This window comes from Alexandromys fortis, unplaced genomic scaffold (genome assembly GCF_014885135.2).
Source record: "Alexandromys fortis isolate MF-2015 unplaced genomic scaffold, M_Fortis_MF-2015_v1.1 scaffold_71, whole genome shotgun sequence".
Lineage (NCBI taxonomy): Eukaryota > Metazoa > Chordata > Mammalia > Rodentia > Cricetidae > Alexandromys > Alexandromys fortis.
Window position 1 is genome coordinate 3,103,819 of NW_026067954.1, and position 70,602 is coordinate 3,174,420.

The window sequence follows — 70,602 nt, forward strand, 5'->3', positions numbered from 1 at the left end:
AAACACCATCTAAGACCTGCCAAATGGGTCAATGGGTAAAGGTCCTGGCCAACAAGCCTGACCACCCGAGTTTGTTGCACAGAACCCACATGGTAGATCTTGGTGGATGGAGAAAAATGACTATGGGAAGTTGTCCTCTGACCTCCACACATGAGTCATACATGACACATGAACCCACAGACACATGCTCATGCATGCATACACCCCACAAAAATAAATTCAAAATTAACAATTTTTAAAAACAGTCATCTATTATCACCTCACCTCACAGACGATGGGGCACATTAGTTCTTCAAACTAGAAAGGACATTAACTTAGAATAAAAGACAGACTTCTTTGCCAGAAACCATCTATTCATTTGCTCAGCATACAATGAGCGCTATGAGGGTCTAACAGAGCTGGACCTACTGGGTCACAGCCCTTCCCTTCATGAAGCTTATGGTTGGTGTCCAGGGAATGGCAGATATTAGACCCTGACAAGCAGATCTCTGCAAGTCCGAGGTCAGCCTGGTCTACATAAAGTTCTAGGATAGCAAGGGCTACATAATCAAGATTCTTGTCTTAAAAGGAAGCGGGGAGGCCGGGCGATGGTGGTGCACGCCTTTAATCCCAGCACTCGGGAGGCAGAGGCAGGCGGATCTCTGTGAGTTCGAGACCAGCCTGGTCTACAGAGCTAGTTCCAGGACAGGCTCCAAAGCCACAGAGAAACCCTGTCTCGAAAAAACAAAACAAAACAAAAAAAAAAAAAAAAGGAAGCGGGGAGGGACCATAAAGGCAGCTGTACCTGCATTCTGAGGATACACAGTTAAAAAAGGTTGACCCAGTCTCAAAGACTAGAGATTCATGGGGAAGGAGAGAGCACTCCAGGCTGGGACAGCATGTGCCGTCACCGACTGTCCCTCACTCCCCCAGCTCTGGCACTGAGGCAGGAACACTAAGGTGCCTGGGATAGGGGAGGCATTCAGGCCACTAGGACTTTAATGGCCAAGGCAGAGAATCTGTCTTTGTTCTCATGGTGGACAAAGACCACTTGGGTGGTGTTACAGTGAGATCTTTGATGAGCAGGTCCCGGGGGTCAGAAGAGCTATGTAGTTCCGAGTAAGGCTAGACAGTAAAGCAGACACTGTGCTGAGGGTTGGTACCCTGGCTGTGTTCTGTGTAAGCCCCAGGATGAGCGTGACTTGAGAGATCCTTCAAAGCTGACACTGTGTGTGAAGGAGGGTGAGGCAGAGGTTGTTCTTGGTCTTTGGTTCTTCTAGAGAAGAGCTTCTAGGATGGCTGCTTACCTGGGACAGAACTAAGATGTCTTTGCAAGGTCAAGTAGGCTGATAGCTGTGTGGGACTGAAGTTCAAAGTAAAGGCCCAGTGTTCATCCTGAGTCCTGCATCAGCCAGTCCGCTAAGGTGCACACCTTTAATCCCAGCACCCATGAGACCGGGAGGTGGATCTCTGTAAGTTCAAGGCCAGCCTAGTCTACAGAGCAAGTTCCAGGGTGGTCAGGGCTACACATAGAAACCCTGTCTGAGTCCAGTAACTTCAAGTACAAGTAGCTGCCTCAGGGATAAGCGAGTGCCTGGGACCCAGGGGACCACACCTTTCTTCTCAGCTGTCTGTGTTTGCTCAGCTACAGACCATTATGTATGCATCAATAAAATAGAAAACACAAGTTTAAAATAACAAATAACTTCAGTTTTTGGAAGAACACCCAGCACTACATGAACTTGGCTATAAACAATGGGGTTTGGATTGCAGACGGTTGTTTGGTGCCCTTTATAACCCTTTGCAGCCACCGTCACTCCCATTTTGTGCAGTTCTTCTAATCCTTCACCCTCTGGTCTGCAAAGCACTAAGGAGACCCAATAACATCATTCTGTATAACCGCGAAAGCCCTCAAAACAAATGAAAAGGGGATGGAGGAACTGGTCCAGGGGGCAGTGAGAATCTTGGGTACCTCCTCTGTGAGGGTCCCTTCCTCACTTCTCATCATTACCAATGGAGCTATTGCTGGGGTGCAGGAAAACCCTTCTGATCCCGAAAAATACTAGAAAAGAACTAAGGCCACACTGGTTTTCTCACTCAACTTTCTCTTCTTGCAACAGGAAAAGATTTCCCAGTCATATTTTTAAATACACACAATTTCAAACACCAGCCTTCCCTTAAATCTCATAGTAACTGGTCATTGTAAGACCTCACACACAAACAAAATCCCAGTCACCAGACAGAGTGGCTTCCTTTTACATTATCCTATGGCTGGGACAATTACCAATTCATTTCCTAAGCACTGCAATGTTAGACCAGAGGCTCAGACCTCGCCCGTGATAAACACGGAGATTAGCATCTGTATGCTACCGGTTTACATACACTTGGGCTCTCGCGGTGCCAGCGCCCCTACCAAGGAACCCTGTGGGGAGCACTTTGTTGTCTGAGTGATGCTTCTGGTCTGGCACACACAGGACATTGTTAATTCGGGAGTTTGGAGGAGGAAGGCCAGCAGACAACGGAAACTGCTCCTCGAAAGGCCTCCCAGTAGTTAGTAACGACAGGAAAGTGGTTAATTTCAGAATTGGGTTGGGGTCCTTCCTGTCCTTTCCAAAAGCTGTGGCCCTTTAATACAGTTCATCATGTTGTGGTGACCGCCTCCCCACCAGTCAGAACATTATTTCGTTTCTACTTCAAAATTGTAATTTTGCAACTGTTGTGAATCATAATGTAAATATCTGATATGCAGGATATCTGATATGTGACCCCAAAGCAGTCGAAGCCCAAAGGTTGAGAACCACTGCTCTGGATCACCTGCAACCATCCCAAAGAATCTGGACTCACTGGGCAGGCGGTGGTGGCACACCCCTTTAATCCCGGCACTCGGAAGGCATGGGCAAGTGGATCTCTTGTGTGTTAGAGGCCAGCCTGGGCTCATCTAGTAAGTCCCACTGGATGCCAGGGCCATTAGACACAGCCACATCCTACTAAAGGGGGAGAGAGACTGCAGTTCCCCATTATCAGGCTTCCTTGCTCAGATCTTCAGCAGCACCCACTAGACAGAATCCAGCACCTAAGCGACTGGATTAGAATCCAGCAAAGGAAAGGTGGGAACCAGGCATAAATTGGAAACTAACAAACGGTAATTGATAGCCTCACATGACTAGAACCTCCAAGTCTATCTGTGTGCGGCTTGAGGTCCTAGTGAGGATCCTGTCTGCGGCATGGACAGTGTTCAGAACAACACCAGGCTAGACCAGGGTTCATCTGGGCAAGGACAGTGTTCAGAACAACACCAGGCTAGACCAGGGTTCATCTGGGCACTGACAGTATTCAGAATAACACCAGGCTAGACCAGGGTTCGCCTAGGTTAGGCTCCACTCTGACATTTTTTTAAATCTTGCAGTGTTTGGACCCTCACCCAGGCCCTGCATGTGCTGGACACTGAGCTACAGCCTAGCCTTGCTTGTCCTCCTTTTCGCTAGGACCATTGGTACTTTCAACACTTCCCTCACAGCGCTCCCCCCATCCTACCCATGCCTCAAGGTTTCCACTCTGGCTGCTCTGACCATTTTGTGGGGCTAGGCTGGCTTCTTATTCCTACCTGCTCCTCCGTCGTGCGCTCCTTTTTATTTTTTAGTTTTTTTGAGACAGGGTTTCTCAGTAGCTATGGAGCCAGTCCTAGAACTCACACTGTAGACCAGGCTGGCCTCGAACTCACAGAGACCTACCTGCCTCTGCCTCTCTAGTGCTAGGGTTAAAGGCCTGTGCCACCACTGCCCTGCCCACCTCACTTCTTGAGGACAGAAGCTGTTTTCCTACGCCCACCGACACCCTCCAGAGATCTCACCCAGAGCCTGGCACAAGTCAGTAGAAAATTGTATGACTCTGGTTTATTTGTTTGTTTGTTTGCTTTTTGTTTGTTTGTTTGGCCCCCCTCCCCCCCAGCAAAGCTCTCATTTTCTCTGATTGGGCAGTTTCCTGACTCTCTGTTAGCCGCGTCAGCCTCGGTTAGGCCACTGGCCCTGAGTGGTTTCCAGAATGACTTCTGATTAGGGCTGTCAGGTTTCCTTGCTGACTCTTGCCAGGGTCACGATGGGGCAGCCTCCACCCTTCCTTGCTGTCTGTGACGAAACACTGGTGTCTGCTGTCATCGGCCTTCCTTTAGCACACTGACCCATGGAGAGAGACGCTATCTACAGCATTGCTTCTGCATGGGACCCGGCCAACTGGTCCTCTGCTACAAGACTGTCAGTCACGATTTGCAGGAAATGAGAAAAGCAGGCAAGGATTAAAACAGCTTACAAAGCTGCATTTGTGAATAAGTAACATGCTCCCATGCTTCAGAATTCAGGAAATGCAAAAAGTTATATACTATGTATGGATTCCCCTCCCATTTCTGCCCATTAGCAATCTGGATGCCTGTTTTGCGGGGGAAGGGGCAGTGAATCTCTACATGGTTATGCATTTAAATGTCTATTCTCACCCCCACTTTCTCTGCGTATTTCTGTCTTCGTTGCTACAACAAGCACCCATTTTGTTATCCTCACCCCAGACTCAGTACCTAACTGAGTGCTTTGGACAGATACCTGGCAGACGCTCTGGGCCGGCTGACAGTACGCCTGTAATGCTCGAATATTTGATGAGTCAGGGCTTGTGGCATCTTTATTTGATTGTGAATTAGACGTGTTTTCATTCACTTAGTTCGTGTTCTTCCCGAGATAAGGCAAGAAATGCTGAGCGCCACACCAGCCTCACTCTGGCGGTCTTCCTTTCGTAACTTCCCTTCCCCTTGTCTCGCCGCCAGCTGAGAATGATTTAGGACTCGCTCACACATTCTTTAGGGGAGCGATTGTGCAAGAAATGTTGATATTTTCCAATTGTTTCCCCTTTTGGCTTTTGCAAGAAAAACTGTCCCTGCCTCACCCTGACCCCACCCCCAGAGGCACGGTGGAGTTACTGCTCTTCCATCTCGGAACCTCTAAAATATGAGAAAAGGATCAAGGGGCAGAATCTTGTCTTTCCCAGAGAGGAGAGTTTTTGCCTTTGCTTTGTTTTGAGGTGTCAAGAGTTTTGGGAGACTCTTCTTGTCCTCTATTTGGCTCAGATTAGGGCCTTCTGTGAGCCACGTCTTTCCTCGACAGATACAGAGAGTTTATTCTTTTTGCGGCCACTTCCTGTGCACTTTGCTGCTCTGAATCTAGGGGTTCTGGCTGCTCAGAGGCCTCAGGCACAGGCCGCTATCTCTCTGCTTCAGCTCTTCTCCAGACACCTAGCCAATGGGCAGTGAACAAGGGATTGGTGATTAATAGCCAGGTCCTTAGCTGTCTCCATCCTTGTCTGTCATAAGTCTGCTATTTCAGTCTTGGTGACTTGTGGCTGCACCATGATTAGGGTTTGATTACTATCACCAAAGTGACTAAAAGATGGAAATAGAAGCCACAACAGGAAATAAACAACTGCAGATGAGATATTTTATTCCACATTCTCTGCCAGAAAAAGAGTTATTATCAAGTTCCTTCACAATAGCTTGGACTCTTAACTTTCTTCTACAGAGGATCAGATAGTCTGAAGTCGGGCGCTTATGGGTCCCACTTGCGAAGGCGAAGCGAAAGGAGAGCCCTCCCTTTCTAGGCCTGCCAGCCAGGCAGAGCTCTACTGCTGGCTTCTGGCTTCTTTCTTGGAAAGGGAAGGAGTAAGAATGTGATGGGGTGGGGCTGGCTGTCAAGAAGGCTGGGATGCTAACAGATTCAGGGGATGCCAGGGAACCATAAAGCACTGGCCGTTGCAGCCACTTGCCCAGCATCCCACCCGCTTCTACGTCAAGTCGTAAAACCAAGGAGGAAAGCTGTGTAGAGAGGGCAAAATAGAGGTGACGCCTGAGTTAAAACACCCACAATTACACTAGATGGGAACATAGCTCTGCAAGTATATGCACGTTCCATCCAGACAAGCTGTGACATCAGATTCAACCTCCTGAGATACCCATTACACCCATCTGCCTTGGACACACTCAGGCCTTTCATCACGGAGATATTAGTGCCGCTCACGGTTCCAGATTTCTTCAGATTGTCCGTGTGGCCACAAAGCTTAATTAGAAGGAGGGCACTTGCTTTCTGTTTATTTAATTCTTCCTGTCACCTTGTGGCCTGGTTTAGCCTTCCTGGTCTAGTGAGACCCAGAAAACACGGAGAGAAAGCAAGACCCTGTAAGAACACGACACTACCTCAGAAAGCCTCAGAAAAATCTTCCACAGCAGCATCTCACCTGAGGACCACTGGTAGTACAAGCTGCACCCAGTGAGGGGCAGAACTCCAACATGAAATCAGTTTTGTTTTTTAAGTCTTCCTGTGCCTTTCTAAGATTTGTGTGTGCGCACGTGTGTGAATGCAGTGTGGAGACCAGAAGAGGGGGGGTCAGATTCTTCTGGAACTAAAGAAGTGGATATTGGGGAGCAAACTCAGGTCCCCTGGAAGAGCAGCGAGTGCTCTTAACCTCTGAGCCACATCTCCAGCCCTTCCCATTCCTTCCTAAGGTGACTGCATCACACATTTCCTAGATGGGGTAGTTCTTTGGTCACTCCCTGCCTGCAATGGTGAATTCATCTCTTCTCCATTCCTTCTTTGGTCATTTTGACTGTGGCTTTAAAGTGTGTACACACAATTCCAATTAAGCTGCACTTGAGTTTTCAGCAAAGTTACTCTGCTACCCAGTCACTTCCCAAGTGTTGCTCTTGTTCTGTCCTGTTGATGGTTCCATATTCTTGGCATTTTGCTGTCTGCTCTCTACAACTTAGGGCCGGGTAGCCGGGAGAGGATCCTTTGGCCACAACTGTTGGTTTTCTTTTTTATTCGTAGGATTTTGGTAGGGTAGGAGAATGGTCTGAATGCCCAACTCTAAGTGTTGATTTCTACTCTGTGTGTGTGTGTGTGTTGTTAGGAACTGAACCCAGGACCTCCACTAAATTATATACTTCCAGCCCTCTAAATATGTATCAAGTATTGTTACTGAATGGAGAGGGCATTTAAAAATTACCCTGTTCAAATCATATAATTCCGATGGAGAGACATAAATATTACTTTCAACCTTTTGTAAAAATTCTTTAAGCCCCCTCTGAGTTTCATTACAGTCGTAATTTCACACTTTCACGACTTTTTAAAAGCCCAGTAAATATGAGTGTATCACCATGCCAACGAGTGGTCTCAGTAAACACTCTGGTACTATTCTCAGACCAGCAGCCAGGATCTTTGCTTGACAAACGTCTTTCCTACTTCTAAGCAGTCACCTGCATCTGGGGATACCTTTCTCTGGTACCTGAGGTCAAGGGCGAAACACTCTGACCCTAAGCACCTTGAAAGCCACGAGGCCAAGCAGGGCGCAGCGACAGGCCCGGCGTGCGAATGAAAACTCTAAACAGGTCTGCTCGCTGGGTAACCTTCCCGCGCCGGGAGGCTGAGTGGCGGGTGCCGGAGGTCTTCCGGGCCGGGAGGAAACCTGCCGGCGGCGCGCAGGCGAGCTGCACCCCTCCTCCCTCCAGGATGCTGCCCCTCGCTGCTCGTCAGCCTGCCAAATGCATTCCAGAGCTGTGCACAAGACACACTTCTCCAGGCAGTCCTAGAAACCCGAGCCCGGAGCGGGAGAGGGCGGGAGGGAGCGCGGCGGCCGCTGAGGTCACATTCGCGCCGCCTCTCCGCCCTCGGCCGCCCGGCTGTTCCCTCTAGCGCACACTTCCCAGGGCCTCTGTCCTGGCCGGTGTAAATGTCTTTGAAACAGACAGCGCTTGCCTCCCCTTTCCAAGGGATCCGCCGCCAGGGCCTTAAAACAAATCGAATGAATGAAGCGCCGGGGCGAGCTCCGCTGGTCTAAATCGGGTCACGGACCGACTCGTTCCTTTCCAAACTCGCCCGCTCCAAGCCTCCAGCTCTTCCGATTTCTCCCCTGCTCCCGCTGGGTCTCCGCCGACCCCGGGGCTATCTCGGCCTCCCACCTCCCTCCGCCCATGGGTACCCCTCTGCAGACCTGGGAGAGGGTGGCGGTAACGGGGAGGGGGGTTGAAATAGCTTTTAGAAACCCGATCTGTTGTTTGCGAAACACAATCGCTTTTTTTTTTTTTTTAAAGCGACAGGGTGTCTAGACGGCCACGTGACGAGGCCGGAGCCGGGCGCGCCACTGCGCAGTGGAACCAGCCGAGCGGAGGACGGGTGGGGGGGGGCGGGAAGGAGGCGGCGGCGGCTGGGGGCGGGGGAGGGAGGGGTATAGGGGGGAGGGAAGGGGGCGGAGGCGGGAGGCCTTGCGGGAGGCGGCGAGCTCCGGGCACACTCGCTCGCAGGTCCGCGCTCAGAGGATCTTGTTCCCGAGCTGCGCCAGCAGAGCCAGCCGGGCGCCTCGCTCGGTCCGCTCGCCGCGCCGGAGAAAGCTGCTCGAGACGCAGCCAGCCAGCCGGCCGGCGCCACGCCGCCGAGCGCTCGGCCCCGGAGTCCCTGAGTGCGGCGCGGCGAGCCCCCAGCGGCGGCAGAAGGACTCGAGCGCCAGGAGAGGGCGGACGGGGGACGAGGAGGTTCCCGGGCGCGACGAGGAGAGTCTCGGAGGAAGAGGCAGCGAGAGGACACCCGGGCCTCCTGCCGCCACAGTCGGGTCGGGGCCAGCAGCTCATGCGGGCAGCCTCGGCGGCCACCCGTGACCAGGAGAAGGGGCACCGGCGGTCCCCATACTAGTCTGCTGCTTGTGCCCTCGGGGGCTAGAGCTAGCGACCCGCCAGAGCCTGCCGCCGCGCCGCCCTCCCCCGCGCTGACAGCCCCCCGGGGCGCAGCCGCCGCCGCAGCATCTTCTGTCCCTGCTTCCCCAGCGCCGAGGAAGTCCCCGCCGAGGACCTGGGCCCCCGGGAGCGCAGGAGGAAAGACCAGAGACTCTAAAACACCCAGACACGCAAGATTGAAGCAGCCTAGCCAGACCTTTCTGTGGATTAAAAGAAATACATTTTTTTTTTTTGGCAGAAGAAAAGGAAAGGAAGACCGGTGGGGTTCTGCAAGGAAAAAAAGGGGGATGTAACTCGTGGATACGTTTTTTTTTCCTCCCCACCCCTCGAACATCTTGTTCTACTTTGTAAACATTTTCTCTTTTAAACCCGGGCTTCATCCGGTGGCCCCCAGACCTCCGAGGTGCGAGGAGGTGTTGTGTTTTTTCACTGGGGGCTTTGCATATTTGGTTTTTGGGTTTTTTTTTTTTTGAGAGACCCTACAGACGTCTCACGCGGGGTGAAGTCTACACGGCCCCCTCCCTCTAGTCTTCGCGTGCACAGAATTCGAGGAGATCCGGTTACTAAGGATATAGAAGAAAAAAATAAATCGTGTGCTTGCTTTTTTTTTTAATTGCCTGCTTCTCCCCACCCCCAAATTAAGTTGCTTAGCAAGGGGGAAAGAGGCTTTTTTCTCCCTTCAGTAGCTCAGCCTAACGCCTTTCGTTCTTTTGCCCCTGAGGATCTTCCATGTAGGAAGCCGAGGCTGGCGAGCCCGACACTCGGAAGCCACTGTAGGGGGGCCTCTTTTGGGGGAGGCGTCCACCGGGGCAGTCTCGGCCGCCCCCAGGGAAGCGGCGGCCGCGTTCCTCCGGGGCGCGCCGGGGCCCGAGAGCCGCGCAGGGCGCGGGCCGCGCCGGGTGGGGCAGCCGAAGCGCAGGCCCCCGATCCCCGGCGGGCGCCCCTGGGCCCCCGCGCGCGCCCCGGCCTCCGGGAGACTGGCGCATGCCACGGAGCGCCCCTCGGGCCGCCGCCGCTCCTGCCCGGGCCCCTGCTGTTGCTGCTGTCGCCTGCGCCTGCTGCCCCAACTCGGCGCCCGACTTCTTCATGGTGTGCGGAGGTCATGTTCGCTCCTTAGCCGGCAAACGACTTTTCTCCTTGCCTCCTCGCCCCGCATGTTCAGGACCAAACGATCTACGCTCGTCCGGCGTCTCTGGAGGAGCCGTGCGCCCGGCGGCGAGGACGAGGAGGAGGGCGTGGGGGGTGGCGGCGGCGGAGGCGAGCTGCGGGGAGAAGGGGCGACGGACGGCCGGGCTTATGGGGCTGGTGGCGGCGCGGGCAGGGCTGGCTGCTGCCTGGGCAAGGCGGTCCGAGGTGCCAAAGGTCACCACCATCCCCATCCCCCAACGTCGGGTGCAGGGGCGGCCGGGGGCGCCGAGGCGGATCTGAAGGCGCTCACGCACTCGGTGCTCAAGAAACTCAAGGAGCGGCAGTTGGAGCTGCTGCTCCAGGCCGTGGAGTCCCGCGGCGGTACGCGCACCGCGTGCCTCCTTCTGCCCGGCCGCCTGGACTGCAGGCTGGGCCCGGGGGCGCCCGCCAGCACGCAGCCCGCGCAGCCGCCCTCGACCTACTCGCTCCCCCTCCTGCTGTGCAAAGTGTTCAGGTGGCCGGATCTCAGGCATTCCTCGGAAGTCAAGAGGCTGTGTTGCTGTGAATCTTACGGGAAGATCAACCCCGAGCTGGTGTGCTGCAACCCCCATCACCTTAGTCGACTCTGCGAACTAGGTAAGAAGTTGTTCTGTGCCCACCATTCGTCCCCTCTGGCGCGGAAGTGCTGGTAGAGTGCCCGAGGGTATGTGTAACCCCCCCTTCTGGAGGAGACCTGGGAACTCAATCAGGGAAGGGACAAGGGGAAGCTTGGATATTCCTTGGGGTTCCCTTTCAATATTCTATCGCACTTCCCCTCCACCCTCCGGAGGAGGACCCATGGATACTGCTTCTGCTTATAGTGAACAGACATGCTGCAGAAAATGAGACCTATTTCCGGGTCAGTAAGGGAATACAGAGCGAAGTGGGGATCACGCTTCCCCCGCACCCGGAAAGGCGTTGAGGTGTGTGGCCGAGTTGGATTTGTTCCAAGCCCGCCAAGCAAGGCTGGGAGAAACTAGCTATAAAAGCTGGAACGTCTCCTCTCCTTTAGTAAATAAGGACAGTCACGTGGGGCACAATGGCCCAGATACTGTCCTGGCCTCACAGCTTTGGAGTTTGGGGGCAGTGGTAGGATGGAGACCGAATTGGGTGTCCACTCTCAGCTGTGCCAGCTTCAGGGTGAGAAGGAACAAACGGACTGGAGAAGTTGGGTGGCTTCTCCTTTTTCCTTTATTTTGCACCGAAAAAGCGTACAATTAGTGGTCTTAGAACCCCAGCCCCCTGCAGACCCTCTTCTTAATTGCCCTGGGGCCTGCGCTTCGTGGCTGGAACCCTTGAACAGGTTACTATCCATATTATCTTCCTAGCTCTTCCGTGTCTTCTCTTTTCGCCATATCTTATCTTTGTGCTTAAGGTGGAGAGGGGCGTACGCTGCTCCCCTCAAGTCTTTCAAGTTCAGCAGCACACTTAGAGTGCTTTTTCTCGGGTGGGCTGGGTAGGAATCCCTAGTTGGGCGCGTGGGTGCCAAGCTGAGCAGCGGGGGCGGAGGTGAATTGTGCTCGTAGAGGTGGGTCCGGCCGGGGGAGCGGGTTCTGTACTTCTAGGACGCCAAGCAGCCCCGGGCGCCCCCCACCCTGCAAACTGTTCTGTATGCGGCCCCGCCGGTGGAGTCCTGGCCCAGCCGGTGGTTTCCAGCCCGGCCCGCTGAGCGCGGCGGCGGCCGCAGACGTGGAGGAGCGGAGCGCGGAGGCTGGCGCCAGGCGGTCTCTTTTGTTTATCTGACAGCTAAATATCAAGGCAATCACTGCCTCGCGGCCCTGCCTCCAACCCCCACAGCTAAGACAAACAGTTGGGCTAAAAGAATGCCTGAGTTATCATAAGTTTCTATCTCTGTTTCTCATGGCTCAGTCTTTATAGTCTCTTACTTTTTTAATTTCAGAGTCCCCCCCTCCTCCTTACTCCAGATACCCAATGGATTTTCTCAAACCAACTGGTGAGTAGATGGTTTTTCAAAGGTCTTTTCCTTTCTTAGAACCCTGGTCTAGCTTGGGGCCTGGGGTGGTGCATGGCTTGCTCAAGGTAGTTACAGTTTCTTCTGTTGCACGTTTGGTAGATTGTCCCTGTTGTTGTGATTGGATTTTCCCCCCATAAAGATAGCTTCCCCCCCTTCCCAGACATATTTTACAATTTGTTCCCTTTTTATGCATTTGAACCGTGCGATGGAAGTTAGTTCAGCTTTAACACATGGAGGCTTTTAATCCATTGAATGTCTTGGGAGCCAAATAGGACAGGTTGATGGAAACATTCTGAAGCTTTGAGAGCGCCAGAAAAGTCTGTGGGTAGCGATAGTTCAGAAGCCTCAGACGGGACCAGTTGAGAGGGGATTATCTCTCCCAGTTCAGCCCCAGTTTTCTCCTGGGGTTTTCTCAGAATTCTTGGTAGAGAGACCATGAAAGTTTTCAGCATCGGTCTGCCTGCCTGTTGCTTTGTCACTGGATGGCAGGGGGCCAGGGCAGAAGCCCATTTGATGCTGGCACCAGCCCTATTGTGGTTGTCTGCATTCAACTTCTGGCTGGCAGCACCAGGGCCCATCCCTGTAGAGCTGACAGTGCCAGGGGACGGGGTCAGCAAAACAGATTGGGGATGACAGCAGGGACAAGCCCCTCGTCCTACTTGCCCAGGAAGAATTACAGAATCTGTCCCTGAAAGCCCGGTTTTAACGGGGTTAACCTTTTTTTTTTTTTTTTTTTATGTGGCGGTTATAAAAATGCAACACTGCATCTTTGCTTTGCCAAGGAGAAGGAAAGCGAAGGGGTAGGCACTAGTTGTTAGCTCTTGGAACCTTCTGCTCCATGAGTTTTGGCTGTTATCCCCCCCCCCCCCCCAAAAAAATTTTGTGGGGACATTGTCAGTAAATTAAATACTTACTGAAGTGTAAGTGAAGGCCCGGCTAGCCCTCCCTCCACAAATGGCACCAGTTCTCTCAAGTTGGGGAGGCCTTGCTGCTTGCCTGGTGCCTGCATACTAGGTGGCCTGCAGAGTATGTGATATTTTGCTTTCAATTTACAAAACACCAGATAAATGGTTATTAATGACAAGATAACTGGCTCTCTGTTTGCAACAAACTTTAACTGGCATTAGCAAACTCTAAGGACTCTAACATGCTTGCTTGAGTTTGTGGCTTTAAGAGTCAAATCATTCCAGGAGGTTACTTCGCCAGGGGTCCCCTTCAGTTCTCTCTCTCTCTCTCTCTCTCTCTCTCTCTCTCTCTCTGGTTTTGTTTTCCCTCTGTATCTTTCAAATGTGGGGAGTTAACCTTAAACTGAAAGAGAAGTCCCTGTGGCCTTAGAGGTGACAGCTATGGTAGATGTTCCCCTGAAGTCCAGACTCCATAGGAAAGAAGGACCACTTGCTCTTGGGTTTGCAGACGAGATACGGGGTAAATCTGTTTGCAAGATTTAAGCAGTCATTCTGGCAGGCCAGGACCTCATTTTCGGGGAGTGGAGTGATATATTTATTCATTAGCAAGTGTTGACATTAGGTAGCAAAATGTGTGTAAACAGAGAAGCCACAAAGACAGGAATGTGCCATTTCCAAGGAGGGGAGCCACCTTCCCCAGATCAGCCAATAGGAAGTGATTAACCTGCCAATCGGAAACCCTGGCAGCTGGTTACTCACCCCAAATGTTTTGCCTAACACAAAGCAAGAAAAGGGACCCAAACGCAGGCACCATTGTGTAAGGAAGAACAAGGAGAGGGTAGCAGAAAAGCCTCTGCAGAGGAGTGGTCAGGACAGACCCGGCAGGCTCAGGGACTGGTCTAGGGGGCAGGTTTTGCTAGTTGTGGTGACTCAGGGGTATTGTAGGGAGACAGATTCAGGGGGCTTTGCTCTCACACATTTTTCTCCCCACCCCGTGTATGGGAAAGGGCTGGGACCTGGGGATTCAGTTATTCTTTCCCAGCCTGAGTTTGAAGAGTTTGGTGTTGGGTTACAGAGGTGAAACAGGAAATAAGGTTTTACTGTGGACAACTGTTAGAATCTTAATGAGACAGCACAGCTGAGGAGATCCCTTTTCTGACATCTCTGTTAGAAGGGACTGGGATCTGGTATAGTTGAACTGGGAGCCTTTGGAGGCTCTGGCAGGTTGAACTAGGAACTCAGTTTGTGATGGCTGCAGCCTCTTGAAGTACCTGGTCTAGGTCTATGCCTGGTTCTGTATATAAGCTGGCCCAAACAGAGTTACCTGCAGGGAGTGTTGGGCATGCCTTGGACCTCAGGGCAAAGTGGCTGTGACTTGTGGGCTTGGCAAGGCATGAAGGTGTTCCCGTTTCCCCCACAAGGAAAAAGAACTTGCTGTTTGTTCCTAGATCTCATTTTGTAGAGTTGGGATGCTTGAAGGTACCACTTCCTGTTAGCACTGTATCTGCTGCCCCGAGGCTGGGGACTGGCTGCTGAGATGGCCTCTTCATGCAACAGCCTTCTAAGCCTAGCAGAACGCCTGGCATCTTGATCTGCGATCTGGCCCTCTTAATTGAGTCTCTTTAAGACTAAGTTGTACATGAGTTTGATTAAGGTCACTTGTTCGTTTATTTCCTTATTGCTTCTGTCAGTCACTCTAGAAAGCAGTACCTGGGAAGCTCAGAACTAAGTTGGAAAGAACCTTAACAGTTCCCCAGGCTCTAGGCTGTAGTTTTGTTAGACCTGCTGGGAGAAGGGGAATGTGTGTCTGTCTTCCACAGATCCCTGGGCTTAATTAGGTGTTTGGTAATAGATGGTGGTGGAGGAGATGGGGATGGCCGGGCTCTGCTGTCTGCCAGACTGAGCTCTGGGGAGCAGGAGATAGTGGTGGAAGATGAGACTCTGATTTGAGAGATTTACAATTGTAGAGTGTTAGATGGGTGGGTGCAGATCTGGCCCACTTGACTTTTGTACGCTAGGGAATAGCTGGGGGTGGTTCTAGACACCAGAGACTGGCTCAACCTGGCCGGTGCCAGGGAAGAGGTTTAGAACTTGGTGGCCTGCTTGGGAATGGAAACCCTGGGGATAGGAGCTGGACCCAGGTTGTTCAGCTCCCTGGGTGGCCCCTGGCCCAGTCAGTGGCACCTCAGTTTACCTGGGTGCCTATCGAATGTGTTGCTGCTTCACAGGGGTGGTAGGGAGGCCTAATTAATGTGTGTAAATCCCTCCTGAGATCAAAGGCGATGCAGAGGCCAGAGCACGGTTCATAAAAATCACTTGTGGTTGCATCTTGGAGCTGGTTCACCTTTGATGTGAGCCAAGCTGACACCCTGACTGAGGTCTCCAGGCCCTGCCCTAGAGAGGGCCAGGCTTAGCCTTTGAAATACACCTTGCCCCTGGCATTCTGCCAACCCGAGCTGGGGGAGTGGCCATGGGGTGTCTTCCCTTTTGGGGGAGTGGAGGAGGGGAATGAGGAGCCAATCTCTAGAAAATGGTGGGGTAAGAATCGTAATTTAGAAAGTACAGGCTTGCGCCATAGGGCTAGGACCGCCCTTTCCTGCCTCCCCCCCCCCCATTGTTTTCCATTTGATTATTAAGAGTATCCTGTAAAGCTGTATATTCCTGGTAGGGATTATCCTCTCCCTGAAAAAATGAGGTTGTATACAGCCTTCTCTTTCCCCCTGCTAACCACTCCTCCATGCTCCCTCCCATGCAGAAGAGGCTTTTCTTTAATTTTTAAATGCGTACTGAGCAAGTGCTATATACCCAAGTGCTCCACCTCCCTTTCCTCTCCACTGGAGGGTTTTGTTGAAGAGTGAATCTTCTTTCTGACTTTGGGAAGAGAAGACCTCAGAGGGAGGAGGGATCCTTAGCAAAAGACTTCTGGGGGGGACAGGACTGTGTTTTGGACAGGCTTGGTAGTCTCCTTCCCTTTGTCAGGGACAAGAGACAACTATTGTACCACTGAAGGGCCCTCAGGTTACTTACTGGCCTCCAGGCTTCTTCTCTGTTGCCTACCAGTGTGGCCAAAGGGGTATGTGCTAATGCCTGGTAGCCTGGTCTGGGAGAACTGGAGTCTGTACAAACCAGTGGAGCCTTGGCTTTCCCAGAGCCAAACTTTCTATGGGGACTTGGGAAGAAATTTGGTGTTGGCAGTGGTGCAGAAGAAACTTGCAGTTCCTGGGGCTTGTGCATTTGCGTTCCTGGGGACTAATGAGCTGTGATTCATGGGCGTTATTTTTGTTGTAATTGCTTGGAGGGAGGCTGTAAGGGTCTGTGCATCTCTCTCTCTCTCTCTCTCTCTCTCTCTCTCTCTCTCTGGTCTTGTGTGTCCGCTCTCTCTCAGCTGGAATTATCATTGCAGTGAGGTCACCGCTGAGCACCTGGGAGGGAGGGGAGATGCAGAGGAGACAGAATCTGTAGGTTAAGGTCTAGTAAAGACAATGGAAGGAAACCGTGCCAGAGAGATTGTGTAGGAACTGAGGCAGGCAGCCTTGTAAGAATGGGGTTGTCTGGGCAGGTTTCCAGAGGTGGGTTTGGGATCCGTCTGGAAGCAGGTAGAACATTTCCCTCCTGCTTGGTCCTTGCTGGGCTGGCAGGCTCAGGTGGTAGAAGTCAGCGAGTCCACTCAATCCCTACATTTATTATCTCCATTAAAAGGGAAAATGCTTTTTTTTTAAAGGCCACAGTGAGACTCTTGTCTATGGGAGTGGGAGGAAGGGGGCTTTGTCCCTGATGAAGAAGAGAGAATAGGGTTGAGAAAGCCTTCCTTGACCTTGGGAATTACCTGCTCTCAATGGGAGACTTGTAATGGAAGAGAAATTCCAGTCAGTCTGTGATTGAGCCTGACTTGACCAATGATTAACTGGCCGCCTGGAGCCCAGACGGGTGACAAGGTGCTGTGGTCTGTCTTAGGCTGCACCACGAAGCCGAGTAGACCATTAATAATCTGCCTCGTGCTGGCTGTGAGTCAGCCCTTTGGAATGTGTGGTCTTTCTTTCATGCTGTTCAGTGTTTGTAAGAATGAACGCTGATTTTGTTAATAATTTATTTATTTTTATGTGCATTCATGTTCTGCCTGCATGTCTGTCTGTCTGTGTGAGGGCGTCAGATCTGGGTGTTACAGACAGTTGTGAGCTGCCATGTGGGTGCTGAGAATTGAACCCTGGTCCTCTGGAAGAGCAGTCAGTACTCTTAACTACTGAACCATCTCTGTCTACAGCCTCTGACTCTGATGTTCTTTTTGTGCTTATTTACCCCTCTCTTTCTCTCTTGACTCTGCAGCAGCCTGTCCAGATGCTGTGCCTTCCTCCGCGGAAACCGGGGGAACGAATTATCTGGCCCCTGGGGGGCTTTCAGGTAAGACACTCTCCTTTCCTAGAAATTGCTGGAGGCTAACGGAATGGGGGTGGCCTTTTGCCACCCCGACTGGTCTGGAGTTGATCTCATCGTCATATGCCTTAAACTAGACGTATCCGGGGTGACTGACTGTAATGCCCTTCCGCCTTCATCCTGTGGTCCTTTCTTTATGTGCCAGAACCTTGCCCTTCCCAGGAATGGGGAAACTGGAGTCAGCTGAGAGCTGATTGTGCGTGAGACATGCTTTGTGGTTATTTTTTATTTTTACTAAATTTTGCGTGTGTTCATTACTCACATGTGTTCGAAGGACAGCCTGTAGGAGTTGTTTCTCTTCTCCACCCTGTAGGCCCTAGGGATTGAGTGTACGTCATCAGGCGTGTTGGTGGTGGGTGCTCTTATCCTGTGAGCCATCTTGCCATCCCTCATGGTTTTTTGCTAAGCTGCTCCTAACTTCCATTTGTTAACTTTGGCGAGACCTCATGTGCTTATGCTTTTATTTTTGCTCTTGCACGCATGCCTTGAAGGAGACAGACCCATGTTTATGGGGTACACAGCCCAGGTGCAAGCTGGATCTTGGTGGACTGTGGGGTTCTGTTGCCCCAGGCTTGCTGTAGACAATAGGTGCCTAAACTGGACAGGCCTTCTTACCAAAGGCCTGGACAGATGGATCCAGGGAGAGCTGGGATTGGAGGAGGTACTCTGGGGAGAGAGAGCCTGTGCGTTATTGTCTGTCTTTTGCTTCATTTCTCCTTACCCTACCAGGTCATCATCATTTATTTTCTGAGAACTAGCTAAAACAAGAGGGAAAGTCACCTGGGGCGGGGGAAATTCCAGGACCTTTCTGGGCACTCAGTATAACTGCTGGCCTTACGGTCGCTGGCGGGGGGGGGCCTTGGTGTAGCGTCCCTTAGTGGACGTTGTGGGCTCTGCGCACCCTGGGCTGTGGGAAGACTCCCCCTGACTAACTGTTGAAGAGTTGTCCCCGTGTGTGGTTTGAGGTACAGTCCATTCTGGACCCACATCCCAGACTTTCCCCTCCAGGAATTGAGCCTGCTGGGAAATGGCAGTAGGGGGACCCTTGTTTGTTTTGATTTCAGTCCAGTGTGTACTCTGACTGTTATCTGAGACTGAGGGTATTGTTTACTCAAAGCTTCTAATGAGAACTGAGCAGGAAAAGAAGGACCCCAGAGGGAGAAAGGGGGTGGGCCCTAGCAGGCCAAGGAGGGAGCCAGGATGGCCTGGAAAGTCTGCATCTTTTGCTAGGGCTGAAATGAGCTGAGAGGTCTCAAAAGAAAGGACCAGGAGAGAATCGGAGCAAAATAATAGCATGTTCAGGATGCTGTTAACTTGGCTTTATTTATTTATTTTTTTGTTTTGTTTTGGCTTGGTTTTTCGCCGCTCTATTTGTTAAGTTCTGGGTGTGCAGGGAGGAGCCCTGGCTTCTCCAAACCACATGAAATAAGCAAGGGAAGTGGTAGCTTTTGAAAGGGGCTTTTCAGAAGGCTTGTCTTATTGATAACATCTCGTCTGTCTCCTCTACTGGAGGAAATGACGATACCAGGCTGAGAACCACCAGCCTGAGAGCTGCTTAGCACCCCGCCCCAGGAGCCAAACAGCATGACCTGGTCAGCGGACCCCGCTTTCCTAAAGTTCTGCCGGTTCTAGAAAGGAGCTGGGAAGCAGCATTCTAGTGCCCGCCCCCCTGGCCCCCTCAGCAATGGATGAGGCTCTGCTAGGATGGCATAGTATGTCGTGGTGTAATAGAACTGCAGAAAGAAAAAAAGGGAAAAAAAGAGGCGGCCTCCACATGAAAGAGCGTTTGTTTTGAATTTTAGCTCTTGGTTTACTAAATCCCAAGGCTTCGAAGTTGGAGCCCTTTCTTCTTTCTGGATACAGTTGGAGCCATGTATTAATGTGCTGGGGTGGAGGCTGTTGTAGGAAGGACTTTTTGGGTTGATGCCAATGGTTTGGGGGTATCTTAGAGGAGAGGTGACGGGCACAGAGAGAAGCTCAAGATCCTCTTTGTTCTGGGAATGTCTCTTCGTGAGCCTAGGCAGAGGGTTTCATACATCCTGGAAGCCCAGACCACCGCCTTTTAACAAAGGTGGTGCTAGGGTTGTGTGTAGGGACTAAATGTCTGCTTTGCTTAGATTGAGGGCTTAAGGGGCAGGGGTGTTGAACGAGGCCGGAGGAGATGGGAAGGGGCTCCTGTAGTGGACCCTGTGGGGTGAGGTAGGGCCGGAGCAGGATGGGCATCAGTCAAGGTGGGGGGCGGTGACACCCCCCTGAAATAACCTCTCAGTCTCTTTCACAGGCCCTGTGTGCTGCTTTCCTTCCTGTCCTGCCCTGGCTAAGAGCGGGCTTTAATGAATGGGGCTCAGTTCAGGGTGGGAGGAAGGTCGCCAGTGTGAGCCAGGGCTTGATTCTCTTGGCAAGGGAAGAAGGGAAAGCGAAAACAGCCCAATGTGAAAACGTGGTGCCTCGGAGATGGGGGTGGGGCGTGCTCAAAGGCCTAACCCCTCCTGAAATGCAGGGGTGACTCCAAGGCTGGCCCTTCCCTTTCCTGCACGCTCGCAGAGAGCCCGCAAGAGGAAGGGGAGTGGGCGGGGACTGGCCCTGGGAGTAGCACCCTGGCTTCAGGTTGGAATTCCAGCCTTGCAGTCTGGTTCTGGTTGGGGGGAGGGCAGGGGGACGACAGGCCAGCTCCTTGCAGACCTGCAGTGAAGCGCCACACCCCACCCTTACAAGTTTCCTCAGTCTGGGAAAAATGGGACATTTTTAGAAGGCAGTAATTTGGTTCCAGGAGATTGTACTTTCATTTCTGACAGCCGGCTTTCTGAGACAGATGGATCGCTGTGTGCAAGCATGTGAGTGTGTGTGTGCGCTCACACACGGCAGACAGACAGACAGACTCCTGTGTTGACACTTGAGCATTAGAGATGCCATGCCAACAGGCAGGATCCGAGAGAATCCGGGGCCCTGCTCTCACAAAGTGGCTCCTGCATGAAGTTGTGTCCTGTGCGGGGACTGGTATTTGGAACAGTTCAGAACAGCAGTCTTGGTAGCCCGTGTTCAGCCTTGTCTCTGGGCACTGACGTCTTTTGGAAGGCATGCAAATCCAGGTCAGGCCCTTGCTACTGCTGCTTTGACTCGATTGAGTCTGGAATACCCACCTTGGCAAGAACTGACATAACTGGGAAGCTTCTATAGAGCTGAGTGGAGGAGACAGCCAGGATTTGCATCTGGGCCCTCTACTACATCTCAGGGAAGAACTGCTCTCGGCTTAGCGTCTTTGCACCCACTCTGGAGTTGGGTGGAGGGGCTGCATGTGGCCTGTGCGCAGTCTTAACTGGACTGATAGGTTACCTAACTGCAGGCCCTTCCTTCAGAGATACTAGCATTTGGTACTGCCTGGGTCTCTGGAACTCCGCAGAGAGCCGTGTTGGGCCTGCAGCCATTCACAGCTACTTCAACTTGCAAAGAGGAATTCCCAGGGTCGGGGGTGGGAAGGAGTCTTAGGGGAATTGAAGAAACTGCATCGACATCTCCTGTCTATGCAATCATGTTTATGTGGAGGGGTCAGGCCTGGGGGAGGGTGGCTAGGCTAGTTCCTTTGCTTAAGGTCTTAGATAGCTTTTGGTTTCCACATTTGGGGTGGAAGGGTTTCAAGTTAGTACAAAATCGACCATGAGGACTAGTGGTCTCTCTCTCTCTCCTCTTTGATCCCTGCTGGCATCTGCCTTAGTGTCCGAGGACTTTTAAAAGCACCTATATAATCTGAAATGTCCTGGCTTGGTCCATGACCGACTTGAGCTAAAACCAAGTAGCTCAGGAGGATCGCTGCATTCTGGCCTAAGGAAAGCCATTCAGCTGATGTGAATGCGTTTTTAACGTCTGGCATGAAGTTGTGATACTGAGCTAGAAGTCCTGGGCCTCAGGTGACTGCTGTGTCCCCAGCATCTCTGCCTCTTACCGGGTTTGGCTGTGGTTTCTAACATCCTGGGAGGTGAGGGTGGAGCACTCGCTGGTGAGCTTACAGCTGTCACAAGGATGGGCTCGCAGAGTGACCAGCAGTGACCACCTGTTCCCTCCAGGCCACTGTGGGAAATGACAGTCTGGAAATCCAAGAATACAGGTCTAGTCTCTTACCCAAGTCAGTCTGCTGGCTCCAGGCTAGGGCGGTTCACCTGATGCACACCCACGCCCCTGTCCTAGGCCGCAGTGGGGCTGTTGGCGGGCCTCTTCTATAGGACCTGAGGTCATGGGCCCCGCCCCAGGTGAACGACTCCCAGATAAACCTCTTTTGTCCTGGAAAGAATGAGGTAGTCAGGCAGGGGTTAAATGCAGGGTGACAGCATTTAAAATCTCTGGAGCAAATTTGGGCTGCTCTGCCGGCTAGACTAGATGGGCCGCTGCCTCTGTATCCTGTCCCCAGGCAGAACCCAGTCCAGCCAGCAAGTGGGGGAAGGGCTCGAGAAGGCCAGGCCAGGGTGGTAGTGGCTTTGGCTGTGCTTCTGCAAACAGCCTCCCCCAGCTCCCTCTTGGGCCTCTTCTCAGCAGCGCCTGCCTGCTATAGATGGCTTAGACTTTTTGAGGACTTCTGGGGCCAGCAACAGTGAAAGGAAGAGGCTTCATGGAAGGGTTTGGCTTCTTTTGCCTCTTTCCATATTAACCCCATAGTAATTTCTCTTTATATGGCATTTCAGATGATAGTGGTATTTTTCTCTTTCTGAAAGCGTGTAGGGCAGAGTGTGAACCCTCACACACCGTAAGCAAGCGCCCACCATGAACTGTAACCCCAACCTCTAGGTTGGTCTTTGTTCACCTAGTGTAGGCTTTGCTCTTTAAGCAGGTGTCTTTCCTTAATCCCGGCCCTTAATCAGGAGGCAGAAGTGGTCAGGTCGGCCTAGTCTGCAATAGTGAATTCCAGTCCAGTCAGGGCTACATGGTGAGACCCCGTCTCAAAAAAAAAAAAAAAGAAATTTTTTAAAATCTTCGATAACTAATATAACAAGGTAGGATGTTGCTTAAACATCCTGTCTTACGAGCACGTGTTATCTATCATCCTGGTAAAAATAAGTGATTACCAAAGTCAGAGGCAGGTGGATCTCTGGGTTCAACGCCAGCCAGGACTGCCGAGTGAGCCTGTACCAAAACAAAACAAAGAACAGCCCTAACACAGTTGTTTTAGCCTGGCAGGTTTTTTTTGTTTGTTTGTTTGTTTTTAAATGCAAAGCTTAAAATTCCTGAACTTGCATTTATAGCCCTTGAATCTGAACTTTTTCTTTGAAAATGTTTCCTTAGGATGGTTTATTTTATTGTGTATATGAGTGCTTGGCCTGCATGTATGTCTGTGTTCCACATACGTGCCTGGCGCAGGAGAAAGTCAGAAGGAGGGCCTCAGGTTCTGTGGAAGTAGAGTTACAGACAGTTGCAAGCCGCCATGTGGGTGCTCTACAGTAGCAGCCAAGTGAGCTTTAAGTGCTGAGCTGTCTCTCCAGCCCTTGTTTGATTTCAGAAACCTTTGAGGACACATGTCCTCCTCCTATGTGTTCCGGTTGCGAGAGTGCCCCTTAGTGCTGCGTTTCCTTTTGGGGTGGTGATGTGCAGGTCATCTGCCCAGTGTTCCTGGTGGTGCACTTCGTGCTACGTGGACTTTGCCACAGTTTTGACAGACGTGGCCCATAGGGACTTTTAAATGTGTGCAAGTGCTATCTCATCCCTGATTAACAGTGAGTGACTAGTGAAAGAGGTTTCTCACCTGTGCTGGATCCTGGTTTCCATAACACCTAGAGATCTCTGGGTCTCTGGGACCATAGGTACATTGGTGGCTGTCTGTTCACAGTCTCAGTGTTGAGATTTCTCTTTCCCTCCCTCCCTCGCTCATTCTCATTCTCATTCTCTCTCTCTCTCTCTCTCTCTCTCTCTCTCTCTCTCTCTCTCTCTCTCTCTCTCTGTTTTGGTGTGTGTGTAGCCCTGCCTGTCTCCTGACTGTTGGGACTAAAGGTGTGAGCCACCACATTCTGCTCAACCTTCCCATTTCCATGCAAGTTGGAGAAACCTAAGTAGGAAACTTGTTTTCGTTTGTTCCCCAAGTCTGACCTCTCTCTCGGTCTGGGGTACGGGGAAGTGCATCTACTCCTACTTCTCTCCAGGCCGCCTCGTCCCCGGGGCTTGCCCAGTGCAGTGACACACAGCCAGAGAGGGTACAAAGACTAGCTTCCAAAGCCTAGTGACCAGACCCTTTCAAGGCCTCTGGAGCCTCGGTCCACACGACATCCCTCCTGTGTTCTCTTCGGAGCCTGAGAAGAGGATACTGTACGTTCAGCCACCGTTGGCCCTCACATCTTTCTCCGTGAGGATTGAATGGCCCAGCATCTGGCTGCCTGCCTACTGTCACACGGAGGCTTCCTCTTCGGGCTATTTTCAGAGGGAAGATATTATTAACTGCTGAGGCACAGTCCTCAATTTAGTGGCTAACACACCAAGAAAGCTGTATTTACTTGATTGCAGTTAGTCCTCTTCTACACCTCGGTAGGAGGGGATGGCCTCCCCTGGCCCTTCTCCCCATGAGGTCACCTTGGGGACCCCAGCCGTTGGCCCAGTTCCTAGAGGAAGCTGCCGCCGGTAGAGCTGATGCCTGCCTCCTCCTAAAGGTATAGGAAAACAACACTGTTCCTGCTAAAATGGAGGCAGTGCGGTGAAGCTGGGAACTGGGCAGGCAAAGGTGGCTTTTTGATGGGGTGTAGGACAGTCATTAAAGCAGCGATAACTTTCACCTTGTCAGCTAACAGGAAATATCGGGACAAGACAGGAAATTGCATCATCGCTCTCTCTTTTTAGGAGAACTCCAGAAAGTTCATGAAGAGTAGTGTGGCTGAGGAAACTGCCGGGCACTGCCCGCTCCTTTTTTTTTTTTTTTTTTTTTTTTTGCCCCCTTCTTCCCTTCTGTTCCCATGAGGACTTTTAGACCATTTTCTTTAAGAAAGAGGCTGTTTGAGAGCTTTACGTTATTTTTATTATTAAAAAAAAAAGTTTCCCCAGAAGGGGTCACCTTCAGTTGAAACGCTAACTGCAGCCCTTATTTCCCAGTTTACTGTACAGTCCTTCATGGGTTTTTCAGCTTCCTTCCCCGAATGGTGAGGCCAAGCAGCTCTTGGCTGGGAACTAATTTTGGTTTGGCTTCGGTATCCTAAGCCTGAGCTCCACCCAGTGTCATTAGCTCAGTTTTAACTTGCAGGGGAAAAAAATAGTAAGGGTAGGTAAGAATTTACTCCATCCAGTCTTTTTACACCAGAGTTGTCTTTCTGGAGAGGAATCCGGCATCAGGCAGTTCGGTCCTCAGTGCTTTCTGTTTGCCGTTCTCACTGTCCCTGAGGATTGAACCGGCCTTTGGCAGTCCATCAGTACAACTATATAAGTTGGTCCTGTGGCTGTCAGTGCATCAGGAAGGCCTCCCCCTCAGAGGAGGGGTAGACCTGATACAGCATCCATGTATTCATCCCAGCACATCTGAGGCCTCTCTTTGATGCCCTGCTCTGATGGCTTGGGTTATGAGATCCTGCTGCCCCAGAGCAGGGGAGGTGGAGACCAGAAAGAAAGACTGTGTGGCTGGATGCTCTCACCCCCACCCTCCCAGCTTTTTCCCTTAGCGTGCTTTGTTTTGTTTTCATAACACAACAGGAGCCCTGGGGTGTGTAAAAGCATTGTTGAACACTTGCTGAGGGTAACTTGTCCAAACAGAGCAGGACGCCAAAGCAGAATGCTGTGGGCAGGTGGTGTACCCGCAGAGGTTGCCTGGCCGGCGCCTACCTTGAAAACACCTCTCAGCCTGTGCCAGCTACTGGCTGGGCATCCGTTCAGCCCAGAGCAGGGGAGTCTGTCTTCTTACCTGCACAAAGTCCAAGACAAGCCATGGCCCTTCTGGCTGGCCCTGGTGAGGGACTGTGTCCTTACCTAGTCCCAGGTACTCTGCGTCTTCACTCTGCGTCTCTCTCCCAGGTGTGAAGTTCAGTGGGGCGGTTGTTTGGGAAGAAGCCGATGTGCCGATTTATTCATTTCTGATATTGCCTGAGAAGTTAGCATGTACCAAGCTCTATAGAGTGTGGAGGATCAGGGCCTGGACTCTCAAAGGATGGGAGTCAGAGAAAAAGCCTCCCCGAAGGCAGGGGCAGCTTTTTCTGTAGTCAGCCTGCCTAGCAGAGGTGCTGGCTGGGAGATGAGCAGGCAAGACTCTCCAGTCATGAGCTCTGCCACTGCTCTGTTGAGAACTGAGCACAACAAAGTTTGTAGATAAATAGAGGTCTCCTCCTCATGGTCTGGTTTCATCAGCCCCTGCTGCCTCGTTAATAGCAGTGATTTAAGGCATGATGCTAACTTATCCTGCAAACCCCTGCTAGGACCGGGGTGGGGGGTGCGTAGTCTGCAAGAAATGGCCAGGGAGCTGGGTTCTTAGTGAGACCCCTGGAGTGTGTGTGTGTGTGTGTGTGTGTGTGTGTGTGTGCACGCGTGTGTGTGCGCAGCATTGCACAGCACCCAGTATTTTGACAGCTAGAGGAGAGACGGGTATTTCCAGACCCTTTGTGAGCGAGGCCATGATTGACCTGGGGTTGCTTGCTTACACATAGTAATCTATGAGTACGTTTAGCAAGGTGTTTCACTTCTGCGCACATCGTGCCCTGGGGGTTCCCTGGGGACCACCTGAGACTTCTTTGAGCTCTGAGCATCCACTGATTTAATTATCTTCGTGCTTCTCTGGTGTCTTGTCCGGCTGTTGATTTGGAGCTTGCGCCAAAGAAAGGGAAGAACTGGTCCCAACTCCAATTTCACCTTGTGGAGCTGGGAGCTTCTGTCCCTTAGCCAAAAAGATACGTAGGTGAGCAGGCCTGTGACTGCCCGGTGGCTCTTGTATTCGTTCATTTCTCTGTGGCCTTTTTACTTTTAAATCTGGGACCTTCGCTCAACCGATACAAATGAGTCCAGAACCAAGATAATGATAGTTTGTCACAGATTTGCCTGTCTGCACTTTTTAGGGGGTGGGTGGGGAGGTTTTGATCATTGCCCCAAGCCCCTAGGGAAGGTAAGGGCCATCTGAGCTGTTGGGGAACTCTGGTGTGGTGTGTGGGGATTCTTGTTAACCCCATGGCAGGCTGCCTGTTAAACAGGCCCCTCCCCTCATCAATCAGTAACCAAGGGGCGGGGCGGGGGGGGGGGAGAGAAAAGGTTCTCCCTGCTCTGGGTGTGCCTACTACTTAAAATTGAAAGTCAAAAATCCTATGATTACCCCCCCTTCCACTTCCCCATGTATCTGTGCTTCCAGGAGGAGGCTGTATCCCGTAGGCCCAAAGACTGATTTACTGTGGCCTTAGAGTTGGGGAGCATGGCCACACACTGTTGTGTTGTGGACCCCAGTTTTCTCATTTGCAAAATAAGAGGATAAGCTTGGTCGCCAAATCCACACCCCTCCCCAAGATCTGCGACGCTTTGACTCTTGAATTCAAGGTTGGGGAAGCCAGTGTCTAGGGAGTCACCAGCCTCTGTCTGCTCTAAAATAAGATTATGGTTCTTTATGCCTCTTGGTTTGCGAGCTCTTCTAAGATCAATGAAAGAGGAGGATCCTCGGCCCAGGGAAAAATTGCATATACCCACACTGACATTTGCATACGTTTTAGGGGAGTAGGCTCAGGGTGATGGATAGTTGCCCTGGAGAGCAGGGACTTGCTTCCCTTCCCTTGCTGGGGATCAAACCAGAGTCTTCAACACAATTAACAAGCACTCCGTTGGTGAGCTGTCTGCCTGCCTGCTTATCCCTTTCTTTCAGTGGTAAAATATACTTAACAAAATTACCAAGTCACCGATTTCTGAGTGTATATATCCCACACAGAGAAAGGGGCTGGGGGTGGCGGGGAGCTGAGACAGGGCACTGCAGATATACTAGCCAGATTGGAACCTACATCATGTGAGACCAGAAAATCCTCAGAATTTGGGCCACTCTACGGAAGGGCAGCCATGCATGGTGAACTCCAGGTCCTTGCGGCAACACCCTTGCCTGGAAGAGGACTCTGGGAGCCTTGGCCTCCCGCACTGCAGGGGTGGTGCTGGAGGGCAGGCAGGCAGGGAGACTCCGGTCTAGGAGGTCCTGGGTGCTTTGGGGGTGAAAGGGCTGGGATGGCTGAGCAGTGAGTGTATCCAAGCTGGGGAGATTAGATTACAGGGACAGACAGAAGTAATGATTAACTTTTCCAGTCTGCACACTGTCTCCAGGCTGTCTTTCTGGTTTTCCCCTGTAAGTACAGTGCAGTCCTGGCCTGGCCAGCCCGTGTCCTGGGTTGTAAAGAAAAGAGGAATGAGGGTTGGGAGGGAAGAGGGGAGGGAGCTTGCTGGAGAGGGAGGCCTTTCCATCAGATCCTGTGCTGGAATGCATTTGCTGGAATGCCGTAAATATTCAAAATGCCTTCCCGTCCAACAGTTTTCATAATTGTTGTGGGCCAGGGGGAGCCTGGGGTGGGAGGGGGTTGAAAAGGATGCTTGTTTCTCTATTCTGCCTCTGAAGGTGAGCCTGAGTGGGGTGCTGGGAGAGTTGGAGCTGGTAGTGGGTAACGCTTGGGGACTGGTTCAGTGTGACGTGTGGCCTTTTAAAAGAGAGGTCTAGGGCCAAAGCGGACAAGATGGTTTTGTGTTCTCTGTGACTGAGAATTTTTGCCTTTTTGGAAGACTTAGTGTGTTCATCATTTATATTAGAAACAAGGTTGTAAAAGTTAGCATACAGCCTGGCGGTGGTGGCACCCGCCTTTAATCCCTGCACTTGGGAGGCAGAAACAGAGAGCTAGTTCGGTCCAGAGAGAGAGGGGGGGGGGTTTTAGCATGCAAAGCAATGCGTTTCGTTATGGCATTTTTGTGCCTGTATATGTCATGCTGTATAATAGGATTCTTGCTGAACTTCTAGCGTGCAGCTGACATACTTACTAGAACGATTAGTGAAAAGAGCAAGGAGAACTCTGATGGCTCCCGGTCCTTTCTGTCAGTTCTTGGGTGTACATTTATTTAATCAGCATCCAGCGATGCCTCTGCAGGTGAACCCAGATCAGGAATGTAGTGGTTCTCCAGACTGGCAGGTGGGTGGTTGAGCAGGATTTGATTCAAGTGGACTTCGTCCCATGGGTGCCCCACTTCTTCTGTTTTCTGGGGGCCCAACCAGGTCCATACCAAGAGAAGATACTGGGGGCTCCAGGTGGTCAATTACAAAAATCCACCCTCAGGAGATGGCTGAGTTATTCTGGGGGTCATGGTAGGAACTTGGTCGTACGTTGTGGAGGGGGAGAGGAAGAACCGCGTAGGCAAACTCAGAGGTAATTAGACTGGATGTACACTCAGCAGCAGCCAGAGAGGCCATTTACTGTAAATATTATGAATGGAGTTGGCTGGGTTGGGAGTCCCCACCCTTCCTCTGAGCCTCAGAGCTGGGCAGAGCCGGTCTCCTCAGGCGGCAGCAGCAACAGTCGGGTACATGTTATAATTTGCATGGCTGAACACAGGGCCACAGGAAGCCGTGTCAGCCCGACTGGCGAGACAGACGAGAGTTTTTGATTTGTGCGGCTTCCCTTCTCTGCCCTGTGCTGCCCCTTCAGTTTTACTCTCTGCTGGCAAAATAGTGCCGAGTGGGGACCCTCTGGCTAGGGGCTTTGGGTGGGTGGGACTGGGGTGGGGAGCACAGTAGTAACACCTCAGAGTTGGAAGTCAGTATTCGGCATGATATGTCTTTAAGGACCAAGTTACTGATCACCCTTCTAGACCAGCAGGCTGTCTGGAAGTTTGGGGTAGCAGTTTGCAGGAGGATGGTTACAGAGAAGCTGCTGGGCTCCAGGCAGGGGTAGGCGTGGGAAGTAAGAGGTCCTTTCTTGGGGACTCAGCTTCCCCCCCCCCCCCCCCCGAGACAGGGTTTCCCTGTGGCTTTGGAGCCTGTCCTGGAACTAGCTCTGTAGACCAGGCTGGTCTCGGAACTCACAGAGATCCGCCTGCCTCTGCCTCCCGAGTGCTGGGATTAAAGGCGTGCGCCACCATCGCCTGGCTGACTCAGCTTTTTCTAAAGATGAAGAGTGACAAGAATTAAAGAAACAACAACCAAATTGGTTTAGAGTTGGAAGTAGCTCTCTCTTGGGTGTTTTGTTTTTTTTACAAATTAAATGCAAAACTGTGCCTTCCACCTCAGAGATTCTCTTTGGAAGGGAGCAGAGGTAAATGGAACTGGGCTTGGCGACGCCTGGTCGGGTGCTTTGTACACTGCAAAGTCATCCGGGGCCAGAATGAGTCTAGGGACCCATTTTGCCCAAACTGCCTTCATATAATTTATAGACGGTCGAACTGATCAGTCCCAGGAGAGCAAGTCACTTGGCCAAGGTCACAGAGTGACTTGCTGGCCAGGGAAGCTGGTGCACTTCCCCTTCTTGGCTTGGCTTAAGGGAACTGGACCCTGACTCCCCCTGAGCATTTGAGAGGACATTGGGAACAAGGGCTTTTCGTGGCCTGAGGTAACTGCCTGCCCATCTTTTTTTGGGGGGTGGGGTGGGGAAGATAGGGTTTCTCCATAGCTTTGGCTGTTCTGCAACTCTGTGGACCAGGCTGACCTCAATGAGATGCACCTGCCTCTGCCCCCCCCCCCCCCCCCCCCCCCCCCCCCCCAGTGCTGGGATTAAATAAAAGGCATGCGCCACCACCTGGCTGTAGCTCACCTTTTGATCCTGGATGTGAGATCCCAGTTCTCTCCTTGAAGGTGGGATGGTGATGTCAAGTCTCAGACCGATATTCCGGGCCTTGGGGAACCGCACCAGTGTGTGGAAATGCTTACTGAATGTTGTTAGCCTTGGCCCAGAACTGTCCTCCACTGGGGTGATTGTCTGAGCACAAGGCATGTATGGGTCAGCTTTTTTGTTTTTGTGTTTTATTTTTATTTTTTTATTTTTATTTTTTTGAGACAGGGTTTCTCAGTGTAGCCCTGGCTGTACTGGAACTCTTTAGACTCAGGCTGACCTCAAAGTCAGTGATCTGCCTGTCTCTGTCTCCCACGTACTAGGACTAAATGTGTGTGCTACCACCGTGGGTCAGAAGATGATTGGGTGTGTGTAGCATACCACGTGATGGGCTACCTATCACTTTTGTATCAAATTGTCATAATAACTCAGGCTGGCACAAGGAGACCCGTTTTTAGGATGAATTTGGAATTATCCCACCAGAGTTGGGATGTGCCTTGGGGGGGGGGGACCTAAGGAAGGTCAGGTTTAGTTAGGGGGTTCAGCTGATTGGACCTAAGGATCTGATGGGGAGTATCCCGGCCTTGAAGGAGGGTCCATAACTTCCTTTGACCATTCCTCCCAGCCCAGCAACCAGAGATACTGCAGAGCATGGGAGTGCCCGTGGAATCCAGCTTTCTTAATGTTGTCTCCTACATCCAGATTTCACACCACGATCCCCTTAGTGACTGGTGGGGGTTGTAGGTTGAGTTTCAGCGCTCCCGGCGGTGGGGAATTAACCAGAAGCATTCCAGCTTTCTTAGTTAAGTTGCTCCAAAGTCCAGAGTTAACTGAGCTGTTTCAGGACCTCCTGGAAGTCAGGGCTCTATTTCTACCCGTGTTCTAATGAGCTTGCAGGCACGGCAGGTTCAAGTCAGTGCTTTCCCCTTTGGCTGTGGGCTTTGATCTTTTGCCTCCTTGTTATGATGCAAATGAGCCTAGACTGAGTGTTGGACCCCTCTTGTTTATTGTTGGTCCTGGAATGGTTCAGGTGAACTCAGACTGGCCAGCTTTAAATGGGAGGAGCAAGGCAGCGGTGCTTTCTGCCTGTGAGATGTCTGGGGTAGAAAGACAGGCTGGGTCGACTGCCGGGGTGGGGTCCCGAGGAGGGAGGACCCTTGACCTGTGGCTGCTAGGGCGTTGGTAGTCAGTGTTTGTGTTCCTTGCGGCTGCATTGAACCTTTGTGTCTACTCGCCTGCCCTTTGTTTGCCCCGACCTGCCTGGAAAGGCCTTTGGGAGCAGGGTTGCTCCTTCGGCGCCCTTCCTGTTTGAACTGACTGAGCAGGCGCACATAGGCCATCAAGAACCCTTGGGTTTTGGCAAAGAAATACCAACCTTATAATCACAGCCGGAGGTGAGAGTGGGTGAGACCCCCCTCCTTTGCCATCTGCAAAGCAGTTGGGGGCACAATTAACCTTGTGAGTGCTAGTTCCTCTGACTCTGTCCATTCTGACTTTATTTTTTCCAAGCTTGTTTCTCTCACAAAAGGTCCAAATTCTAGGACACCCCTCCCCATCAGTGGTACCTGTTCTGTGTTTATAAAGTGATATTTATTTGCTAGAGCACAAGGGTATGATATGATGGCCTATGAGCGCCTGCTCGGTAAGTCCAAACAGGAAGGGTACCCAAATGTGTGTGGATACCGTTGTCGGGCCTGTCTGTGACAGGAGCCCATTGATGTTTCTGATGACCTCATAGTCTCATGGTTGGCTCTGTGAGCTGAGACCTCAAATTCGGCCTTTCCTTCCGTGTGCTCTTCCTTGTCTCTCACACCTTCAGGTTTCATTTCTTTACTTAGCTTATTTATTGATTTATTGATCTATTGTGTGGATAGATATATTACAACATGCTATGCTGTACTTGAGGAAGTTGGGGGGGGGGGACGACTCCATTGGTTCTTCCCTGCTCCCTGCCACCATGTGGGTTTCAGGGATCAAACTTGATTGTCAATCTTGATTGCCAGCTCCTTTTCCTAGTGGACCATCTTGACAGCCTAAATGTATGGTTTTGGTTTTTCAAGATGGTTTCAAAAACCTGTGTGGCCTGGCTATCCTGGAGCTCTTTCTGTAGACCAGGCTGGCCTTAAGTTAGATTTCTTCTGTTCTTAACTTGTGACCTTGAGTTCTAATTACCCCGTGCCAGTGAGGCCCTAAGTATGAGAGTCATTCATGAGTCTCTGGTCGACAAGTGTCTGTCTGTGTTCACTGGTGACCAGGGGTGGCAGCTCTCCTTGCTCAGTGGTCTTCCCTCTGCAGATACTGTAAATCTGCCCCTTCTCAGTACCCGATTCCCTTTTCCCCTTAAAGGGATGATTTTATACCTTAAGGAAACCGTGGAAGGGGAGGGGCAAACACCTTAATGGAATTTTAGGCAGATTCAGCATTTTTCTGGTATTGCTCCAAAAATTCCCTTAGCTGCAGTAAAAAATTGTGAGCAGGCATCTGATTAGCGAGCCTTTTACAATGTAGCTTTTCTTTCGGATGCTTTAGCATGAGCACAAGTAGTTTGAAAACAAGCCCCTGTACAGTTTTCTGGGGAGGAAAGGTTGAAAACACCGGAAAGGTTATAACGCTGGGAGAAATTGACAGTGGGTTGGTGTTGGGAATATGAGCAATGGGGTGGGTTTCCTGTCCTTTTCTCCCCGCTCTTCCTGTGGTGACCAAGACTTCGAAGACCCTGTCCATGCGTCCTGGGAAACTCTAGTAGAGATGCACCTACCCTGACCCTTGTCAGGAGACTGCTGCCCAAGTCGGGTAACTGGTCCTTAAGTGAGACTAACCAGCCAATATTCGGGCCAAGGTTGTTTGGTGCTGCTGTAGGCTCTCAAGGTGTGTGTGGCCTCGTCACTGGGATGCGCACAGAGGATGCTGATGTGTACTCAGAAATAGTCTAGGTCGGAACAAGGGTAGGTGTCCAGCTGTCCTGTGTGGGGCTGGAGCCTAGGAAGAGCAAGTAGGGGTCTCCCTGTGGTGTGAGGAGACACCCACACTGCATTTATCTGGGCTGGGTCATTAACCCCCACAGAAAAGGGCTTTTTTTCCCTGGGGATGCCTGGCAGTAAACTGCTTGCGATGAAAAAAACTCAGGCATGCTTCCCTTCCTCGCTCCCTCTCCCCCACAGGCCTCAGGCCCCAGCCTCTCCCAGTTTGATCTGCCCCCTAGGTTTGCCTGGCAGACAGGACCCCCACCCCTTGCTGAGGAGGCCAGCAGGCCTGGCACTGGGAGCAACTTGATCCCAGGCTCCTCCTCCTCCCTCCCTTGCCTTCATTCCCTTCCTCCCGTGCTGTCTGGTGCCAGGTTTCAGTGGGGCTGGGCTGCATGAAACAAAGCATCCAGGCCCCTCGGAAAGTCTCCCCGACCTCTTCTCTTTTTTAGCCACTCCCCAAGTCTTCCTGTCCCTGGCCAGGTTTCTTTTTTTTGTTGTTATTGTTGGGACACTTTGGGGGAGCACTCTTGTGGCCAGAAGTGTCTTACTTCATTGGGCGTCAGGGTCGTTGGTGTGGCTTCCAGAGCTGAGCGCCCTCTCTGCAAGAAAGTTCAAAGATTGCCAGCGCTCACGAGTTTATTAGCAGTTGATGGATCCTTTGCAGGAACAAGTTAACGCCTGATGAGTCACCTTCTGCGCGGAGCCCTCGTCCCTCTCTTGTTTTTCCTATGTTCGTTCTAGTGTGTGTGCAGGCACAGACACTCCATATACACACACTCGGATGCGCGTGCAGTCTTGTGTACTTGGGGGGGGGGTTGGGTTCATGGCAGTGGGGGCAGGGGACGGTGCAGGTTTGTGATTCAGGGATAGGAGCCCACCACTTCCTCGGTCTTGGCACCCCCTTTGTGTGTTAACTGGGCATGGATTGGAGAGGCCAGTGTTGTGTTGGGTGTAGCTGAGGACAGCCGCTCAGGATTTGTATGTATGAGGCTACCTTGTGGGTTCCAGTCTGCACAAATATACAGACTCGCACGTGGGATGTCCCATCCAAACCCAACTGCTGCTTTAAAAAAAAAAAAAAAAAAAGGCAACGGAGCTGCCTGGATACCAGGTCCTGACATGCCTATAAAAGTTGGAATGGATTGATGTTCCAGACTGCCCTGGGTTACCAACAAGGCTGAGTCCTCTTGGTCCTGCCCCTGCATGGGGACAGCCCTCATCCCTCTGAACCCAGAAACAAAGGACACACAAGGACCCCCCCCCCCCCCCCCCCCGCATAGCTCCATCTTCAGGGCCCACCGAACGGAGCCTACCTACCAGAGTAGGAGAGAGGCAGGAGGCTTCCAGTTCTGCCTTGGTGTCCCCATCCCCCGCACCTTCCCCTCTTGTCTTTCCCCATTTCTGTTAACAAATACAAAGACTTCCGGTCTCCACCCTACTGCCACAAACCACAGCGTTCCTGCAGCCTGGCGTTCCTGCAGCCTGGCGCGGCTGGGGAGATTTATAGTCCTCAGTCTGAGGCCTGTTCTCTTGGCTAGAGTTAAGGGAGGTAGCAGGATGGCGGTGCAGGGGGAGGGACTTTCCTCACCTAGCCCCCCTTTTAAAGGTCTCAGAACAGTTATTTAGGAAAATCATCTTGGCAGCTTCACCCCAGGCTTTGAGGCTGTCGTGGGCTGTGCCAGGGTGGACTTGCAAGTCAGGGAGGGGGCAGGCGGAATCCACAAGAGGCAGCGTGAGCCGTGCAGGGTCAAAAATGGAGTGGGGGAAGACACCTCCAGGGACGGCGGACAGCAGAGAAGGACCACAGGATGGTCACATTTATTTCAGACACAGCATCTTCTGTCTGGACCAGCAGTGGTCTAGGCTGATGCCCACATGCATGCTGTAATTTGGCATCTGAACTCGAGCTTCTCTTTTGTACGGGTTGCTGCCGTCGCACACGCAGAGAGTTGGTTTCTGTTGGGGAAAATGACTTTTTTTTTTTTTAAAGCCCCCAGAGCCACCCACATCTTTATTTTTACCAGCTGGCTCTTCCTTCTCAACCAGGCACTGATGTGAGAATTGGATGACTGGCCAGCTGCAGAGGGTGCAGGCCGCCTGGGTTCTCAATGTGACTGGGTCACCACCCAGTAGGCCAGCTTCCGTCACCCTAGAGAGGCTGTCGCTCAAGGTTCCATCCACGCGATGCGATTCTAGGCTATTGCTGAGGCCTTTTCCAGCTCAACACAGCAAAAAATAAGTTAGCGAGGGTCTCGGGGTCTGTGTCTCTCTGAGATAAGTAGGCCCAGGTGCTGATGCTGTGGAGTTGATTAGATGGAGAGAGAGAGAGGACAACAGTAGTAAGCCCCCCCATTAGCATCACAGAGCCTAGGTTGAGTCCAGGCTTACCCTTACCCCCTCTTTTTGATTTCACTGGTTATGGGGACTCGAGCATGCGTACAAACGTGTTTATGTGTTTTGATTTTAGGAGGGAAAAGAACCTGGTCACCATCACCGCCAACTAAGTCTGCCATTTTTTGTTTTGTAGATTCCCAACTTCTTCTGGAACCTGGGGATCGGTCACACTGGTGCGTGGTGGCGTACTGGGAGGAGAAGACGCGAGTGGGGAGGCTCTACTGTGTCCAAGAGCCCTCCCTGGATATCTTCTATGATCTACCTCAGGGGAATGGCTTTTGCCTCGGACAGCTCAATTCGGATAACAAGAGTCAGCTGGTGCAGAAAGTGCGGAGCAAGATTGGCTGCGGCATCCAGCTGACGAGGGAAGTGGATGGCGTGTGGGTGTACAACCGTAGCAGCTACCCCATCTTCATCAAGTCCGCCACACTGGACAACCCGGACTCCAGAGCGCTGCTGGTGCACAAGGTGTTCCCTGGTTTCTCCATCAAGGCTTTCGACTATGAGAAAGCTTACAGCCTGCAGCGGCCCAACGACCACGAGTTCATGCAGCAGCCATGGACGGGCTTCACCGTGCAGATTAGCTTTGTGAAGGGCTGGGGCCAGTGCTACACCCGCCAGTTCATCAGCAGCTGCCCGTGCTGGCTGGAGGTCATCTTCAACAGCCGGTAGTCGCGAGCGCGGGGAGAAGAGGACAGGATGGAGCGTGAGCCGAGCAGGCCACCATTCAAACTACTTGCTGCTAACCTTTCCCTCCCGAGTGCTTGCTTTTCATGCAAACCCTTTGGTCAGTTTTGCTGTTAACCATTGTTGGTTGTTTTGTTTTTTGTTTTTTTTTTTTTTCCTTCTCGTTCTTATTTGTGTTTTGTTTGTCTTGTTCTTTGAGAAATAGCTTATGATGAATTTGTTTTTTGTTTTGGGTTTGTCTTTTTTTTTTTTTTTTTTTGAGGTGGTGGGTGTGGTTGACAGGATACCCCAATATAAAAATGGGAAGCAAAAGTCAGCACTGCCAAACATGGTATATGAAAGTAGTGGGTACTGCCTTCCCTTCAGAGTGGACGTCCCCGAGCGTGTAGGGGCGTGCGTGAACAGCAGATGGGGGAAATGCTTTTTGTGTTCCTTATGGATGTCCCCAGCTGAGAGACCGCAGTTTCAAGCTGTGTGCCCTTTGGACATGCTCAGTGGGGCAGAGTCAGTACCTGGGCAGACTGGCAGCAGGTGTCCCAGCAGCTGCCAAGCTTTGCCCCAGCCTGCCGAAGCCCCTGCCCTGCCTCCCCCCTTTTAGGACTCGGGCCTATCCACAGGCTTCTGAGAAGCCAGCCTGCTAGGGGCTGAACCAATCGTTTTCATCCCTGTCTTACTGCCTCCTGTCACCCGCTGCCATTGTCATGTCTGTCTTTTTTGGCCATCTGCTCCTGGATCTCTCTCTTGAGATGGGCTTCCCTAGGGCTGCAGGGACAGCCCGGACACAGTATTGCTAACCCAGGACCCTCGGGGTGGGGGTGGGGGCCCTCAGCTGGTTCCCCCACTGTGGTTTTTCATCAGGTTCCCCCAGGTGTGGAAAGTCAGCTCAGCACCTCATCCCCCAGCCTGTGTGCTGAGCTCTGTAGACCAGCGAGGGGCATCCCGGAGGGAACTGCTCAGTGGCCCCCCTTCCCACTGAGAAGGTGTGGCCCTGCCATAACAGAAGGTACCATCCTAGGCTGACTCCCAGCTCTTCTCTCAACTCATACACTCGTATGATAACTTTGACACTGTTCTTAGCTCAATGAGCACGTTTAGACTTCAACATAAGCTATTTTTCTAACTACAAAGGTTTAAGTGAACAAGAGAAGCATTCTCATTGGAAATTTAGCATTGTAGTGCTTTGAGAGAGAAAGGACTCCTTAAAAAAAAGCTGAGATTTATTAAAGAAAATGTATTTTATGTTATATATAAATATATTATTACTTGTAAATATAAAGACGTTTTATAAGCATCATTATTTATGTATTGTGCAATGTGTATAAACAAGGAAAATAAAGAGAAGATGCACTTTGCTTTAATATAAATGCAAATAACATGCCAAATTAAAAAAGAGATAAACACAAGATGGGTGTTTTTTCTATGGGTGTCATCACCCGGCTGAATGTTTTTCTAAAGGAGTTTATGTTCCATTAAACAGTTTTTAAAATGTATACTTCATCCCATGTTGTTCAGCTGCTTCTTTTGCTGGGAAGGAGGCTGGGAGGTTCACCAGTGGAGACCAAGATGAATGGGCCGGGGAGTAAAGGCTCCTGGTAGCAGTTCCCAGATCCCAGATCGAAGACCACCCTCCTCCAGGGATCCTGTTTGGTGTGGTTCCAAGTTTCTTGATTGTATATTGGGAAATGGCTAGAGGTTTTGGAAGTTGGAATTGGGGAGAAGGGGTGTGTCAGCTGGGACGGTGGGGTCAGTGGCAGAAGAGCAGGTACATCCTCAAAAGCCAGGTTCCCTTGGTTCTCGGTAATCCCAACACTGAGCCAGTGTAACTTTCTCAGGAATTTGCCAAAATTCCAGGAGACTTCCTGGGCACCGGCGCCTCAGGAAGTGATAAAGGTTAAGTGTCCCATAGCGGTCGCGGGATGAAGCCTCCCTCCTTCCCTCTCAATGACTGAATCCAAGCTTCACTCTTAGCTGTGGATGACTGATCGGTTCTCCAGGCCTCAGGTCCAGCTCATCTGGGGCTCATGCTATTAGGTCTCCTAAATCCTTGGCATAAGCCAACCTGAGATTTTTGTCCATGTTTTAGGTTAGATTCAGCCTATGTATGCTACATAGGTGCATTGTATCCACGGAGGTCAGAAGAGTCTTAGATTCCTCTAGAACTAGAGTTTAGGTATTAGCTGCTGTGTGGGTTGATGCTGGGAACTGAATGTAGGGCCTCTAAGAGGGCAACAAACTGAGGAGCCATTTCTCTGCTCCCCAATACTCACCTTAAATACTGAAAGCTTCAGTAGAAAGCAGGCGTAGTAGTAACCACGTAGGGCAGCTGTTCTCAACCTATGGGTCATGACCTCTTTAGGGGGTTACATAACACATATCCTGCATATGAGATATTTACATTATGATTCATAACAGTGCAAAAATTAGGAAGTAGCAATGAAATAATTGTATGGTTGGGGGTCACCACAGTGTGAAGACCTCTATTAATAGGAAGCACCAGGAAGGTTGAGAACCACTGACGGGGGGGGGGGGGGTAATTAACTGTCCAGTTTCCCTCAGGACCCTATGTAAGAACGGAGCTGTTGAGAGGCTGAGGGAGCTAACTGGCAAGGTGTTTACACAATGCAATCCTGTGTGGTCAGAGTCCCCAGATTCGCTTCACTGGCTCTGTTGTGGGAGAAGAGCCTCTGAACTGGGGAGGCAGACACTGGCCTCTCGGAGGAGGCTGGAATTGGTTATGGAGTATGGATTCTAGAGGGGAAGGGAGGCTGTTAAGTCTGTGCCCAGGGCTGGCTGTTGACATCTATCACAGATGTCAATATCCTGTCTTCCAGCCTCACTTGAAGGCATGATCTGGCTTGGAGGTGGGGGAGTGGCCAAGTTGTGTTAGCCCCAAGGTAGCCAGAGAATAAGAATATTTGGTTGGGTTCTGCCCTTGCTGGGCAGTGTTCTGATGTTTTACCTGAGGATTGCCCCTACAGTCCCTACAACCTTTAGCTACACACCATCACCCCCATTTGTACATCAGGCAACTTCTTGAGGTTACTCCACTGGATGGTTTAGGTCTGACTTAGCATGCTAGCTAATCTCTGGGTATGGCAGGGTTAAGGTGCTCAGGGCAGGTGTGTGTGTTTTCCTAAGTAAATTCCGGCTTGAAAGGACAGAACCCATTTGACTGCTCAAGCCCAGTGCCCGGGATTTGCAATGTTTATTGACCAAGGACTCTCCCAAGACCATGCCACACCGAAGAGGATGCTGGCTGACTTTTCTGACCCAGAAAGAGTATTTGGGAGGTAAATGGTTTGCCCCACCACCCTCCCCTACACAGCTTGCACCTGAGTCTGATTGGCACCGGGGTGGCACAGCACAGAGGGGCTTCTTTGTTGGCCTGTGTGTTCTGGATTGTTCCAAGAAAGCAGAAGTCCTCTCTCATTCTAGATGTGTTGCAGGCATGTAGGGTAGAAGATGTGATAAGAAATAGGTCGTGGCTCACAGTTACAGGCTGAGGAATAAAGTGAGGTTGGGTTTGTGCACATGCTTGCGTGAGTCACCCAGCCCTTCTGCCGGTGTCTGAAACTGCGGGCATCCTACCTGCCTCGTGGGGCCACGGTGTGGATGACTGAGAAAACAGATGCAAAGAGCTGGCTGGACCCCGTGGGATGGCTGACTTTGATGAACAGATACAGCAGCTTCATTCAGTTAAATCTATTGAATGATCAGTTGGAGGGAGTGGAGAGGAAAAGTCCCCACCCTTCATCATTCTCTAGAGCTGCAGACAGGGCCCGACTGTCCTCAGGGGGGTATGCTCAACAAGGGAGCTGAGGGAAGACGGTAAAGGACAGTGTGGGGAGGGAAGGCCAATACTGGGGAGATCCCTTCTGTTTAGGATACCATCAAACTGTTGAACACAGGCCTGGCAGGAAGCAAGGCCGACAGAAATCATGGCTTGAAAGGCAGGGTGGCCTGGCTTCAGGCAGTGTGGATTCAAGGCTGCACCAGGGAGCAGCCTGCATAGTACAGTCCCCGTTTCCTGGCGCTGGAGCAGCAGGCCCAAGCTGCCAGCTCAGCACTTTTCCCTCAGCCAGAAGTGCCCCCCTCTCTTTCTGAAAGTAATGATTTTCTAAAAATGGATTCCTTCCCCTCCCCCAGCTGCAATTAATCTACTGAACACAAAGTGGCCGCTGGAGGAGGCTTCTGGTGAGTTCGGACCAGTGCAAGCTCTTTGAGTAATTCAGTGATGATTTAGTGATGGGCAGGGCGAGGAGGGCTAGGGGAGCGCACACTGCCTCTGTGGGGACAGGCTGAGCCCACTTTGGGATCTACCCACAAAGCCTCAGCCAGGAGCCTCTTCCTTTTAAAGTTCATACCCGCCTGTCTGGGTCTTTGAGAGCCGGGCACACACACACACACGCCAGCTTCGTCATTCTTTCATGAAGACCAAAAGCTGAAGACAGACCCGGGGCTGCCGTTTTTTGTGAAACCTCTGGGAGGAAGGGAGACCAGATGCGTGGCGAATGCTTCCTTGTTTCTGAGCGTTAGGGTAGATGGTGGCCCCAGACTTGGCAGTTTCTCTTCTTCTGTGGGCACTCCACTGGCAAGTGTGAGCAGAGCTCTGGCCCCGTGGAGCACAACGATTAAAACTGTCACCAGGTGTCCCAGCCCCTCCTCTGTCTTACCCTGCTGGTTTTTCTCGGCAGTATTGACATCAAATGTGTTGGACTATGTGTGCATTTTGTCTGCTGTTCTAGTGGAAGCTCCCCAGGATTTAGAATGATACCCAGCACGTAGTAGACACTGCACACTCTGCTTGGATGAATGAATCCACGTTCAGTGACTAATTTTCCCGGGGGAGGGGTGGGGGGAGAGGCATTCACATTCCAGCCAGATTTCTCAAGAACAGTGGGGATCTGCTTACGTTTAGACACTTAACGAAACAAAGAGGTTATTCTTGTTATTTTCGTCCCAAAAGGTGAATGAAAAGCTCTCCTTTTGGGGTAATAATAATAACCACAAATGCCAGAAGAGTCACAATAAGAACAGCCTAGGGGCTGGAAAGATGGCTCAGTGGGTTAAGAGTGTTTGCTGTGGGCAGTGTTTGAATTTGTAAGGTTGGGGGACTTTTTTTTTTTTAAAGGTTTATTTAACTTTGAAGGTGTCAAATCCCCTGCAACTGGATCTTCAGACAGTTGTGAGCTGCCACGTGGGTGCTGAGAATTGAACCCAGTCCTCTGGAAGAGCAGTCAGTGCTCTTAATCACTGAGTCACCTCTCTAGCCCCCGGTTGGGGGACTTTTTTAAGTCTGTAAAATGTTTTACATTGTGATGTTTATATCAATGTGTGATTTTAGGGATAAACAAGAAAGGAAAGGCTGTGGCTTCATAGTGATGTATGTGTTTGTCAAGTTAGCAAGGTGTCGATTGTGCTGGGTAGTTTTATGTCAATTTGATGCAAGCTGTAGTCATCTGAGAGAAGGGAACTTCCGTTAAGAAAATGTCTCCATGAGATTGGGCTGTAGGGCATTTCCTTAATCAGTGATTGATGGGGGAGGACCCAGACCATGGTGGGTGGTGCCGTTCCTAGACTGGTATTCCTGGGTTCTTTAAGAAAGCAGGCTGAAGCCCGGCGGTGGTGGCACGCCTTTAATCCCAGCACTCGGGAGGCAGAGGAAGGCAAATCCCTGTGAGTTCGAGACCAGCCTGGTCTACAAGAGCTAGTTCCAGGACAGGCTCCAAAAACCACAGAGAAACCCTGTCTCGAAAAACCAAAAAAAAAAAAAAAGAAAGCAGGCTGAGCAAGCCATGAGGAGCAAGCCAGTAAGCAGCACCCCTTCCATGGCCTCTTTCTCAGCTCCTGCCTCCAGGTTCCTGTTCTATTTGAGTTCCTGTCCTGACTTCCTTCAATGATGAACAGTAACGTGGAAATGTAAACCAAATATGTCCTTTCCTCCCCAAGTTGCTTCGGCTATGGTGTTTCATCACAGCAATAGTGACCCTAACTAGGTCACCCTGAAAACCTGATGCTCTAAATTTGATCCTCATACCCACAGAAGGCAGAATGAGAGAACTGACTCCCGAAAGTTGTCTTCCTCGGTCCTGCACACATATACACACATCATGGGCACACATATGGTAGTCATAGAAACAAGCAGACAAACATCTTGTATGTACAGAGCACTGTGTATAAGAGAGATTCTACAGGTTATCTTGTGTGGTTCTTAAGAGAATGCTGTCACTTGCCCATGTTACAGATGAGGATGTGGAGGCTCATGAGAGACCCACAGGGAGAGAGGGGGTACCCTGTTACAGTCCAAGTCTTGCTATGTAGGTCTTGAGCCCCAGACAGAGACTGGAGATGCCAGTGGCTACAGGAGTGGGGGGGGGGGGGCGTGGATCTCTGCCAGAGAGGGCTGCTCCAAGACCAGACTGTCCTATCCCATCCCGGCAGGGGCTGTAATCTTTGCTCCACACAGGCGTCATGCCATCAGCACCAAGGCTAATGACACACTGCAGCCAGGGAAATTACAGTGCCCAGGAGACCTGTCCCAGAGGCCCTGCCCAGGGTAATTCCAGAGCGAGGATGAATGCTGGGAAATAACAAGGGCTGGGGCCGACTGCTGGCCTCAGGTAATGGGGCGGTGTGTGAGGGGAACGGAGGATTCGAGTCTACTTGTGCAGTCTTAAAATTGAAAATAGTGAAAAATAAACCAGGTGCGGTACCAAGTACCTGTAATCCCAACACTCAGGAAGACCTAGAGTTCTAACACAGCCTGGGCTACATAAAAAGACTCTGTCTTAAACAGTAATAATAATACCCAAAAGTTGTTAAATGAAAAGTCAGAATTATCCATAGTCTCGTTATTCAAACCATCTCTCCAGAGGTGGTAGGACCAGAGACCCCAGACACTGCCTCTCTGAATTTGGCCTGTGCGAATGAATCTATACACACACAATTTTTACTAGAGGATTTGTGTTTGCCTTATGTCCCCTGATGGCACATCCTGGACATCTTCGTTGGTCATCATGTTCATAGTTGTCTTGGACTTGGGACTGAACTTGAAAGATGCCAGTATTCATTTAAAAGAAATGCCACTTTGTATTGGGTAGGAGTGACAGCGTGGGCTGGGCACTCTCTTGTGATGCTGGTGGGTACAGACCCTACTTTTGGAAAACACTCGGCAGGCTTTGCCAAAGCTAATAATACTGGCATCTGAAATGCATTCCCGTATGTTCTAAAAGACACGTGGAAGTATCTGCAGAGCAACACAGTTCCAAGTTACCCTACACTTGGAGTGACTTAAATGCCTGTCGAAAGTACAGCAATTGCTTCACAATGCTCACCGAGAAGCGATGGGAATGAGGGAACCAGGAAGATAACCACCAGCGTGGTCCCAACAACCTCAGTGCTCTGGTAGAGAAGCCAGGCACCAGGCTGGGGGTGTGGGGGCAGTGGTAGAAGGCTTACCTCGTGTGCACAAGGCCTTGGCTTTCCTGAGTCGCGTCCAGTAAAGGAAAACAAAACAAAATAAAAACAAAAAAACAAAAACAAAAAAAACCTCGTATGGGAGGGTCTTATTTAAATATAGTTCAAAACCAGGTGAAATTAGATTTTGTTGTTAGACTTCAGGAAGGGCACTGGAGAGCGGCTCCAGCTGCTCCGGTTGTTTCTTTGTCTGGGGTCGGTCACGTGTGGTGCAGTTTGCAAAAGTGATCAGTGTGCTTTTCTACACACATGTTCCAGTTCAGTTCGTCTTTTCTTTACACAATGGGAGATGGCTTAGTGATGGAAGCCTTCGCAGTGTGCAAGCGTGAGGACCAGGGTTAGGATCTCAGAACCACATACATGTCAGATGGATGTGCTGGCCTGTCGGTAATTCTACTCCTCAGAAGACAGAGCCTGGGGATCCCCAGAGCAAACTGGCTATTCAAGACTAGTCATATGGGGAAACTCCGGGTTTGATTGAGAGACCCTGCCTCAATGAGTAAGGTGGGAAAGTGATTAAGGATGATTTCTGACATCAGCTTCAGGCGTCTACATACACCCACATACATGTGCCTCCGCACATGTAAACACACACACACACACACTCATGGAAATGGAAAAATAAAAAAAATTAAAAAAACCAGCATAGTCATTCAATCCCCTCCAAAAAAGTCAGTCTCGTTTTCCCCCAGGTTTGCTCCTTTTTTTCTCTTCCTGCACCTTGTCAGCTGCACTCAAAAGAGAGCCTTCATTTTCATCGTGAGGCGGAGAGCGTACAACATTGGCGCTCTGGTTTGAGACTTCCTGGGCCCTCGGGGCCAGCCTCTGTTGGGGGTGAGAGGGCACCGACCCCAGACTTTCTGGGGTAGGGATAAGGAGCCTCATTAGTGAGGTAGGCAGTGTGCAGCTGGGTGGGGAGGGGAGAAGAAAGAAAAGGAAGAGGAGCAGCGGTGGTGACTGGGCTCGTGACTTCGGAGGGCACTGATAGACGTCCTTGCGGGTGCACGGCTCTGTGAGATGGCAGCTTCCAAGTCCACAGGAGCTACAAGGACAGTCACACCAGCGATGTAGCAGGGAGGACAACTCTTACAGCTATTAGCCGCTAATGGGTGGGGACGGCTTCCCTGTGGCAGTCAGCTTCACCTTGTCACTTCCTTGCCCCTTTAAACACCGGGCGTTCCACCTGCCTCTGCCGCCTCCCGAGTGCTGGGATTAAAGGCGTGCGCCACCACCGCCCGGCTGTTTTAGTGACTTTGTATCAGCCATCCATGTCCACAGCTGGACACCTTTGCACCTAGCCCTCCTCCCCAGATGCATCGCCCCCTGGTCTCGTGAAATCCATCTCTTCTTTCATTGGCTTATACAAATGACTCTGTTCTGAGCACATCTGCCATGGAAGCGTACAGAGATGAGTCAGGGAGCAGAGGCAGGGTGCTGCCACCAGTGAGCCTCTGGTCACCTCACCTCAGCGCTTTGCCTCCCTACTGCTGATGGAGAAGAACCACGTGAGGGTCATTGCCTTACCCATGCCTTAGGTAGGAGTCCACACTTAATTCCAGGACAGGTGGCACACACTGTATATTTGTTTCCTTTTTTTTTTTTTTTTTTTTTTTTTTTTTTTTTTTTTGACAGTGGAGGGTTTCTCTGTGTAGGCCTGGCTGGCCTGAAACTCCCTCTGTAGACCAGGCTGGCCTCAAACTCAGAGATCTGCCTGCCTCTGCCTCCCGAGCGCTAGGATCAGAGGTGTGTGCCACCACCAACTGGCACACGCTGTATATTTGTTCACTTTAGTCTGAGAAAAAAATAGAAGCAGTGAGGGTTTCGGGGGGGAGCAAGGATGCAGTCCACAGGACATGCATTTCCGGGTGGGTGAGGATGCAATCCACAGGACATGCATTTCTGGGTGGGCGAGGATGCAGTCCACAGGACATGCATTTCGGAGTGGACCATGATGCAATCCACAGGACATGCATTTCTGTCCATCTGTCCACTTGTCACCTGTGCTTGGCCTGGTTTTCTGGAAAGGTCACCGATCAGATTCCTCCTTTCCAGCTCTCCAGTGGCCAGCAACTGTCCATCAGATGCCCTGCCATTTTGGAGTCAGGATCTGGCAACCGAAACATAGTCTTGCAGAAGAATTCTTTTTGCTGCTGGGCAACAGCCACACCCTGCTTCTAGGGGACAGCGGGGACCACAGAATAACAGCAGAGACCAGTGTTTAGTGCCCACTGCTGATGTAGTGGGCAGAGAAGAGCCACTTGGGGCTCTGTGACTGGTCAGTTTATTTCTTTAGAGGCCAGCTCTGAGGTGTGACTTGGCAATCACCCTTGAAATGGAGAAACTTTCTAACTTGCTAGATCCCTTGAGATTTTTCCTTTTGTGCTTAACTCAGCCACAACAATGTTATTTTGTGACTAGGAGGACTGACCATGGATAGAGTTGGGGGTGTGCTGGGGTACTGGACAAGGCTGGTTGAGAAGCCACACCCCCTCGGACAGGAGGGCAGGAATGTCTGTGCCTCACCTTGCTGCTGAAAACTATGACCTTCTCCTGCACAGGCTACACAGCACAGGCAGAATGGTAAAGGTCCTTCTGCCTCAGGGATTATTTCAGGAGGACCCATCCTAGGCAAAAGCCTCCACCGTGAGGACTGTGCTGCTTCCACAGACAGGCCGCTGTTGAGAGCCACAGGGCTGGATAGCCTGCTTTCTTCCTTAGTCACCTGCCATTGACCCATTAGGGGCTGGGGTGAACCCTGGTCCCCAAGACTCAGTGTCCTCCCCAAGATAATTTGGTACGGACAGGAAGCCGACAAGCCCTCCCTAAGTTCTCTTGCTTCCTACTGGTATAGCACCAGGACCCTGGGGCCTCCTCTTCCCACCCCTGAGCCCCTTCGCCCCTCTGACAGCACTTCTCTGCTCTCCACAAGTAAAAGTAGGTGTGTGTGCACGCGCGAGCGCGCGGAAGGTGTAGCTGATGGGCTCCTGGAGCCTCTGACTGTGTCAACCGGTGTGAGGCGGGGGCCGAGGTTCTTGTATCATATTTCTTCGTGCATTCTGGGCCATGCCCATGCCCAACCCCCATCTTCTGAAAACTCAGTTAATCTTTCCTTGGTTTTTGTGAAGCAGGCTAAAAAAAGGGGAGGGAGTGAGAAAGGACCAGGACCAGGGGCTGAGTTAGGAGAGCCGAAGGCAGAGCCCTGCCGCTGCTGGAAGCCACCTTCTGGAAAGCCCCCTCTGCTGAGCCCCGTGAAGGCCAAGGAGGCCCCGGCTCCAACCCATTTCCCTTGAACTGGAGCCAGCGGTCCTCACGCATTACTCACTGGCGGGGCGGCCCTGGCCCCCAGCCAAGGAAAACAAGCCTCCAGCCTGCCTGGGGGCTGGTTGGCCTGGGCTTGGGAGGGGAGGGAGGTGCCCACATTACATCCAGCTTGCTTGGTCCTCCTGCAGCTCAACCCAGCCTGACTCTAGGCACAGGCTGGGACCCAACCTCCTCTAGTTGGGCCTGATGGTGTCTGGGGAGCTGACCCGGCTGAGACTTTGCCCTGGTGTTCCTCTTTCTCTCTCTGCCAAGGGAGAAGCTATGACTCCTACCTAAGCAGCAATAGCTGTAGCTTCACCCAGTGGCTACCGCTGACTGGTCCTGTGAAGGCAGAGGTAGAGGGAGCTCCACCCTTCCCCAGCATTGGGTCTGGCTAATGAGCATCTTTCTGAGTGACTGGCATTATTAGCATGGGGTGTTTGTTAATACCGTGCAATAGATGACTTGTGGGGCTTCTTGAAGGGAGGGTCTGGCAGCTCTGGTGGTTGCAGGGAATAGAGTCATGCAGTGGGTACCATCTCAGTCATGTGGTGGGTACCATCTCAGTCATGTGGTGGGCACCATCTCAGCCATGTGGTGGGCACCATCTTAGCTATGCGGTGGGTACCATCTCAGCCATGTGGTGGGCACCATCTTAGCTATGCGGTGGGCACCATCTCAGCCATGTGGTGGGTACCATCTCAGTCATGCAGTGGGTACCTTCTCAGCCATGTAGTAGGCACTGTCTCAGGAAGTAAACTGGTACATTTGGAAACAGAGGCATGAAAAGGGGTGGGAGCGGGGTGAAGTCATACTAATGGCTTTGGGCATGCCCATTCACAGTTGTCAAGAACCCCACTCTTGACCCGTCTACCCATACATCTACCTACCTGTCTGTTCATACCACTCACAAACCTGCCTATATACACAGCTACAGTCCCACACCTACATACCCACATGTTCACCCACACACCTACCTACCCTTTCACTTGTCTACCCATCCATCTATGCACTTAGCCACCTAGTCATCAATCTGCATATTTGCCCACCGACAAATCCATCTCTCCTCTCCACCTACCCACCTACACACCTAGAAAAGGAGAAATGGTGTGGGAAGTCCTTCTGTATATGTGTTGCTTTTATTGGTTAATGAATAAAGCTACTTTGGCCTACAGCAGAGCAGAATAGAGTAAGGCAGGAATTCCAAGCAGATAGGAGAAAAGAAGGCAGACTCAGGGAGAAACCACATAGCTGCCAAAGGTGACAAATACCCGGGAACCTTACTGGTAAACCACGAGCCTTGTGGTAAAATATAAAATAATAGAAATGGATTAATTTAAGATATAAGAGCTAGCTAACAATATGCCTAAGTAATAGGCCAAGCAGTGTTTAATTAGTACAGTTTCTGTGTGATTATTTTGGGTGTGGGTGGCCAGGAAATGAATAAGTAGCCTCTGACTACAGAATGGCACCCAGTTTTCCTGTTCATCCACTCACCTCACCCACACATCTACATATCTACCCATGTACCCACACACCTAGCCACACCTCCAAGTACCCACTCTCCCATCTACCACCCACCCAGCTATCCCTTCATCCACACATCTGTCTATCCATCCCACACACTCATCCACATACCCAACCATGTACCCATCCACCCCCTATTTACACATGGACACACCTACCTACTCATGCACCAACTCACCTACCCATACACACCCACACGCCCGTCCATGTCCCATCTGCCACTCACCCAGCCATCCACCTAGCCATCCCTCTCACCACCCATGTGCCCATCTACCCACCTGCTCACTCATCTACCTATCCACACATCCACCTACTCGTCTGTCTATCCACTTTACCCCTCCCATGTTCATGTACTCTCCCCCATCCATCTGCCCGTCCAAACTCCACATACCTACTGAGAGCGACTATAAGCCGAGTCACATACATAATCTGAGTTATAAGAAGCTCAACATGGGCGTGTTTAAAATAAGTGGTCATGAGAAAAAACCGTCACTTGTCCCTAGGGAGTTCTTCATCATCTTGGGGAAATATATATATATATATTTACATACATACATACATATACATATATATATATACACACACACATATGTGTGTAATGCCATAACGAGCATGTGGCGGGCAGAGGATAATTATATAGAACTCGGGTAGTCAGGTGTGACCTTTCCTTTCTCCTTGATGTTCATGTCTCGTTTTTGTTGGTTTTTTTTTTTTTTTGCTTGTTTGTTTGTTTTGTTTTTTGCTTTTTGAGGCAGGGTTTTTCTGTGTAAAAGTCCTGGCTGTCCTGGAACTTGCTTTGTAGATCAGGCTGGCCTCGAACTCACAGAGATCCACCCGCCTCTGCCTCCCGAGTGCCAAGATTAAAGGTGTGCGCCATAACTGCCTGGCTGCTCTTCATTCCTTGAGGGGTGTTGCCCAGCCTCTTTTCATGTTCTCCTGGCTGCTGGATAATATTGGAGTGATTTCTATTTATATCTTTTGTCTTTTTTTTTTTTTTTTTTTATTGAGGCCACGAAGAGCCTCTTTTGTCTGCTGCCCAAGTGCTGGGATTGAAGGTGTGTACTACCACACCTGGCCCTTGTCTACGTTTTAAAGATTATTTATTTTATTTTATCTGTGTGAGAATTCTACCAGCATGTGTCTTTGTACAGCCCATGTGTGCCCGGTGCCCTGGCAAGCCAGAAAGGAGTACTAGATCCTCTGGAATTGGAATTAAGGATGGCTATGAGACACCATGTGGTGCTGGGAACTGAACCCTGGACTTCTCCAAGGACAAGTGTTTCTTAGCACTGAGCCATCTCTTTACTCCCCCTTATCTGTTTCTGATTGACTTGTCATGAGTATTCATTCTATTTTTAAAATTAGATTTTTTTTTTTCTGAGACAGGGTTTCTCTCTGTAGCCCTGACTGTCCTGGAACTCATTCTGTAAACCAGGCTGACCTCAAACTCACAGAGATCCTCCCGTTTTTGCCTCCTGAGTGCTGGGATTAAAGGCGTGTGTCACCGCTGCTCGGTGATTTATTTATTTTTAGTTTATTTTATGTGAGTGGTTGGCTGCCATGTATATAGGTGCACCAGGTGTGTGCAGTGCCCATAGAGAGACTGGCTTCCCTGGAGCTGGAGTTATAGATGGCTGCAAGGCACCTGTGCGGAGTTGGGAATCAAACCCAGGTTCTCTGCAAGAGTAGTGGGTGCTGTTAAGCTGCTGAGCCACCTCTCCAGCCCCTCTGTCTCTCCTAAGAGTTTTCTAATCATCTGTGGGCTTCTCCATACAGAAGTCTGCAGGGATTCTGACAGCGACCCTGCGGCATCAGTAGGCTGCTTCTCCAATTCTTTAGATTTTTCTTCACCTTTTCCAATGTTTTCTATTTTCAGAGTAAAAGTTTTGCATTTCACTTGTTAAATTTCAAAGCAGTTTGTTCTTCTTGGTGCTATTGTCGATGTTTTTCTTTATTTTATTTTTTCGAGACAGGGTTTCTCTGTGGCTTTGGAGCCTGTCCTGGAACTAGCTCTGTAGACCAGGCTGGTCTCGAACTCACAGAGATCCACCTGCCTCTGCCTCCCGAGTGCTGGGATTAAAGGCGTGAGCCACCACCGCCCGGCCCGGCTTCTTTTTTTAATAAAAAGAAATACATTCTACTTTTGGAACTGTCTATTAAGTTTTCAACAGGTGCCTGTGGTGTTTTGTGTAGTGAGGTGCAGGGAGACAGCAAAGACCAGTTTTGAGGACTCGCAAGATTGTGTATGGGAAGTAGACCAGCGATTTGGCCTTTGGCTTTTCTTGTCTCTTCCCCTTCCTGGAAGCCTGGCAGAGGAGGGTGTCCTGCAGAGACCAAAGAGCCCTTCAGAGTTAGGGGGAGGACTGCAGAGTTGGCTGAAGGAACTGACCGTTTACATGGGAAATTCACCTGTCCGTTCTGGGGTGTATCAGAGACCACAGCCAAAACAAAGGGAGGAGGACCCTATACAGTCCTTTCAGCTGAGGGAGTCTGAAGGGAGCAGCTTTCCTCCTGGGCCCTCCTCCTGGCTCCAGTCTGTGTCTGTTGTCCCCCGTGCCGTCCCCCACTCCCGTCCCGTGCCTCTCTAGAAGACAAGTAGGGGGCAGCAGGGCCTTTTAGGACTGGGATTGCACAAGACCCTGCCTATCTGAAAGTGGGGAGCAAGAGAAACAGTAGTAAAGTGTCTCCTTCCTGTCCCTGCATCCTCCTGGGCTTCTTCCCCTGAACAAGCATTATACAAGCTTGCTGTTGGCCAATCAGGGGCCCAGGGCTCCAGACAATCGGTGCTAGTCTGTATGGCCCGCTCCCTTTTCCAGGGCTTCTTTCTTCTCCCTGATACCTGCAACTCCAGTTCCTTAGCTCAATCACAGTTTCAACTCAGGCCTGTGGCACTTAGGAGCAGCCTGGGGACTCCCACACTGTCTTCTTCAGTACCAGATCCTCTGAACCCACTGCCCTCATGTCACAGGTCAAACCACAGAGGGACGACCTAAGTCAGGATGCTCTCAGTAGAGGCCTGATGGGGTCCATGAGGGCTGAAGATGCTGAGGACCTGTGATGTCTTTTGCTCCTCCATACAGAACCCTGTACATGTGATGTACAAGCACCGTGCCTAGGGCTGGAGTCAAATTCTGAGAAGAGAAGTCGGTGTATCCATAGGTATCAGGACAGTAACCACGGTTACCCTTCCTGGTAGGACACTCTTCTTTGTGACCAGGAAGAAGCTTTAGCACCATGGAGAGGCAGACAAGCTGCCCTCAGGAGCATAAACTGGCCACAGGGTTGAAATGAGATGTCTCAAGGTGATGCTGAAGAATTTAATGTTCAGATGGTGAACCATGGCCTAGACTGCTGAGATGAACACCATTTGCCAATTAAGTATACAATGTCAGGAAAACAGTTCAATTCCTTTGGCCCTTACCTTGCTCAGTGGTAGGTGGGCTGAGGGCCAGACCTTAGACTCATGTGGGAATTTGTAGTTGGATGACCCTTGTAAGTGCTTGTAAGTGTTCTTTGCAGTTTTGAATCTGTATCAGCGTCCTGGGTGTCTACTCATTAAACCCTAGTAACAACCCTCTACCTCCTGTTGCAACAACCAAAAACATCTCCAGATATTACCAATAAGTGGTCTCTGATTGACAGGCATTGGCTCGGATGAGTTCATGGATTTTATACGTCTAGAGCAGCATCTGCTCAGAGGTAGCAACTTAGCTATGATTATAGGGCTAAAAGCAAAGACAGGGTGGCATGTTGCACATTCTTGAGGACTGGAGAGTGGGGTCTGGGAAGAGGAGAACAAACCCCACCTGTAACTGACTATGTAGAACAGGCTGGCTTTAGAACTCAAGAGATCCACCTGCTCCTGCCTCTGGGAGTAAAGCCACAGGCTACCACTGCCCTGGTGAGACTCTCTGTTCTAAAAAAAAATGTCATCAACGAGCTGGAGATGTGGCTTAGCTATGAAGAGCACATGCTGCTCTTTCAGAGGACCTGAGCTGGACTCCTAGCATCCCCACCTGGGAGTTTCTGACTCCCCTAGCCTCCAAGGGCCACCCCCAACGTGCACAGTTAAAAATAAAATCTGAAAAATGTCACCAGTGGGAGCTGGGACATGGCTCCATGGTAGAGCTTGTGTCTAGCATGTCTTAGGCCTTGGATTTCATCTCCAGCACAGCAAAAGGAAAAATAAAGACCAAAATTTCCTCAGTGTCCTGACCAAATCTTCTCTATCCTTGGCTCTGCTAGCCAGAATATGACTTCTGGGCCCCCCAATGAATGCACGGGGCACATTAGAATGCCCAGAGACATGGGAAGGAGGAGGCCCAGCCACAGCTCCGGCTTCAGTCAGCAGGAAGCTAGTTCACTTTAAAACACTTCTCAAGGGAACAGGAGGAAGGGCCCACAGGCTGGCACCTGTGTGCCCAGCTGCTCATGCATTTGTTCACTAGGAAAACACTCACCAAGGACTCTCTGTGAAGCAAACACCGCTTGGTACATCAGAGGGAGGCTAAACAGTGGCTTGAAAGCTCCCAACCTTGGCTAAACAGAAGGAGAATGGCACTGGCCGTGGAGTCAGAGGTTAGGGAACCTGGTCAGGGAAGGGCCCTAAAGAAGTATGGTGTGCTGTGAAGGATGGCTTCAGATCAGCTAATAAGGGACTCAGTGTCAGTTCAGGCACACATGCTAACAGACCCCCACAGGCCTCCACGGGAAGGGGCTCTTGGTGGGGTTCCTTCGGTCAGGGCCCAGCCGAGGTTCCTGCTCCTCCCTTCCAGCTCCACTCCAAGGCAGGAGCCGAGGCTCTGAGGGGTTGCTCAGACAGGGCCTGGCCCTGACTCATACCCCGCCTCCAAGGGATGCTCCCTCCACCTGCGCGTAATTAGATGTTGCCTCCAATCACTTTGAACTGCATGGCAGCCAGACAACTCAGCTGGGGGAGCAGCGTGGCGGCTTCTCAGCTCTGGAGGGAGGATGGGCCTGCCCTCCAGACACGGGGTAACCAGGAGCCCTTGGGGCAGAGCAGGCAGTGGGGGCAGGCAGGGTCAGACAGGACCTGGCAGGAAGCCAAACCCATGAACCCTTCCTCCTTACCTCCATCTTGGCTCTTAGCCTCCTGTGGGGTTTGCTGGGTGGGGCCAGACTCACAGTGTTGTTAAAAGAAAAAGAAAAGAAAAAGGAAAGGAAAGGAAATCCTTGAACATGCTTGGCGGAGAGGAATGAGCTGACCAAATCACGGTCCTGTGAGAAGTCAGGTTCAGGCAAAATGGGTGTGACTGGTTCACGGTGACGCTGGAATGCAGATCTGGGCACTCGGACTGATGCCAAGTCAACAAAGTCACATGGCAGCTCCCTAGAGCCCAGGAATCCCTTTGTCTTTGAAGGGAGTTGGGACTGTTGAACCCAGCGTGCCCCAGGACCTTGGGACCAGGCAGCCATAGAGAGGGTGAAGCGGGGCCCAAGACCGAATGTGGGAGTCTAATCACAGCGGCCTTTTGTCATCCAGAATTGTGTCTCCCGAGCAGGGTCCCCTTCCTCACGGTCCCCATTTCCACTCGAGGTCAGGGAGAGTAATGAGGCCTGCCCTACCTCTCCCCAGACAGGCTATGAGGACAAAACAAGGTTCTGAGAAGGCTGGAGAACAGGAGAGAATCTGAAAACGCAAAACACTCTAGTGCTTGCTATTATCAGCTCCTCACTGGCCCCACGGGAAGTACTGCTAGCAGGCAGGTTCTCAGGCCCCCTTTAGAGCTGGGTCTTTGCGATAGCCTTAGGGAGCACTTTGGGGGGTCCCAAACTTCCTCTGCCATCCCCAATCTCCTAACACACTCCCCTGGGGGTGGTGGAGGAGTGTGTTTATTTAGCATGGCTTCTCCATGAGGACTTCCTTGGTGCTGCTGCGGTCACATAAGAACACAAGCGCACGGCACATCAAATGCACAGAAACTAGCACATGTGTGCACTCAGCCAGTGTCTCGCTGGGCACAGGTAACTCTTACACACACACATGTACACACAGAAGGTGCCTTCTCTGGAGCTGGTTCTATCACCATCTGAGGTCAGCCGGGCAGGCCAAGATGTTATTACCAGGGTGGTAGTGGTTGTTATAAACGTCCCTAGGAAAAAAAAAAATCTCAGCTCGGCAAAAAAAAAAAGAAAAAAAAAACATCAAACAGGCCAGCAGCCACAGATAGCAGAGGCGATGGGCCCTTTGGGGCCCTTTCCAGTGCAGACCTGCCTCCTCGTTTGCAAAAACGACTTATTATTAATCTATGATTGAAACTGTAATTATGCCATCACCCGGTCAACAAGCTGGAACATGGTGCGGGCTGGCAGGACCGCAGGGAAGTGTGCTCTTCCCCTCTACTGGGACCATGCTGGCACCTTCCCCAGTGTGTGTACTCGCTGGGGCGGTGCGCTTGCCTGTAATCTCGGGCCCGTCCCCTCGTTGGGCACTGGCTCTGGTTGTCCAGGTGGGTGTCTCTGTGTGGCTCTCACCAGAGTCTGCCTGGGAGCTATGGCCACGGGAGGGCCCTAAACAGCAAGAGCCTTTTCGAGCCTCAGGAACAGAGGGCAAGGGGCTTAGGACGGTGTTTTCTGGAACGGCGGTCTTCCCAGCATGCCCTCTGCAGTCGGCCCTTCCACAACTCCCTCAGTGGGTACAATCCCAGGGCCTGCTGGCCTGGTCCTTCCTCCAGGTCCTCTAAAGGTTGGTTGGCTTCAGCTTTATAGATATCCTCTGTTGACTACTTAGGACACACCAGATCTAACCCAAAATGCTTCCTGTTCATGATGTTATTTAATCTCATATGAGTTTTAAAAATATGTCTGGGTGTTTTGTCTGCATGGGTGTCTGTGCGCCACATGCAAGTGGTGCCCAGAGAGGCCAGAAGAGGGCGTTAGGCACTCTGAAACTAGAGTTAATGGAGAGTGGTAATTCCCCCATGTGGAATTGAACCTGGGTCCTCTAGGAGAACAGACAATGCTCTTAACTGCTAAGCTGTCTCTCTAGCCTCTTATTTAATCTTTAGAGACCACTTAGATCCAACATGAAGTGAAAGACCAGAGCTAGCGTCATAAATAAGGAAGCTGCAGCCAGTGGAGTGAGGTGCCCTGTCTGGGCATCAGAGCTGGGTGTTGAAGCCAGGTCTGCCCATAAACTGCCTGCCTCGACCTGCCCTGCAGCTGGCTTCGGGTGACATTTCAGCGTGTTACCCTTAGCAGAGGCCATTTAGCTCTGTGCCTTTAACTACCCGATTTTTCTCTGGCCACGGCTGCGGCAGGCAGGGATGATCTTGACTCCAGTCTCCTAGCTTCTACTCCAGGTCAGGATGCCAGTTTGGAAGCCTAGATCCCGTGGATCTTCCTAGGATCCATGTCTCTTTCTGATCTCCGCAGGAGAGGGACAAGATTCTAGTCCACACACTCTACTCTGAGGTCAAAGGGAGGTGCCATGGGCATGGTTATGTTCGTGATAGTAAAGAGAGGAAGGTTTGGAACAAGACAAGAACTGTCTGACTCCCGGGCCTTCCTTGATAAAGGAGATATAGCAAGGCCTCTCCCACAGAGTTACTGGTGGGGATAAATACAGAACATACCCGGGAATGCCACTATTTCCTGGATTCCCTTCGAGGACAGGAATCCCACCCTGGATTGTTTCATAGGTGACATTCTCTGCAATCTATTCCAAATGGTTTTAGGACAGGAAACTGATGTATCCCTCCCCTCAACCCTAGGTTCTTTTCCATTTCATGACCCACAAATATCTCAGTTCCCTTAGTCCTGAGCCATTTAGCTCCCCGAGAAAGTGCCTTACTTTGACTAAAGGCTTACTGCAGTCTCTTCCTATTAGGAACTAGACTATGTTCCAGGAAGTTTCTTGGATAAGGTCACACACCAGAGAGCAGTAGACAGAGACTGTGTTTCCTCAGGCTAGACCCTCACCAGAAACACATTTCTGTCTTCAGAGAGGAGACCGATTCATACACAACTTGCCAGATTGTGGACTAGTAGCCTTTGGGGGGTAGGAGAGAGGCAATAGGCCATGACCTAAGATGTCAGTGACCTTATCAATGAGACAAAAGTCTTTCTTGAGTGAACAAGCCCATGGGGTTGTTGGTAGTTGTGCTTTGACCATGTTGTCCTGGGGAGCAGTGTTGGGATGGGCCCAATTGTTGTGAGAGATTTAATTACACCATGTAAAGATAAGTCACTGTGACTGGTTTAAGAAAAAGCTAAATGACCAATAGCTAGGCAGGAGGCATAGGCAGGACTTCTGGACAGAGAGAGCTCTGGGAAGAAGAAAGGGGAGTCGACAGCCAGAGGGAGAAGCAGCAAAACAGGCAGTGCAGAGTCAGCTAATGGAGCCACATAAAAGAATGTAGATTAGGGGCTGGAGAGATGGCTCAGAGGTTAAGAGCACTGCCTGCTCTTCCAAAGGTCCTGAGTTCAGTTCCCAGCAACCACATGGTGGCTCACAACCATCTGTAATGAGGTCTGGTGCCCTCTTCTGGCCTGCAGGCATAGACACAGACAGAATATTGTATGCATAATAATAATAAAAAAGAATGTAGATTAGAAGATATGGCTTATTTTAAATTATATGAGCTAGTGGGACAAGCCTAAGATATAGGCTGAGCTTTTATAATTAATAATAAGCTTCCATGTCATTTTTTTGGTGAGATGGTGGCCCAAAGAAAAATCTGACTATAGCCACTGGGCAATCATGTGTCTGCACGGATTAAGGAACACCAGATAAAAGGGCATGTGGTAATGGCTCTCCTTCCTTCTAGGCCACTGCCTCCGAGGAGTCAACATTCCTCCATGGAACAAACTGTCTCTTAAGACATCATCTCAGAAGCAGAGGAACCAGCTGTAAGCCTCGGGCACCGAGATCTGTGTTGAGCCCCACACTCCTCAGAACACTGTTGACATTGTGCCATGTCTGTTCCTAAAGACCGCTCCATGGGTGGACACTTTGCCCAATGTGTGCTTGGTGGAGCTCCCAGGCCTGAACTGGGTGTCACACTTGCCGGAAGGACAGCTTCCCTCTCTGCCTTGTATCCCAGGGCATGGTACCCAGCCAGAGCCGACAGGCTGAGGAGAGAACAAAACAGAGTTTGGGTAGAAAGTGAAGACTTTAGGCTCAGGTCAGTGGCCATGTTATCTGTCTCTGCATCTCACAGAACTCCTCCAAGGTGGGTGCCACCGCCAGCTGCAGACGGGACATAGCCCTTTAGGGTGCCAAGCGCAGGGAGTGGCAGGCCCTGGGCTTTGCAGTCTTTCTCTTGCTTCACATGGGGCACAAGCTGTCAACTTTTCTTCACAGAGCTCCGTGAAGCCGGGACTTCCCTCCACCCTGCTCTGACCCTACACGGTGCCCCCACGGACTCCTTGTGGGTGCAATACTGAATCTTTGTGGGGACATTGGAGGATAAAACCAGCACAGCAGGAATGACAGGGTTCTTTGGTTTCCTTTTTTCTCCTGTGACATCTGTGAGGTAGAGGCACACGGGTGGCTCATAGCATTCCTTGGGGCTCTCTTCAAATCTTTCCTCCACTGCTCTGTATTTGGAGCCTCTTGGACAACGGTTCTTAACCTATGGGTCGTGACCCCTTTGTGGGTCACATATCAGATATCCTGTATACTAGATATTTACATTATGAGTCCTAACAGTAGCAAAATTACTGGTATTAAGTAGCAATGACATAATTTTATGGATGGGGGTCACCACCACCTGAGGAACTGGATTAAAGGGTTTCAGCATTAGGAAAGTTGAAAACCTCTGCTGTCAGAGAACCCAAACTCCGTTCTTATCTTGCCCAATCTTTTTTTTTTTTAAGATTTATTTATTTATTATGTACACAACATTTTGTCTCCATGTATGCCCCCCATACCAGAGGAGAGTGCCAGATCTCATTACAGGTGGTTGTGAGCCACCATGTGGTTGCTGGGAATTGAACTCAGGTCCTCTGGAAGAGCAGTCAGTGCTCTTAACCACTGAGCCATCTCTCCAGCCCTCGTCTAATCTTTAGGATACATAAAGGGGCAAATACTTCTGGGCAGCCTTGAGACAGTTTCCTCTCTTCCTTCTCTGAGAAAGCATTATTGGCCACTCCACCCATTTCCCACGTGAAGCCAGAGAGGAACTGGCAGAGATGGGGTCCCGCTTGTCTCCTCTCTCTCATCTTGTGCCTTTGGCTCCTGCTTGACAATGAGAGATGGCAGGAAAGGTGGAAGCAGGTGAGGAAGTAAAGGTGTCCCGCATCAGCATCTTTCCAATCTTGTCCTAACAGACTGAGGTTGCCATGGCACCTCAGGTCCCGCCTCATCCTCCCTGACCAAACCCTGCTGCTTCTCCCAATAAAAGCTAAATTTACTCTTTTAACAAGTACAACCCTGCTTTAAAACACAATGGAATGCTTGGGAAGGGAGAATGTCATGCCACGAGGGCCGAGGCGGCGTGATGGCTGCTTAGCATAGCCTGCATAGGAGGCCCCGTGAGCGTGGCCTTAGCTTGGGAGGACAGGAAATCAGAGTTCCACAGTCTTGGGCAGATCTCCCAAGTCTGCCATGGGACAATACACAAGCTCTTCTTTGTCTTAGGTGATCTCTAAGGACTGTGACTCAACTCTTGTGGGGCTGGTGCTCCCCGAAGACTTTGCTGTTCCTGGAGTCAGTCTGGCAAAGCAGATCTCGTCTCTCCCATAGTTACCTCAGAACTAGGAGGGGCAGGCACCATGTTTGCTTCTAACCGCTTTCTCCAGCCATCTTTCCCACTCGCGAGCCTCAGCTATCTGTGAAGCTCTACCCCACCAGGCCATGTTCTTTAATTGCCTCCTCCTTACCTCTGTCGGCCGATTTTCTGTTCCTTGGGATGTGGGTTCTGTCACCAGGGTCTTGGGAACCGCACATGGATGATCATTTTCCAATCTTAGCTCCTCCATGCTTCCCTGCTGGTCTTGGCATGTGAGCAGACACCTCCAAGGGGACGGCATGCTCTGTGTTGTCCTCCAGAGTTCATGCTCTCCTCATACCCCTCTTCTTCCCACTGTGCCTGATGACCGTAGCTCAGACTGTCCTGTCTCTCCACCATCCAAACAGAGGCAGCCGATACCTTCAACCTCTCTCTCATGGCCCTTTCCCCAACACGAAAGTGACCTGTTGATTTGTTACTGACAGTGACCATCCCAGCACCCGGCACAAGGTGCTGTCAAATGCCTACTCGCTGAGTGAGTGGTTGTGTTGGAAAGGGTTAGGTGTATCAATTACTTGGTTGTTGTTTGTCTTTGAGACCCAGTCTGGGTACCTAGGCCAGGCTGACCTTGGACTCTGGATCCTCCTGCCTCCTGGAGTGCTGGCTTTATAAAAAGGATCCCCAACATCTGGCCTTTTGACAATATTCATAAGTTAAGAATTAATATCATATGTACTCAGTACAAAAGCCTTAGACAACAGACACACACACAAAAAAAAAAAATAAAAAGAAAGAAAAGAAAAGAAAAAGAAAGGAAAAAAAATATAAAAAGAAAACTACTTTAAGGGGCTGGAGAGATGGCTCAGAGGTTAAGACTTGCTGCTCTTGCAGAGGACTCGAGTCCAGCTTCTAACATCTGTATCAGGTAGCAGACAACCACCTGTACCCCAGGGGGGCCTGTACCTTGGACCTCTCCAGGCACCGCCATCATATCATGTGTATATGCCCCACATACATATGCAACATAATTAAAAGTTAAAAAGTGTTAAAAAACTTTTAAGAAAGCTTCCAAAAATTAACCATAATTTTATAATTTATTAATAATTAGTGTCCACAATTTGATGTTTATATGTTCTACACATCAATATAGTTTTCCTTTACAAAATGGCATTTTATTAGGTATAGATTGTGACTTAACAATTGGTAGTGAACACTTCCCTGTGTTCTTTTTTTTTTTTAAATGTTCATTTGTTCTTTTTTTAAATTTTTATATTTATTTATTTATTTATTTATTATGTATACAATATTCTGTCTGTGTGTATGCCTACAGGCCAGAAGAGGGCACCAGACCCCATTACAGATGGTTGTGAGCCACCATGTGGTTGCTGGGAATTGAACTCAGGACCTTTGGAAGAGCAGGCAATGCTCTTAACCTCTGAGCCTTCTCTCCAGCCCTTCCCTGTGTTCTTGACCTTGGCCAAAGACGGAGAAGGTAACACACCTTTGAGTAGTCTGGGTGATCGTAACTAAATTAACCATTTCCTCACTGTTGAACATTTATCTTTATTTCCTTTTCAAAAAGATTTCCTCAATCAATATCTTATACATAAATACATGTATACATTATTTTTCCAGTGGCTGAATTCCTAAGTAGACTTGTGGGTCTGAGAATGCCTATCTTAAAGCTTTGATTTATATTATTAAATCACAAGAGACAATTTGCTTTTGAAACCAAATAAACACAAACATAATCTCCTACTTTGTTCTACATAAATTCTCTTCTGAAGGCTCTTAAAGGACCACCCCCCATATTCTCATGGCTCTTATCACCCTTTCCTTCACACACACACACATACACACACACACATGCGCATACCATATATCCTAATGGCTCTTACCACCCTTTCACCTTTTCCTTCACACACACACACACACACACACACACACACACACACACATGCCATATATCCTCATGGCTCTTACCACCCTCTCCTTCAGTGCTTTGCCTGTTACCTTACCACAGAGGCCTTAGAGACCTGAAAAATAGTCCTTCTCTCTCGCCCCTTTTTATCTGTCCTAGGTACACTCAGCAACCCAGGTGAGTTTTATGCTTGCTTCTGTAGATCTCTTCCTAAATCCACTAGAGTGAGGTCTTGTTCTTCCTCGGCACCTTTGTTGGCAACGCAAGGGTTAAGAAAACATTCCATGGAGGATGGTTGTGTTCTTGGTCACTTTTCCATCCCAGGGTCTGGATCACCTGGCATGGGTCACTTAAAGAAGGGAAGATTGATTTGACTCACAGTTTCAAAAGGTTCAGTCTGTCATGGCAGGGGCGGGCATGGAGAAGTAGCCTTGTGAGTTCACGTTTTGGTGGGCCCGGAAGGAGAGAGAGAAAGAGGAAGGGCTCAGGGATACTATATCCCCGGGATACTCCCTTAGAGACCCACTTCCTTCAGCTAGGCCCTCTCATCTCCCCAAATCTCCAGAACCTCCCAAAACAGTGCCACCAAGTGGGGGCCAAGCCTGTGGGAAACACTTCACTTCGAAATCGTAACTCTGAGTATTGCGACTTCTAGATTCAAACCAACAGTGATGGCCACACGCAAGGCTCTGTAGAAGCTATTTGAAGTAGTGGAGGCAAGCTATGGTTGTTAGATCCACGGATCCTCTAGCTGGCCTTCTTTTGCTTCCCCAGATCAGGCCACCCCCCCAGTCTCTCAAGGCCAGCTACAGAGAGCTGCTATGACCTTGCCGTTCTCAGAGTCCCCTCCCCTTAGCAGCTGCGAGCAAAACCCAGCTCCCTCTGATGCCCAGGCTTAAGACAACCTTGAATTATATCTAGGCTCTTCCTGCCTTGTGACTTGCAGCGTGTAGGCCAGATAACAGGAACCCCCTGCTCTCTCCTTCAAGAGACTGTAAGAAACAGAACACTATTCTGCCTTACAGAACCCAAGTCAGCACTCATACTGCTTTTGTTTGTTTGTTTGTTTTTCTTTCTTTCTTTTTTTTTTTTTTTTTTGGTGATTCAGCTTCCTTTGAACCGCACATGCTCCTTTAAGCAACCCCAATAAAAGACTGGACTTGGGTGTGATCATTTCTTTGGTCTGTCTTCCAGTGCCCTATCTGTAGCAACATGATGTTTGTTTGTGTCTTCCCAGGAAAAGTCACACAACACCCACAGGGGAAGTGGGGGGGGGCAGATCTTGGCTTTGCTAAGGTGAGATGGAGGACCAGAAAGCAAGAGCAGAGACACTTCTGTGGTGGAGAGACAGTAGAGCCTGCGTCTCCTGAGTCTGGCCATTTGTCCCTTCACCATCCTTTAGGCAGTGCCTGGTATCTGGACCACACACCTGCTGTATCCTCATGAAGACATTGCACCATCTCCCTCTTTTCTTAAAGATGAGAAAACCAGTTCAGAGAGCCCATGGCTTAGTCCAGGAGGAAGGTGCAGGAGTCTACGGAGCTGCAGTCTAAAGCCCATTCTCTTGCCCTATTTGATTCATCGTGGAGCTGTAACACCAGTACATGTATGTAGTACCTGAAACTGCTGGGCTCTTTAGCTTTTGTGCAACACAATGTCATAAGTACAACATACTCTTTATTATACAGGGTTCATCATTACATACAGTACACACACATTACACTATAAGGGCTGTACAAGAATAAACTGGTGGGTTTTTCTAATGTGACCATGCATTTATGTCCGTATTTTCTCCTGTGTTTCAGTGCTTTTTATTTTATATTACCCTGCTTTCCAGTTTCCTAATCCCCACTTAGCTTCATCTAATTTGTTGAATAACATACCCATTATATTATGATTATGTTTTCATTTCTACAGTTCCATCTGATAACTCTGAAGGTTTCCAGTTCTTTTTAGTTATATTTATTTCAAGACAAGGTTTCGCTGTGTAGCCCTGACTATTCTAAAATTTGCTTTGTTGACCAGGGAACCTCAAACTCACAGATCCACCTTCCCCTGCCTCCTGAGTGCTGGGATTAAAGGTGTGCGTCACCGTGACTGGCTGGTTTCCAGTTCTTTTCAAATTCTTTATCTTCTATATCCTCTTAACATATGAATCAATTATTTTAAAGTCTATCATTTTAAATACCAATATCTGGATATGCCAACTATCACATATCTGCTTTATTATTTATTTTTGCTTCCTGGTGTCACTCATACAGTTTTGTTGCTTGGTAGACCTGGTACATTTTAATGACATGGAAAAGTCAGAGACACAGCTAAGATCTTGGATGGCGTAGAGGTTTACTGTTTTGCTTCTGGAAGGTAGAACAAGGGAAATCAGTTCACTTGAACCCTATATGAGAAATCTTTGTGAAGGCTGATCTTTTTTTGTTTGTTTTGTTTTTTGAGACAGGGATTCTCTGTGTATCTCTGGCTGTTCTGGAACTCACTCTGTAGATCAGGCTGGCCTCGAACTCACAGCGAACCGCCTGCCTTCCGAGTGCTGGGATTAAAGGCTTGTGCCATTAGGCCCAGCAGCTGATCTGTTTCTAACTTGTAGTTTTTTCAAGATAGTGTTTCTTGTAACCCAGGCTGGCCTTAAACTTGCTATTTAGCCAAAGATAAGCTAAACATCTAACCATCTTTCTTTGCAAATATTTGAAATATTCCTTCTCCTTATTGTTTTTATCTATCTATCTTATCTATCTATCTATCTATCTATCTATCTATCTATCTATCTATCTACCTATCATCTGTCTATCTATCTGAAGATGGTCTTACCATGTAGCCCAGGCTGGCTTATAGCTCTCTATCTTCCTGTCTGCTTCCTGAGATCACAGGCACTTGCTTCTACCTTGTTTTCAATAAATTGAGCTCCGGGTCATCTGGGATGGAGGATGGGGACTTTCAGGCAATTTCAGGCTAACTTGGCACCAGCGGCTCTGTTGCATGTTCCTGGGGCATGGAGACCCACAATGAACTAAGAAATGAACGCAGGAAGCTTCCAAAATTAGAGAAGACCTCTACAAGTGTGGAATCATTTCTTTAGAAAAAGGACCCTTGCTTTCCTCAGTTTCTCAGAGATCCCTGAGACCCTCAAAAGGCCTAAAGGCCTGGGCATGAGAGCTGCTGCCTGTTCATCAGACTTGCCCTGCCACACACCAATTGGCCATGCCGGGGGCAGCTGGAGAGAGGACCCATCTTGTCTGGCCTGACCATGGATGGGGCCTGTGCCTAGAGTGCTCCAAGGAATTCTCCACAGATCTTCAATGTTGAGGTGGCTGTCACTTGTCAGAGGGATTTCTGGCCCTCTCAGCTGCTGATAGGAAAGTCATCCTATCAGCTGAGTGACATATTTGTGAGTCTCCTGTTTCTGAGACCACCAAGTGAGGCCCAGGGTTGGCAGGTCAGCAGGTGGGAGTTCTAAGCCCCACATCACCACTTTGATATGGTGGATGACAGAAAGGAGCCTCAAATCCCTCCAAAAGAAGTTATGGGGGACCTTCTCCTGCACCACAGCCTGCTCCAGGTCTCTCTCTGGTCCCAGGGACTATGGGAGGCAACTGTGACAGTCCAGAGGCAGCATGAACACCCCAAAAACAAACCTGCAGTGAGGGACACTTATTCATAAACATTGTTTCAAAGTTCAAAGTTCACGAACCCTTCTTTCAGGAACTTACCATTTCTCGCCCATAAAATTCTCACGGTTACTTTGTTTCTTAGATACACCCACAAACAGTCATTCTTCCTCTCTCTCACACAGGATTCTAAGAATTCTCTCTCACACGCAGAATTCTCACACACACACAGAGAATTCTCTCTCACACACAGAATTCTCTCTCACATATTTTCCCCCTTGTTCTTTTACATGGTTAAATCCATCCTGCCTGGCTGTCTCCGGAGTCTGAGATGACCAGCGGCTTCTTGGCTTAGGCATTCTTGGTCTTGCTCCCTGGTGGTAAGCCCTGACAGTCAGACATGACAAGGTCATTTCCTACACAGGGCATCATAGATCATCAGTCATTCTGACGGACCCAGTCTGAGGCTACTGGGTCTTCCCCATCGTGGGGAAGTCTCAGGAAGGTAGGACACTCTTATTCCAGGGCACGAAGGAAGGGTCAAGGACAACTCTAGCATGAGGTGTTGATTTTAGGGGGAAGTTTTGCAAGACCTAGACAGAGGGGCTATATCATAGAGAAGGATAGAAGGAAGACTCCATACTCAAAACAGGCAAGATGTTTTGGGAAAATCAGGAACCAGGAGGACCCAGACCTTTGTCTAGACTGTCTCACCATTGACCACTGTCCCCAGGTCAGTTTATGACATGGAGTCACACCTCTCTGCTCTGTAAAGTGTTCTCCCCTGATCCTGTCTCCTCAAGACCTTGGAGCACTTCAATATACAACCGGAGTCAAGAAAATCCTATTATAACCTTTCCCTAGGTATGCACTGTAAGCCTTCAATACCATGCCAAGTGTTGCCCTACTCCACCATGGCTCCTGGGGAGGGTGGCAGAGCAGTGTTCCTGGAAGATACAGGTTAGGGCATCTCTGAGAATCTCCAACGTCCTCTGGGGCTGAGTTTCCCCAGCTGTGGCCAGGCTCAGAGATAGTGACATTACTAGACACTGAGACTTTGGACTTCAGACTTGGCCAGTTAGCCAAGGTTACTGGGACAATTGTGGCCAGGGCATGGATGGAAGTTGCTTAAAAGTCCCCGACTTTTAAAGTATTTCACATACAGGACCAACCCACCAGAGGCACTTGCTGGCCTGGCTTTAACCCTTTAATTGCTGGAAGTGGGCAGCTGTGATGATTGGGAATGTAGCCAGGCTGAGACAGTGGCAATTTAACGATTCTCCGGAAGAATCCCAGAGTCTGGTGATATGCACACATGTGGCTAACAAGACACAGCACTGGCAGCCTGGAGGCTGTTGGGAACCCTAGGGAGCTCATGCTCAGGAGAGGAGGAGGAGAAGGATGGGCAGCAGCAGCAGGGACTGCAAGCAACGGCCCCACAGCTCTTTTTATTCACATAGGTCTGGCTTTTTGAGTTATGGTTGACATACAATAAATTGCACATATTTGAAGTACACAATGTATAAAAATATCACAATGAAACCTATTTGTGTGTGTGTATGTGCCGGGGGGTAGACATGCTTGTCTATGAAGGCCAGAGGAGGGTGCCAGGTGTCCCTCTCTCTCCCACTGTCTGCCTAATTCTCTTGAGACAGGAATTCTTACTAAATCTGGAGTTAGCCTTGCAGTTGGCAAATCCCAGTGATCCTCTTGTCCCCTCCCACAACACTGTGGTTATAGACACATGTGCTCTGTGTCCAGTTTTTTTTCCCATGGCTTCTGGGTATTTGAACTCAGAAAGTATCCTTACTTGCTGAGCCATCTTCATCGCTGGAAATCCATTATTTTGCACAATTGACATATGCCAATAAAAGGAAAAACAAATGATATAATATGATATGTTTTGACACGTAGAAATCTTTAAAACCATCAGTACAGTTAAAAGAATGAACAAATCTATTTATTCTTCCTCCTCCTCTTCTTCTTTTTGTGACAGTGTTTCTTTGTGTAGCCCTGGCTGCCCTACAAGTTGGTATGTAGACCAGGCTGGCTTCCACCTCAGAGATCCACCTGCCTCTGCCTCTGCCTCTGGAGTGCTGGGATTAAAGGTGTGCACCACCAGTGCCCTGCTCAGATTTCCTTTCTACTCTTCTGCCTGCTGCTTTTCCCCAGGGGACCACTGACCATTTTCTGCCGTCACTGGCTTCTTCCCATTTTCTAGAGTTGTATGTAGAGGTAACTCCTTTCACATTCACAGCGTGCAGCTCAAACCGCTGCTGCGTCATCAGCACCCCTTTGCAGACCAGGGTGAGAAAGGAACGCAGAAGTTTGTTCGTCTGCCTGAAGTGGCCCACTCGACCAGTGAGGGCCAGTATCCTAACCACAGCACCACACTACCCCTCATGGAGGACAAGGAGCCTAGGCACAGGGAGGCCTTCTCTGGACCTGCTGTCTTCTGCAGGAGGTTAATGGGAAGGAAGCAAGGTTTGTGGGAGAGAGAAGAGGCTGGGAGTATGAGGCTAGTGATGGGAGTGGGGGTAGCAGCCAGGGCCGATTCAGCTGGAGCAAGCCTGGGCAAGGGCCAATAAACTGATCCAGAACCCCAACTGCCCTAGTTAGGGTTGTTATGGCCGTGAAGAAATACCATGAACAAAGCAAGTTGGGGAGGAAAGGGTTTATTTGGCTTACATTTCCACAGCACTGTTCATCACTGAAGGAAGTCAGGACAGGAACTCAAGCAGGGCAGGGACCTGGAGGCAGGAGCTGATGCAGAGGCCATGGAAGGGAGCTGCTTACTGACTTGCTTCCCCTGACTTGCTTAGCCGGTTTTCTTATAGATCCCAGGACTGCCGGCCCAGGGATGGCCCCACCCACCATGGGCTGGGCTCTCCCCTTCAATCACTAATTAAGAAAATGTCCTACAGGCTTGCCTACATCCGGATCTCACGGAGGCATTTTCTCAGTTGGGGCTCCCTCCTCTCAGATGACTGGAGATTGTGTCAAGTTGACATAAAACTAGCCAGCACGCCTGGAAAACCCTAGAGAGACCCGAAGTAACTTTCTTCCACGGGCATGTGCACAGAGTCTTGGTGGCTGCAGCTTTCCCCGCTCAAGTTTGAGGCACTCTGGCAAGAGTTTTCCTGTGGTGGAGCATGGGACCTGCTCTCCACTGGGGATGGGACTGAGGTAAGGGACTGAGGCCAAGTTGAATGGAGGGCAGTTGTGACCCCAAAGACCCGTTGGGTTCAGCCTGCCTCAGTTGAGAGAATTGGTGCTTGAGCAGACTTTGACCCCTGAACCTAGGGGCCAAAGGTGTTTGGAGCTTTCAGAGTGTCAGCTCAGAGCCACACTGTCTCCACAGACATCAATATACCCTTCTGAGACTCCCACACCCTCCTAACACCTTCTAACACTATGGCATTGGCTGAAGAGGAGGTTAGAACTCCCTTGGGGATCCCCAAGGACTGGTATCTTGGGAAAGCCAGCAGGGAGCAGGGCTTTAAGAAGTACTTGGGAACACAGCCATGTAGTCAAAGAGAACATACATGGAGCTGCTTCTCCCAGCCCCCCATCCCCATTATGACCACCAACAGTAAACAGCAAAACCCAAAACAATAAATACCGACAAGAGGGCACTAACCATGACGGCTTTACCTAGCTACGCGGCTGCTGTGGGGGACCTGGTGGTAAATAAGAAGCAAAGATTGTAAATCACACTTGGAGACGATACACAGGGAACTTGACCCAGCTACTCTCACCAGGGAGCATATGTGCCAGTAGCCCTGAGCAACAGTGTGGGGACTCTCCAGGCTTCGCTGGTACACGCGGTCACAGCCCAGCTCTGCCGCTACCGTGGACTGGCGGTGGAATATCTCTGAGCTTCCTTCTCTGGTGCCGTGAAACAGTAGGCACCGATACGCTAAGACTCCCAATTCCCTATGCACTACTCTGGGGTGAATGACAGTTCTGCCAAGACCCCAGCTGGCCAGTGACAGGAAGGCAGCAACGCACGATCCGGGGAGCTATTTTACTGGAAAGATGAGAGGAAATTGCATCTTTAATAATTCACCGGCCGGTTTGGAGAGAGGCAGGTTGGCGGGCTGCGGAGCCGCCAGGCGATCCCAGCTTCGGTTCCTGGAAATCCGCTGGCTCCAGAGCCTGCCCAAGAGGCCCCGGGGCCTCCATCTCCTCCCGGCTGAGGGATAGCAGGAGCCAACAGAGTCTAGACCAGGGTGAGAGGTTAAAACACAGCCATCCCGGGAACCCGCTAGATTGATATCCCCAGCAAAAAAGGAGCCAAAAGAATCAATACGGCAGCCCAGGCGGGGAGCCAAGCTGGGTCCAGCCTGGTGGAGTCCTGGCAGAGGAGGGTCCCAGGCTTCGGCCAGCAGACTAGGGTGGGGGGCTTTTCTCTTCATTCCCAGAGTGAGGAGGGGCCATAAACAGGTGAGGATTAGTGCTGAGCTGGGCAGCCCGTCCCTCTGGAGAGGCAGGGAGCAAGGACATGCTGCCCAATGTCCTTGGTGGGTCCCACCTTGGCCCTTCTTTTCCTCCTGTACTCTCTTAGAGGAAAAAGCTTCAGATGATTGTCACAGGAATGTTAGGATGTAGCCAGAGACAGAAAGCAGATGAGAAAGAGAGGGGGAAATAAAAGAGACCCAGAGAATAAATAGCCCGTGACAGGTGAGGATGCCAGAGAAGGCCCTAGCCAGATTCTGGCCCTCGGCAGCCAGTGCCATTGGTCCTTCCCAGTATAGTTCTGCATGCGTCCTCCTGGCCATGTCCCTGCCTTCTGAGTGGGACCTGCAGGACAAGGGGTACCTGAGGCCCTTCACTCTCAGATGAACACTGCTTGTGTAGGCTGTCTTTATTAGAAGGCCTTTTCCAGAAGGCCTGGAGGATCTTAGCTAACTAACTTGAAATTTCAAAGCTTTCCTAGGTGGGTCAGTGTAAGTACAAACCCAGCGCATTGAGGGAGCAGTCCAAGGGAGATCAGGTGGGGTGTGAGAGGCTGAGGGGGCCAAAGTGGTTTGGGCAGAGCATCACTTCTCTTTAACCCCCCTCTCCCCCAGATTAGCAGAGATAACTAAAGGGTCTCAGAACACAGCTTGAAAAGCAACAACGCTCTAACCTCCTCTGGCGGTTGGGAAACTAGACCATAATGAAGAAACACTCCCCCAACGTGATGGCCCAAGCCTGCAATTTCAGGAGGCAGGAGGCAGACAGACCTCAAGTTTGAGGCCAACTTGGGCTGCATAGCCAGATCGTGTCTGCAAGCAAGCAAGCAAGCAAGCAAGCAAGCAAGCAAGCAAGCAAGCAAAAACCTGAACCAAAGGAAGCATGGTTCTCATAAACTAACTAGCTGCCATGGCACCAGGGATGGATTCAGTTCTGCTGGCTGACAACCCGTGTTCTTTGCGTGCATCCCCAGGACCTAAGGGCCCTCTTGCTCACGCTCTGATGAGGGAACAGATAAAGTGTGACCATGAGGCTGTTGCTCAAGTCAGCAGTCCCAAGATTCATCTTGATTCACCCGTCCTTGTCCACGCCAGGGCTGTGAGTCTTATCTTCCTCTTGGGAGAAGTATGATCAGCCCACTCACCGGCCTCATGACCTTCCCAGGCACACCCAGTAATAGGACTCCAATTCTGAGTGGATCCCACATTCTGGGAACTCACCAGGGATCAGAAACCAGGCAAAAATGCTTCTAAGTAGATGAATGAGTTGTTAAAACCGTCAGTTCACACAACAGGGTGTGGCGGTCTATGTTCCTAGCACTGGGGAAGCTAAGAGCAAAACCTGGAATTTGAGGCAGCATGGGCCACAGAGTGAGACCTTGTTTCAAACAACCACCACCATGACAAAAATGTCCATTTCTGCTGCAAAGCTCATGGCCTTGGTCAGAATGCTCCCCGGGCCCTCGCCAAGGGCCTGTGTGCCCCTTGACAAATGGTTCTGACTAGCTCGATGGCTTCATTTCTCAGGCCGCAACCATGACAATGATAATAAGAGCATTAGAACAAGAGAAGAGGCGGAAGTGTAAAACAAAGATCTAGTCATTAAGCCAGCAGAGCAGGAGGGGCAGACCTTGG

General features: G+C 50.5%; 1 protein-coding gene across 1 annotated transcript; it reads left to right on the plus strand.

Moving 5' to 3' along the window:
* The first annotated feature begins 9,887 nt into the window (after positions 1–9,887).
* Positions 9,888–37,462, plus strand: Smad7 (SMAD family member 7). Its single transcript, XM_050151690.1, has 4 exons — positions 9,888–10,498; positions 11,802–11,855; positions 17,105–17,179; positions 35,419–37,462. Exons 1-4 carry the CDS (start codon positions 9,889–9,891, stop codon positions 35,955–35,957), a joined length of 1,278 nt encoding a protein of 425 aa, XP_050007647.1. The 5' UTR covers position 9,888; the 3' UTR covers positions 35,958–37,462.
* The last annotated feature ends 33,140 nt before the right edge of the window (positions 37,463–70,602 follow it).

Coding starts and splice junctions, on each gene's coding strand:
- Smad7 (XM_050151690.1), top strand. CDS start 9,889: ATGTTCAGGACCAAACGATCTACGCTCGTCCGGCGTCTCTGGAGGAGC. Junction 10,499..11,801: donor TAGTCGACTCTGCGAACTAG/GTAAGAAGTTGT, acceptor TTTTAATTTCAG/AGTCCCCCCCTCCTCCTTAC. Junction 11,856..17,104: donor GGATTTTCTCAAACCAACTG/GTGAGTAGATGG, acceptor TTGACTCTGCAG/CAGCCTGTCCAGATGCTGTG.